At 39.3% G+C, this 65,667-nt stretch overlaps 16 protein-coding genes and 1 non-coding gene across 19 annotated transcripts; 10 read left to right on the top strand and 7 right to left on the bottom strand.

The window, feature by feature from the left end:
* The first annotated feature begins 603 nt into the window (after positions 1-603).
* Positions 604-3,190, top strand: LOC117617119. Its single transcript, XM_034346378.1, has 3 exons — positions 604-1,222; positions 1,463-1,843; positions 2,396-3,190. The coding sequence occupies exons 1-3, from the start codon at positions 923-925 to the stop codon at positions 3,053-3,055; spliced, it is 1,341 nt and encodes a 446-aa protein (XP_034202269.1). The 5' UTR covers positions 604-922; the 3' UTR covers positions 3,056-3,190.
* Positions 3,191-5,711: 2,521 nt separating this feature from the next.
* LOC117618531 (18.1 kDa class I heat shock protein-like) lies at positions 5,712-6,556 on the bottom strand. The gene has a single exon (XM_034348120.1). It carries the CDS (start codon positions 6,388-6,390, stop codon positions 5,926-5,928), a length of 465 nt encoding a protein of 154 aa, XP_034204011.1. The 5' UTR covers positions 6,391-6,556; the 3' UTR covers positions 5,712-5,925.
* Positions 6,557-6,862: 306 nt separating this feature from the next.
* Positions 6,863-8,265, top strand: LOC117618380 (7-deoxyloganetic acid glucosyltransferase-like). Its single transcript, XM_034347961.1, has 3 exons — positions 6,863-7,261; positions 7,432-7,486; positions 7,580-8,265. The coding sequence occupies exons 1-3, from the start codon at positions 6,863-6,865 to the stop codon at positions 8,263-8,265; spliced, it is 1,140 nt and encodes a 379-aa protein (XP_034203852.1).
* An 888-nt stretch (positions 8,266-9,153) lies between these two features.
* On the bottom strand, positions 9,154-10,289 carry LOC117618379 (UDP-glycosyltransferase 76F1-like; the record flags this gene model as incomplete). The annotated part of the gene is made up of 2 exons (XM_034347960.1): positions 9,154-10,064; positions 10,211-10,289. Coding segments are annotated over 2 exons (990 nt in total), but the record flags the coding sequence as incomplete, so codon positions are not given.
* LOC117618732 (UDP-glycosyltransferase 76F1-like) lies at positions 10,263-11,928 on the bottom strand. The gene is made up of 2 exons (XM_034348440.1): positions 11,352-11,928; positions 10,263-11,216 (listed from the first exon to the last, which is right to left on the bottom strand). Exons 1-2 carry the CDS (start codon positions 11,821-11,823, stop codon positions 10,303-10,305), a joined length of 1,386 nt encoding a protein of 461 aa, XP_034204331.1. The 5' UTR covers positions 11,824-11,928; the 3' UTR covers positions 10,263-10,302.
* Positions 11,929-22,027: 10,099 nt separating this feature from the next.
* Positions 22,028-24,500, bottom strand: LOC117617458 (UDP-glycosyltransferase 76B1-like). Its single transcript, XM_034346835.1, has 2 exons — positions 23,823-24,500; positions 22,028-23,706 (listed from the first exon to the last, which is right to left on the bottom strand). Exons 1-2 carry the CDS (start codon positions 24,280-24,282, stop codon positions 22,793-22,795), a joined length of 1,374 nt encoding a protein of 457 aa, XP_034202726.1. The 5' UTR covers positions 24,283-24,500; the 3' UTR covers positions 22,028-22,792.
* A 320-nt stretch (positions 24,501-24,820) lies between these two features.
* LOC117617459 (17.8 kDa class I heat shock protein-like) lies at positions 24,821-25,864 on the top strand. The gene has a single exon (XM_034346836.1). The coding sequence runs from the start codon at positions 25,152-25,154 to the stop codon at positions 25,647-25,649; it is 498 nt and encodes a 165-aa protein (XP_034202727.1). The 5' UTR covers positions 24,821-25,151; the 3' UTR covers positions 25,650-25,864.
* A 719-nt stretch (positions 25,865-26,583) lies between these two features.
* LOC117618523 (glycine-rich protein A3-like) lies at positions 26,584-28,282 on the top strand. Its single transcript, XM_034348100.1, has 2 exons — positions 26,584-26,945; positions 27,631-28,282. Exons 1-2 carry the CDS (start codon positions 26,690-26,692, stop codon positions 27,909-27,911), a joined length of 537 nt encoding a protein of 178 aa, XP_034203991.1. The 5' UTR covers positions 26,584-26,689; the 3' UTR covers positions 27,912-28,282.
* Positions 28,283-31,662: 3,380 nt separating this feature from the next.
* LOC117620011 lies at positions 31,663-34,041 on the bottom strand. Its single transcript, XM_034350101.1, has 5 exons — positions 33,432-34,041; positions 32,998-33,318; positions 32,550-32,907; positions 32,316-32,429; positions 31,663-32,230 (listed from the first exon to the last, which is right to left on the bottom strand). The coding sequence occupies exons 1-5, from the start codon at positions 33,768-33,770 to the stop codon at positions 32,118-32,120; spliced, it is 1,245 nt and encodes a 414-aa protein (XP_034205992.1). The 5' UTR covers positions 33,771-34,041; the 3' UTR covers positions 31,663-32,117.
* Positions 34,042-41,927: 7,886 nt separating this feature from the next.
* On the bottom strand, positions 41,928-46,933 carry LOC117617921 (guanylyl cyclase 1). 3 transcript variants are annotated; one of them, XM_034347543.1, is made up of 10 exons: positions 46,739-46,933; positions 45,716-45,987; positions 45,458-45,582; positions 44,808-44,919; positions 44,284-44,358; positions 44,061-44,149; positions 43,878-43,939; positions 43,419-43,491; positions 42,662-42,737; positions 41,928-42,290 (listed from the first exon to the last, which is right to left on the bottom strand). In XM_034347543.1, exons 2-10 carry the CDS (start codon positions 45,875-45,877, stop codon positions 42,213-42,215), a joined length of 852 nt encoding a protein of 283 aa, XP_034203434.1. In that variant the 5' UTR covers positions 45,878-45,987; positions 46,739-46,933; the 3' UTR covers positions 41,928-42,212. The 3 variants fall into 3 exon arrangements, with proteins under 3 accessions (XP_034203434.1, XP_034203436.1, XP_034203435.1); XM_034347545.1 differs by lacking the exon at positions 46,739-46,933 and adding an exon at positions 46,439-46,711; XM_034347544.1 differs by lacking the exon at positions 46,739-46,933 and having other exon boundaries at positions 45,716-46,711.
* Positions 46,934-49,269: 2,336 nt separating this feature from the next.
* On the top strand, positions 49,270-52,916 carry LOC117617680 (rop guanine nucleotide exchange factor 5-like). Its single transcript, XM_034347163.1, has 7 exons — positions 49,270-50,048; positions 50,334-50,450; positions 50,571-50,725; positions 51,045-51,119; positions 51,216-51,506; positions 51,794-52,150; positions 52,248-52,916. The coding sequence occupies exons 1-7, from the start codon at positions 49,727-49,729 to the stop codon at positions 52,737-52,739; spliced, it is 1,809 nt and encodes a 602-aa protein (XP_034203054.1). The 5' UTR covers positions 49,270-49,726; the 3' UTR covers positions 52,740-52,916.
* A 448-nt stretch (positions 52,917-53,364) lies between these two features.
* Positions 53,365-53,436, top strand: TRNAD-GUC. The gene has a single exon. It is a non-coding gene; the product is annotated as a tRNA-Asp (tRNA).
* Positions 53,437-53,622: 186 nt separating this feature from the next.
* Positions 53,623-54,359, top strand: LOC117617681. Its single transcript, XM_034347164.1, has one exon. It carries the CDS (start codon positions 53,720-53,722, stop codon positions 54,251-54,253), a length of 534 nt encoding a protein of 177 aa, XP_034203055.1. The 5' UTR covers positions 53,623-53,719; the 3' UTR covers positions 54,254-54,359.
* Positions 54,360-54,463: 104 nt separating this feature from the next.
* LOC117617682 (putative lipid-transfer protein DIR1) lies at positions 54,464-55,694 on the top strand. Its single transcript, XM_034347166.1, has 2 exons — positions 54,464-55,424; positions 55,530-55,694. Exons 1-2 carry the CDS (start codon positions 55,085-55,087, stop codon positions 55,544-55,546), a joined length of 357 nt encoding a protein of 118 aa, XP_034203057.1. The 5' UTR covers positions 54,464-55,084; the 3' UTR covers positions 55,547-55,694.
* A 2,223-nt stretch (positions 55,695-57,917) lies between these two features.
* LOC117619832 (putative lipid-transfer protein DIR1) lies at positions 57,918-58,678 on the top strand. The gene is made up of 2 exons (XM_034349877.1): positions 57,918-58,313; positions 58,492-58,678. The coding sequence occupies exons 1-2, from the start codon at positions 57,965-57,967 to the stop codon at positions 58,509-58,511; spliced, it is 369 nt and encodes a 122-aa protein (XP_034205768.1). The 5' UTR covers positions 57,918-57,964; the 3' UTR covers positions 58,512-58,678.
* A 4,015-nt stretch (positions 58,679-62,693) lies between these two features.
* On the top strand, positions 62,694-63,409 carry LOC117618378. Its single transcript, XM_034347959.1, has 2 exons — positions 62,694-63,042; positions 63,223-63,409. Exons 1-2 carry the CDS (start codon positions 62,694-62,696, stop codon positions 63,240-63,242), a joined length of 369 nt encoding a protein of 122 aa, XP_034203850.1. The 3' UTR covers positions 63,243-63,409.
* Positions 63,410-63,550: 141 nt separating this feature from the next.
* LOC117619187 lies at positions 63,551-65,068 on the bottom strand. Its single transcript, XM_034349076.1, has 5 exons — positions 64,624-65,068; positions 64,306-64,533; positions 64,104-64,179; positions 63,956-64,017; positions 63,551-63,817 (listed from the first exon to the last, which is right to left on the bottom strand). The coding sequence occupies exons 1-4, from the start codon at positions 64,774-64,776 to the stop codon at positions 64,001-64,003; spliced, it is 474 nt and encodes a 157-aa protein (XP_034204967.1). The 5' UTR covers positions 64,777-65,068; the 3' UTR covers positions 63,551-63,817; positions 63,956-64,000.
* Between the last annotated feature and the right edge of the window lie 599 nt (positions 65,069-65,667).

Here is a 65,667-nt window from a genome sequence, read left to right as displayed (position 1 = left end):
TGTAACCTGGTCAACCTCACACTTTGGCCTAATGATGAAAGAGTGACCACGAAGCTAGGTTTAAACTACGGACATCGTATCGTAACACCAGAGTTTTACTTAATAAGTGTATTCATATATGTTATATTGTTTTTTTTATTATAGAGGTATTTATAAAGAAATATAAAGATGTGTTAACTCTAAATACAATAGGAAATAAATCTAAATTACAATAGGAAAGAAATTTCAATTATAATAAGACTAAATAAATGAGTAAGAAGCAAAAATCCTAACTAAGTAAGGACTCGTCAATAATTTGCATGTATTTTGTCTTTACTCTAAGGTTTTTTTTCATATGTCAAAACATGATTATTGTATATATCAAAAAAGAGAAGAAAACGAGCCTTATATTTGATTGGTTGAAATCAAAGTCACACTCTAGATGTAATTAATTGCTTTAACACTACTTCTACTTTAACCCAATTTTGATTCAACATATCCGTTTTGTTTGGACGAGTAGTTTACTCCATTGGATATCAATTAATATCAATTATAAAATAAGCTAAGAAGAACAAACCAAGTTTCAAAGAGAGAGAATGAGCGTGCAAACACGACATAGACAAAGTGAGCCACGTTAGAATGAGAGCCTTTGGTCGGTTGGTATAATGTTTAACAGCTACAGAGTGCAGAAACACCCTCTCTATCCCTCCTCCCTCCCTTTGAATCTAAGACTGAACAACAACTTCACACCCACCTAAATTCCTCTTTAGTATTCTTTCCTAGTCCCACAAAGTTAGCTCTGTTTCCAACCAAAACCCAACAGTCCCAAATATATATATATATAGTACAATCCAATACTCTCTCCTCCTAAACTCTCCTCTCTTTTTTCCCAATTAATATCCGCTCTGCTTTCTTCTGCTCTGCTCTGCTCTTTCTCATAATCATGAGGAAGCTTTGTCCTAATTTGGACCGTGAAGATGGCCTTGAAACCGTCCTCGAGGTCCCAATCCCGGAAGAGATGTTTGATACCGACAATAACAAGAACAACACCACCATCTCATGGCACAACATGAAGTCGTGGATGAAATCATCAAACACCGACCGATCACAGATCAACACCGTCTTTGGGAGCAAAAACGCTGAGGTCCAGCTCTTGCTTGGTGTCATTGGTGCTCCTCTCATTCCCCTTCCCATTCCTAAGGACCACCAACCCATCACCCGCACCATCAAAGACCAACCTATCGTAAGTAATTTACATATATAATCAAATTAGGATAATATTCGTTTAAAGACTGTGAATTTTAATCACACGTTCAAGTGAAATTCAATATGATTGTGAAGATACAAATTTTACAGTTTGATGACAAGATAAGCCAAACAAGAGATTAAATTAGAGTACTTATGGACATGAAAATTTTGTTGCACATGAAGTTTGCTTCTTAATAAATAATTACTTATTGGGTATTTTATGATTAATTTGTAGGAGGCTTCAATGGCTAAATACATAGTGAAGCAGTACATAGCAGCGGTGGGGGGAGAGAAGGCCTTGAACTCAGTAGAGAGCATGTATGCAATGGGGAAGGTGAAGATGGCAGCGTCAGAGTTTTCCACCGGAGAGAGGAGCTTGAACAGTAACAATAACAAGGTGAAGGTGAAGAGCTTGTTGAGATCAACTGGAGGTGGTGGCGAGATGGGTGGGTTTGTGCTGTGGCAGAAAAGACCTGAGCTTTGGTGCTTAGAATTGGTGGTGTCTGGTTGCAAAATCAGTGCAGGAAGCGACGGGAAAGTGGCTTGGCGCCAAACTCCATGGCACCACTCTCATGCCTCTCGAGGCCCTCCTCGTCCTCTCAGGCGTCTCCTTCAGGTACCACCCCACCTCACCTATCTTTCTCGGTAGTGATTTATTTATTTAATAATTTTTGGTGAATCACCATTAGAGAACTCATCTAGATGATTAAATTTGGCAAAATCATGGGCATTTGGGAATTTTTGTCACTTACTTTGAAGGTGATCATGTGCTTTTGGTGGTGGGCTTGCTTTAATGAGTGTTTTTTGTGTTGAGAGAAACTCCAGGGTAATATGATTAGTCGGAATAACTATTAAGAGCCTCCTGATTATAAACTCTCGTTAATACCCCTCGTTACACCCTCTCGGTCTAGAAAAGATAAAGCTATCCACAGTGTCTCTTTTGGGTTCTTTTGACTTGGCCTTAGGAAGCCCTGACTTCTATGTTGGTCTGTCCCCATCTAATTATATGGCCCACTTCAATGTGGTCCCAAGCTGCACGTTTGTGGGGCACTCTCTACCGAATAGGTTTTGAGAAAAAGTCACAACAAGATCAATGTATATAAAAATATTTTTAGTTTTAAATATGCACAAAATACTCATAGTGGAATATAATCGTTGTACTGAACAGGGTCTTGATCCAAGGTCAACAGCCAACTTATTCAGCAATGCAGTTTGCATCGGCGAGAAAGCAATCAACGACGAAGACTGCTTCATCCTCAAGCTGGAAGCCGATCCCTCAACCCTAAGAGCACGAAGCAGCAACAACGTGGAAATAATAAGGCACTCAGTGTGGGGCTACTTCAGCCAAAGAACAGGCCTCCTCGTCCAGCTAGAAGACTCTCACCTACTCAAAATCAAACCCTCCTCAGGAACCGACAGCGGCATTTTCTGGGAGACCACCATGGAGTCTTACGTCCGAGACTACAGAACCGTGGACGGCATCAACATCGCGCACGGCGGCAGCACGTCTGTCTCCTTGTTCAGGTTCGGCGAGAGCTCAGAAACGCATTCCAGGACGAGAATGGAGGAGGTTTGGGAGATTGAGGAGGTTGATTTTAACATCAAGGGCTTGTCCATGGACTGCTTCTTGCCTCCTGGTGACCTAAAGAAGGAGGAAGAAGAAGCAAAATGTGGCGCCAATGCCATGGTGATCAGTGCTCATTCAAAAATGCCGTTTAGAATTCGATCTGCTTCTTGGAGAATCAGTGCTTCTAAAGTTGTTGCATTTGATGATGATGTTGAATATGATCCTGACAATAGTGAAAGCAGCAGCGACCAAGAATTGTAAAAATTCGGGGGGTTTTTATTCAATTTTTGTACATAGCATAATTACTAAGTTTAGATATGTCGCCTGTCACACTTTTTAATAAAATTGGATTGTGGCATGGGCTTGGCCGGGCCATAATGATATTTTTGACAAAAACCATTGACCTATTATGTTATTTACGAAAAAGCAAAATTATCACCCTTCTTCTGGTTGTTTTTTCTGATTTTTCACTTTAGTTTAACTATCATCACAATTTAATGATTTTTCACTTTCAATTTTGGCAATATAATGGAAATTTGGATGTGCCTCTTAATTTAGATAGAATCAAACTACATTATTTAAATTGTCAAAAAAATTTATAAAAAATTCAATATAAGTCCAAAATTGAAAATATAATTTTGATGCCATCCTCACAGTTGTTATTGTTGATATAAATCCTTTGACTTTAGTGCCACGTATGATTACATTTATTTATTTTTTTAAAATATTTACATTCATTTTTAAATTACTTAGTTATTCCCGTCAAGTCCCTAAAAATTAAATAAGGTAAGAAATTAATTTGTATGATATTGTCTACCCTAATAATTAGGTATATTATCTTATATTTACCTAGTAATGAGGTACATTATCTTATATTTACCTAATAATTAGGTATATTATCTCATATTTACCTAGTAATCAGGTAAATATTTGTTGGGAAGACATCATCAATAATACTCCTACTTTCATTGTCTTATATGTAAGATCCCACATCAACCAACGGAGAGGGGGTGATGTGCCTTATATGTGCACACCCGCATCCATCTAGCACGAGGCCTTTTGGGAGCTCACTGGCTTTGGAATCGTAGGAACTCCGAAGTTAAACGAGTTGGGAGCTAGAGCAATCTCAGGATGGGTGACCCACTGGGAAGTTGCTCGTGAGCTCCCAGAAACAAAATCGTAAGGGCAAAGAGGGGAGCCCAAAGCGGACAATATCGTGCTACAGCGGAGCCGATCCCAGGGTGTGACATTATATGAACTTTTTTTATTTGTTCTTATTCTTGAAACCTCACAAATCAACCTTATGGATAGGTACAGTTTTATGTTGGTGCTTGCCTATAGGTATAAAGTTTCATTGTAAGATAAAATATGTGGGTCATTACTTTCATGACTTAAATTGTACTATATATATATATATATATATATATATTAGGTAAATATTGCAATAGTTAATTGTTAAAGTATTTTACTTGACTAAACCTTTTTTTTGTTGTTGTACATATGTTTGATGGCAGCAATAGAAGGATTCAAAATTTAAAATATGAAATCCATTTAGAAGGAAAGAATCAATACATTAATTTGAAATTTTCAATTAGTGTTTTTTTCTTATTTACCTCAAAGGGTAAAATTCCAAATCTACAGCAAAAAAAGTGTGAACTAAATCCAATAACGACTAGAGATTTTAAACTTAGATCGAATAACCCTAAAATTTATTAAATATTTATTAATAAAAAAGGGATTCGGATCAGGGAAGTAGAACTCAAAAGGGACAGAGATAAAAAGAGACGGAGATAGAGACGAAGACGAGAATGATATTGTCATACTTATTCGGAAATGATATTGTCATAGTCGGGGAAGAAAATGAGGCAATAAAAGATAAATTCAAATAAACAATTTTTCATTCATGCCTTCTTTTAACCTCCAAAATGTATAAATATGTCATCAAATTTTAAGAGAGGGATGGGCTAAGGTTAACTCCTACACTTAAAAGATAGGAATGGGGGGCTAGGATGGATAGAATCCAATTCACTTGTGGACTGATCTCAATAGCTCCGCTTGTCAAGGATCCTAACACATACCCGGCTTCTAACTTGTCTGTTGCCATCTCTAGATGGCAAAAATCTCCGTAAAGGCGAGTCCCTGTCAGGTCCCCGACCTTAATAGAGAGAGATTTTGGGGCTAAATGGATATCGAGTATAAAGATCCCCGTATTTGAAAAATTCCCGACGGATATGGAGAGGGAATGGTATTGGCATATCCATTCCCGAACCCGACCCGAAAATATATATGTTTATATTTAAATAAATAAATAAATAATTATAATATTTATGTTTAACTCTAAGTTAATTTCCCTCTCCTAATTCTTTCTAATTTTTTATAAAATTTCATATTGATGTGATTTTGAATAGTTAAGTTGAGCTTTATAGTTAATTTAGATATGTTGAATGATAATGTAATATAAAACTTAATATTAAAATATATAATAAATATTTTTTTATGCAAAAAAATCTGAAATTCAAGACTCATATGGGGAATATTCTCCCCACGGAGATGGAAACGGGAATTCCCGAAACCTAATAAACGGAAACGGGTTCAAGGACAGAGACAGAGATGGAAAGAGGAGATAGGAATGATATGGGTTCGAGGACAGGGACAGAGATAGAAAGATGGAATAGAAATGACTGGGATGCAAAATGGCGTGCTCACTGTCACAGTGCCTAAGGAGGAGGCCAAGAAGGTCGATATCAGGTCCATTGAGATTTCTGGTTACTTTAATTTAATTTAATTAAGTAATTAATTAAGCTTTTCTGCATTGATTTATGGTCCAGCCGTCGGTAAATAAATGTAGCTTAAATTGGGTATTTTGGACCGTCCTGCTATGTTAATGTACTCGTTTTAATCCAAAATTAAGCAAAAATTTAACAAACAAAATATAAAAATTTATTATATTTCAGAACAAACCGTACATGAAAAATAGCACACTGTCACTCAACTCTCACAGACAGACACAAACTTAAAATACAGGAAATAAAACACAAGAGATTAACAAAACAAACCAAGCTTATTTAACATAATTGCGATTTAGCTCAAAGGGGAGGTGGAGTTGAGTTGATTGAGGTTGAGGATTTAGTTTAGCCAGAGATGTCAATGGCCTTGACCTGTGGCCGCTTCTCCTCCTCCTTGGGCACAGTCACGGTGAGAACCCCATTCTCCATGCTAGCCTTTACCTGATCAATTTTCGCATTGTCCGGCAACCTGAACCTCCTCGAAAACTTGCCCGTGCTCCTCTCAATCCTGTGCCACTTGTCGTTCTTCTCCTCCTCCTCTCTGCTCCTCTCTCCGCTAATCTGAAGCACCTTCCCGTCATCAACCTCAACTTTCACTTCCTCCTTCTTCAGCCCCGGGAGGTCAGCGATGAAGATGTGGGCTTCTGGGGTCTCTTTCCAGTCAATGCGAGTGTTGGCGATGGCAGTCGTTTCGCGAGCAGAGGATGGGATGTTGGCCAGAGTGCCAAGGCCCTCTAAGGGGTCCCAGATGTCAAGAGAAAACGGATCGAAGACGTTGCTTCGCCGGCCACCAAAGAGGCTGAGAGCCATTTGGGTTGAGAGATTTGGGTTGCTTTGAGTGAAGGGTATTAAACTTTGGACGATTAATTATATCTGATGAGGTTGGTGTGGAGTGAGGTACATATATAGGGTGACAAAGAAGGTTCAGGCACCTTCATGGTTCTTTTAGATCTACAATAATAATTCCAATCTAAAACCGAGAGTTCTGTAGTTATCCAAAATAGGAAGAAAAAACCAGAGACTTCTATAAACTTCCACCAACTTCTTCCAACATACAGAGCCTCTACGTGTCCTGCGGCAAATCCTGGTGTCAATTTCGATTCTTTCCAACCCAAAACAAAAGCCCAGTGCTCTTTTTCATCTCCAAGAGTTGAGTTGGGTTGGGTTGGGTTGGGCTTGGCTTTACAAAAAGTTGGGTTAATTCTATTTCAGAGACCATGCCACATAAATTTTACATGCTTCAAGAAATCAGCACAAAATGTGTAAATGTGGTTGTTCAGAGATGTTGATCAATGATCACAACTCTTGCATGGTACAGTTCAGAATTGGTAAATATAAGATGCATGCACTCAAGAACTGGGAGCACGTAGTTCCAGACCTCATAGTTTATAAGTTTTCAATGGAATTGGATCAAAGATCAAGTGGTCCTCATGTTCTCATCTTCCCTTTGCCATTGCAAAGTCATGTCACTACAACGCTCAAGTTTGCAGAGCTACTCTGCCTTGCCAACTTCCACATTACCTTCCTCAATTCCCACTTCGTTCATAATCGCCTTCTTCGTCACACCGACATTCAATCCCTCTTCGCGCGCTATACCAGATTTCGTTTCGACAGCATCACCGACGGTCTACCAGATGACCACCCACGTTCGGGTGCTCGAATGCTAGAGATGTTTGATTCTGTAAGTTGTGTGACCAAACCACTATTCAGAGAAATGGTGCTTTCTGCTCAATTGGGCTTGGACTCTTGGCCTGTGTTGTGGCTGATGGGATCATGAACTTTGCAACTGACATTGCCAAAGAGATTGGACTTATGAGCATCTCTTTCCGTACCATAAGTGCTTCTTGCTAGTGGTCTTATTTTGGTATCCCAAAATTCATTGAAGCCAGTGAGCTTCCCTTCAAAGGTAACATATATTCCTATAGTTTAGTCCCATGTAATATATTTACATTTGATCTATGAAGTTATGAACAGTCAATTTATTTGAACATGTTTTCAGAAAGCGAAATGGATATTCTGATAACATCTGTGCCAGGACTGGAAGACATTTTGCGGCGGTGGGACCTCCCAGGATTTTGCCGCACCAGCAATGTTGCTGCTGATAAAACTCTGCAATTTGTAATAAGACAGAGCCAAGGCAATGTCAGAGCCGACTCACTCATGGTGAACACGTTTGAAGAACTGGAAGCACCAGCACTCTATCATATACGTGATCACATTCCCAACACTTATGCCATTGGACCACTCCACACCCACCTAAGCTCAAGGCTGGCATCAATCAAGGAAACAGCGCCAATTGCATCAAACAGTCTCTGGGAAGAAGACAGGAGCTGCATGGCATGGCTTGACGCCCAGCCCCCAAAATCAGTTCTCTATGTAAGCTTTGGAAGCATAACAGTCACGACAAGGGATGAACTTATGGAGATTTGGTATGGTTTGGTGAATGGTGGGAAGCGGTTTTTGTGGGTTATGAGACCTGACTCGGTGGTGGGGGAAGGCGGTGAGGGTCAGGCTCCGGAGGAGCTGTTGGCTGGTACGAGGGAGAGGGTACATGGTGGGTTGGGCACCATAAGAGGAGGTCTTGAAGCACCAGGCCATTGGTGGGTTCTGGACACACAGTGGTTGGAAAACATTGGAGAGCATAGTGGCTGGGGTGGCAATGATGTGTTGATCTTATTTTGCTGATCAAATGGTGAACAGCAGGCTTGCGAGTGAGGTGTGGGAGCTGGGATTTGACATGAAAGATAGGTGTGACAGAGTGATCCGTGAGAAAATGATTAGGGATTTGATGGGGGAGAGGAAGGTTGAGTTTATGAAATCAGCAACAGAGATGGCAGATTTGGCAAGAGCAAGTGTGAATCAAGGTGGTTCTTCTTTTCTTTTCTTTTTGGTCAATCAAGGTGGTTCTTCTTATTGCAGTTTAGACCGTCTGTTTAGAAAAACAGAACACTCAAAATGCCAGGATCAACACGCAGCTTCTCAATGCTCAAGCAGCCACAAAATGATCTCACATAAACTCAGAAAGAATAGAAAGAAAAAGCTGAAGCTACCTCACAGATGAGTTCACATTCAATAATAATGTTTTTGCTACAACTCTCATTACAAAATAGAGACAACGTCTCTTCGAGAGACAGAGAGACTTTTCAGCAAAAAGAGAGAAAAGTTGCCTAGAGACATCAACCGACAGCATGCCTCATAGAGTAACACAAAATTAGCTCATTGAGCCAATAAACAAAGCATATCCAGCCGACAACATGCTCTCATGCTTTCACAAAATGGATAAAATATTAAAACTTGGCTTTGGATTCGTTTGGCTCGGTTTAACTTTCAACAGTCCGATTGACGACATTCGAAGGAGGAGCCTGCAACAAGCCTCTCTACTTGCGAACTTCTATAAACAAGGCCAACATGATCAGTTTTTGCTTACGAGAAGAACATAATGCATAAATCAAAAGCTTGGCTGTAATAGAAATCTTGTAGTACAAAATGGAGTAGAAATGATACTATAATTGGAAATCTACGTAGTGGTTATTAGATAATCTAGTTCAATAACCCAAACACCAAATTGTGGATTCACTGACTCTGAGTTTGAAAAACAAATGGTTCTAATGACAAAATGTGTTTAACCAATCCATCCAAGGATTGGCATGACGAGCCACCTCGTTTGAAGCAAAGATTTGCCTTCTCCATCAGCTTTAACGCTCTGTCTCTGATCTCTTCCCCTTCTTTCTCCACCATTAGTTTTCTTATTGTTTTCTCAATCATACATCTCTCCATCCCATCTTCTAACTGCAACCCAACCTTCCAAACATCACTTGCATATCTTGCATTCACCAATTGATCAGTGAAACATGGCATGCAAATCATAGGGACCCCCTCACAAACACTCTCCAATGTAGAATTCCAACCATTGCGAGTCCAAAAGGCTCCAACTGCTGGATGAGCCAGTACTTGTTTCTGTGGAGCCCATTGCACAATGTGACCCCTCCCATTCAAACTCTCAACAAACCCAAGGGGAAATGGTTCTGATCCATGGACGAATCCGGGTCGAACCACCCACAAAAAGGGCTGGTTGCTGTTGGCTAGCCCCCAAGCTATCTCCAAAAACTGAGCTTCCTTTATTGCAGCAAGGCTCCCAAAGCTAACATACACAACTGACTTTGGTGCTTGAGTGTTTAGCCATGGAATGCAACTCTGGTCTTCTGATAATAAGCCACTAGAAGAAGAAGAGGCTGCAGGGAAAAACTTGTGAAATGGACCTATTGGGAAAATTGGAACATTGGAAATCTTTTGGCTTATTGTGGCCAGTGCATGTTGTTCAAGGTGTTCAAAAGTATTAAAGATGAGCCCACATGAGGCTTTGGCTCCATTTGACAGGCCGGCTACTAGCTTATTATAATCCTCTGAGGCACACCTGTTGATCAAAGGAAGGTCTTTGATTTTGAGAGGTGGAAACTCTGTCACCGGCTCTTCTAGTCGAGACTCTAATGCCAAAATAGAAAGGAGGGCAAATATTAGTTGTCAATGATTTAGATGAGCTCAACATTAGGTAATAGCAATTATGTGGCACCAATTTTTCCTATTCTAAATCTAATACCTACCAATTACCAAGAAAGAAGGAAAACCAAACCTTGTATGGGGAGGTAACCTTTTTCCCTCAGAAGTGGAAATGCAGCAATCGTTTTCAACCTAGACCTAAGAAGCCCTTTGAAAAACAAGGGATCACTCACTCTGCTTTCCAAAAGCAAAGGATTTTATTGATAAAATATGTTTAACCAAGCCATCCAAAGATTGGTATGAAGAGCCACCTTCTTTGAGGCAAATAATTGCCTTCTCCATTAGCTTCAATGCTCTGTCTCTGATATCTTCCCCTTCTTTTTCCACCATTAACAAATTAATGGTTCTTTCAATCTCAACTCTCTCAATGCCATGCTCTATCTGCACCCCAACCTTCCAAACATGGCTCACATATCTTGCATTGGCCATTTGATCACTGAAACATGGCATGCAAATCATAGGGACCCCCTCACAAACACTCTCCAATGTAGAATTCCAACCATTGTGAGTCCAAAAGGCTCCAACTGCTGGATGAGCCAGTACTTGTTTCTGTGGAGCCCATTTCACAATGTGGCCCCTCCCATTCAAACTCTCAAGAAACCCATCAGGCAATGGTTCTGATCCATGGACTAATCCGGGTCGAACTACCCACAAGAATGGGTGGTTGCTGTTGGCTAGTCCCCAAGCTATCTCCAAAAACTGAGCTTCTTTTACTGCAGCAATGCTCCCAAAGCTAACATACACAACAGATTTCGGTGCTTGAGTGTTTAGCCATGAAATGCAACTCTGGTCTTCTGTTAATAAGCCAGTTGAAGAAGAGGATGCTGCAGAGTCACACTTGTGAAATGGGCCTATTGGGAAAATTGGAATATTGGGGTAAGAATCTTGGCGAAGTGTGGCAAGTGCATGTTGTTCAAGGTCTTCGAAAGTGTTGAAAATGAGTCCAGATGAGGCCTTAGGTTCATTTGCCATGTTGGTTATCAGTTGGTAAAAACTCTCAGGGTCACAAGTGTCCATTCTGGGCAGGTCTTTAACTTTGAAAGGTGACAGCTCTGTCACTGGCTCTTCTAGTCGAGAATCTAATCAATGTCAAAAACAGAAACCGAATTTATAAGTGCAAGCAATTTTAAACATTAATTTTGTTGTCTTGATATATACAGGCAAATTGCAATGAACAAAGAAAACCAACAAAGAAAGAAACTTTGAACTTGTACCTTGTATTGGGAGGTAACCCTTTTCCTTCAAAAGTGGAAAAGCAGCATAAACAGCAAAGGAAGCGGCGCCCCCAGTCCTTAACAGAATCCTTGGGAGCTCAAAGCTCTCTGCAACTGATCGAGTGAAGTGAAGGAGAGGATCTGAGATCAAGCAAGCAACAGGGTCCTCCTCTGCATCGGATAACAAGGTAGCCAAGCGTTCCCTGAAAGGCTCAACACATTTAGCGTTTATAAGAGAAAGAAGACGGCCAGCTTCCTTTATGGAGGCCTCAGATTCAGATAAGTCGACAGGGATTGAGTGGAAGGTGAAGTGTGGGTGGCTTGAAGGGTTGAGAGAGTTGAACTTGGTGTGGACGATGGTTATGGAGAAGCCTTTGGAGTGAAGAAGGTTGCCCAGTTCTAGCATTGGGTTTATATGGCCTTGAAATGGCAGTGGGAGAAGTATCAATCTCAGACCTCTGCTTTGCTCCATTAGAATTCAGAATCACTGACTGTGTTTGCTTGGCTTCTGATTCTGAGATTGTTGTACTTTGCTACTTGTTGAGTTCTTATAGGCAATATATTTTTCTTTATTGTGAGATTTATATGACTGGTCAACACAGTGTCACGGCCCGCATGTTCAAGGCCCAATTCAAGGCCCAACCCGTTGGATTGATCATGCTGGACCTCTTAGCCCAACCCGGTGGAAGTAGTTGGGGGATGATGGTAGTTGACATAGTTGGTGGATGTTGGTAGATGACATTGTGTCTTAGCCAACTACCAGGTAGATAGGTGGATGTTGGTAGGTGACAGTGTGTCTTAGCCACCTACCAGGTAGATAACATTGTGTCTTAGCCACCTACCATAGTGGTAGGTGGGATAGAAAGTGTATATAAGGAGGATGTCACATTGTGAATCCTCACCTCACAACTTGTAAAGCATTGAGTAGGAATACAAGCATATATTCTCCCAAACATTCTTGAGTGTTCTTATTGTGTTCTTGAGTGTTCTTATTGTGTTCTTGCTCTTGCAAGTGTTCTTTGCTTGTTTCGATCTTATATTGTAGGAAGGAGGCTGACTTAGCTTGTTCGAGAGGCGATCAAGTCTAAGGCCGCACGGAAGGAAGACTCCGAAAAAGTCATCCCGTGACAGTTGGTATCAGAGCAAAAGCTCGAATCATTCAAAGAAGCATGTCGAAGAGCGGATCATCAGATGTGGAGACAGACCTGTCCAAGGTCAACATGGATCGTGGGGGCAAATCAAAGAGGGAACGATCTAGAGATGCGGTGGCCGTGATGGAGAAGCGGCTTTCTAAGATGGAGAATGCCGTGGTCGAGCTCGATCAGCGACTCGAAGAGGACGTCCTTACGAAGGGGGGCTTCGAAGCTGTAACGGATGAGCTTCAAGGCCAATTCCAGGGAGTCCTCAACTCCGCGCTAGACGACATCAAGCTAGATGTTCAAGCCAAGTTAGATCATTTCTTAGCGGAGCTTACTTCGCTCCGTGATGAGATGAAGGATGTGAAGGGAGATTGGGCTTTGTGCAAGGAAGTTGTCTTGAACAAGACCCGGACTCCGAAGGAACCCAAGTTGCTAGATTCTTTCAAGCCCAAATCCTATAATGGGAAGAGGGAGGCGAAGGAGCTAGACACTTTCTTGTGGAATATCGAAAGGTATTTCAAGTATCTGAAGCTCGAGGATGATGAGCCCAAGATCAATGCGGCAACGTTGTTTCTCACCGACAATGCTCTCATGTGGTGGCGTCGTCGATCTATGGAGATCGAACAAGGTACGTTTACACTTGAGACTTGGGAAGATTTTAAGAAGGATATTATGTTGCATTTCTATCCAGAGAATGCCAAGTATGAGGCAAAGGAGAAGCTAAGATGGCTGAAGCAAACTGGGAGCGTGAAGGACTACGTCGCCACGTTCACCAACCTGTTGTTCGAGGTGCCTAGCATGATAGATGAAGACAAGCTCATGTACTTCATGAGTGGCCTACAGAATTGGGCCAAGCTGGAGTTACAAAGGAGACACGTCCAAACTTTGTCAGAGGCAATTGCTGCAGCTGAGTCTCTTGTAGAGTTCAAGAGGAGTGATCAAGGCGACTCCAAGTTCAACGGAAAGAAAGGTGGCAATGGATCCGGGGGGGGAGACAACAAGCCAAAAGAGGGTAGCAAGTCAGGAGACAAGTCTGACGGTCACAAGTCATCCTGGAAGAAGAATGACAAAGGTGACAAGGGGAAAGACAAGTCAAAGCTAGCTTGCTACTTCTGCGATGGACCGCACATGATGCGGGATTGTCCGAAAAAGAAAGCTCTGAATGCTATGAACCAAGAGAAGGGAGAGGAGGCCGAGAGGGAAGCAGGAATGGGGGCCATTCACCGCTTCAATGCCTTGCAGGCCAAAGGTGCTCAACCACAGGTTCAAGCTAAAGGAGTAATGTTCGTCGATGCCATGGTGAATGGCAAGACAACCCGTTGCCTGGTGGATACAGGTGCTTCGCACAACTTTATGTCCGTACAGGAAGCAAAGAGACTTGGGTGTCGAGTCTCGAAGGAAGCAGGCAGTATGAAGACGGTGAATTCAACTGCCAAGCCCATTGATGGGGTAGCTCGTGGTGTGGAGCTACACATTGCCACTTGGAAGGGAGTAGCTGACTTCTCCGTGATCTCAATGGATGACTACGATGTCGTGCTAGGAATGGAGTTCATGGACAAGGTAAAAGCATTTCCCATTCCCTTTCACAATACTATGTGCATTACACAGGGTGGAACAATGCCATGCATGGTGCCAGTAGTGAGACAACAAAGCGGGACGAAGCTTTTGTCAGCCATGCAATTTTCCAAATCTTGGAAGAAAGGCGAACCGACGTTCCTTGCAACTATGAAGATGAATGTAGTTGAGAAGGAAGTCCAACCAGTTCCGAAAGCGGTGGAGGCAATCCTTAAGGAGTTTGCAGATGTCATGCCCAAGGAGTTGCCCAAAACCTTACCACCTAGGAGAGAGGTGGATCATGCCATTGAGTTGGAACCGGGTGCCAAACCCCCTGCCAAAGCGCCGTACCGGATGGCACCTCCTGAGTTGGAGGAATTGAGGAAGCAGTTGAAGCAGTTGTTGGACGCTGGGTACATCCAACCGTCCAAGGCCCCTTATGGTGCCCCAGTTCTTTTCCAGAAGAAGAGGGAGGGAACACTAAGGTTGTGCATCGACTACAGGGCGCTAAACAAGGTGACCATCAAAAACAAGTATCCAATCCCTTTGATTGCAGATTTGTTTGATCAGTTGGGAGGAGCGAAGTACTTCACCAAGTTGGACTTGCGCTCAGGATACTATCAAGTGAGGATCGCACCGGGAGATGAATCAAAGACCGCATGTGTGACAAGATATGGGTCTTACGAGTTCCTTGTCATGCCGTTCGGCTTGACTAATGCCCCTGCAACATTTTGCACTCTTATGAACAAGGTATTCCATCCTTTCTTGGACAAGTTTGTTGTAGTTTACATCGATGATATTGTGGTGTACAGCAATTCTCTGGAGGAACACCTTGAGCATTTGCAGAAGGTCTTCCAAGTTCTAAGGGAGAACCAGCTCTATGTGAAGAAGGAGAAGTGCTCATTTGTCCAAGAAGAGGTCGAGTTCCTTGGTCACAAGATACGGGGAGGACAATTGCTCATGGAGGAGGGCAAGGTGCGAGCCATTCAAGAGTGGGAACCACCAATCAAGGTACCTGAGTTGCGGTCTTTCCTTGGATTGGTGAACTACTATCGCAGGTTCGTCAAGGGATATTCAGCCATAGCCGCCCCCTTGACGGATTTGCTGAAGAAGAACAAGACGTGGGAGTGGACACCCCGATGCCAACATGCCTTCAATGAGTTGAAGAGGGCTCTTATGGAGGAACCAGTGCTGAGACTTCCAGATCTTAGCAAACCTTTTGAGGTACACACTGATGCATCAGATTTTGCTATTGGTGGTGTACTCATGCAGGATGGACACCCATTGGCTTTCGAGAGTCGGAAGCTCAATGACACGGAGCGGAGGTATACCGTTCAAGAGAAGGAGATGACAGCCGTAGTGCATTGCTTGCGGACTTGGAGGCACTACTTACTTGGTTCTCAGTTCGTGGTCAAGACTGACAATGTTGCCACAAGCTACTTTCAGTCCCAACAGAAGTTGTCACCCAAGCAGGCTAGGTGGCAAGACTTCTTGGCAGAGTTCGACTACAAACTAGAGTACAAGCAAGGGAAGACAAATGTCGTTGCTGATGCCTTAAGCAGGAAGGCCGTACTAGCAGCTGTCACACAACCCCAGAGTTCTCTCATGCAGAGGATACGAGAGGGCTTGTTGCATGATCCCCAAGCCAAAAGTCTGTTGGAGCTTGTCAAAGATGGGAAGACAAGAAGATTTTGGCTCGATGATGGGATTCTCTATGCAACAGGGAAGAGGATCTATGTTCCAAGGTGGGACAATCTGAGGCGAGAGCTACTGAAGGAGTGTCATGACTCGAAGTGGGCAGGACATCCGGGCACTCATCGGACATTAGCCTTGATGAGTGAAGCTTACTATTGGCCACAGATGCGGGAAGATGTAGACTCGTTCGTGCGGACTTGTCTTGTATGCCAACAAGACAAGACATTGCAGAAGCAGCCGGGTGGGTTGCTAGAGCCACTTCTTGTTCCAACCAGACCATGGGAGAGTTTGTCCATGGACTTCATTGTGAGTCTACCCAAGTCGGAAGGGTGTGGCTCAATTTTGGTGGTAGTCGACAGATTCACCAAGTATGCTACCTTCATCCCCGCACCGGCAGATTGCAATGCGGAGGAAGCTGCACGCTTGTTTCTGAAGCATGTGGTGAAGTATTGGGGGATCCCCAAGAGTATTATCAGTGATCGTGACACTCGCTTCACTGGTAAACTTTGGACGGAGCTCTTCCGGCTACTTGGCTCACAGTTGAACTTCTCTACCAGCTTTCACCCACAAACAGACGGTCAGACGGAGAGGGTGAATGCGCTATTGGAGCTATACTTGAGGCACTATGTGAGTGCCAACCAGCGAGATTGGGCAAAGTTGTTGGATGTTGCTCAGTTCTCGTACAACTTGCAGCAGTCGGAGTCGACAGGGTCAAGTCCTTTTGAGTTGGCAACAGGACAACAACCTATAACACCGAACACAGTGGTGTCAGGCTACACGGGGAGTAGTCCTGCTGCATACAAAACGGCCAAGGAGTGGCACGTGACTAATGAGCTGGCTCGGGCTCAATTGGAGAAGGCAACTCGGAAGATGAAGAAATGGGCAGACAAGCATCGGCGGGACGTTGTGTTCCAACCAGGTGATCTGGTCTTTGTGAAGCTCAACCCTTCTCAACACAAGTCAACTAGAAAATTGCACAACGCATTGTTGAGAAGATATGAGGGTCCATTTCCTATCATCCGATCCGTGGGAAGAGCTGCTTACCGTGTGGAACTACCACCTCGATTGAAGATTCATCCGGTGTTCCACGTGAGCAATCTCAAGCCCTACCATGCCGACCCCGAGGAGCCAAGTCGTGGAGAGTCTCAACGAGCTCCACCTTTGATGGTGACTTCATTTGACAAGGAGGTTGAGTGCGTCATGGCCAAGCGAGAGGTACGACGCAAGGGTGTACCGAGGTACTTTGAATACTTTGTCAAATGGAAGGGCCTGCCAGAGTCCGAAGGCAATTGGGAGAAAGAAGAGTCCTTGTGGAAGTACAAGGACGTCATCGAAGCATTCGAAAGAGGCGGAACTACCGCGGCAACGAGGACGTCACCGCATTAGGTGGGGGAGAATGTCACGGCCCGCATGTTCAAGGCCCAATTCAAGGCCCAACCCGTTGGATTGATCATGCTGGACCTCTTAGCCCATATGTCCAGATTCGTTGTACCATAGTTGGTAGAAGTAGTTGGTGGATGTTGGTAGGTGACATAGTTGGTGGATGGTGTTAGGTGAGATTGAATCTTAGCCACCAACATGTTAGGTGAGATTGAATCTTAGCCACCCAACATGTTAGGTGAGATTGAATCTTAGCCACCCAACATGTTAGGTGAGATTGAATCTTAGCCACCCATTATGGTGGTAGGTGGGATAGAAAGTGTATATAAGGAGGATGTCACATTGTGAATCCTCACCTCACAACTTGTAAAGCATTGAGTAGCAATACAAGCATATATTCTCCCAAACATTCTTGAGTGTTCTTATTGTGTTCTTGAGTGTTCTTATTGTGTTCTTGCTCTTGCAAGTGTTCTTTGCTTGTTCCGATCTTATATTGTAGGAAGGAGGCTGACTTAGCTTGTTCGAGAGGCGATCAAGTCTAAGGCCGCACGGAAGGAAGACTCCGAAAAAGTCATCCCGTGACAGGCAACCCACACCACAACCCTTTGTGATTGATGGGTCAGTGGAGGGTTTGAATTCAAAGTATGATCTTTTTCTCAGCCACCGAACTCACGACTTAACTAGTAGGTAAGAATAAGAAGACTAAAATGATAAATTAGCAGGGCACTGGAAATTGCTTACTGAATAACATAAACAACACCCACGTGACCGCATATGGCAACACCCGTGTATATAAGCATACAATCGCTGTATGTATGATGGCAATGTTTGCTAACACCTGAGTGGAAGAATAGAAGTTGGCTTAGTCCAACGGGGTGAAGGTAGTTGAGGAATTGCGTTATCAGTTCTCTTCCGTTATAATAAACTATTCTCTTTGCACACACTTCCACGCCTGCAAGAAACTTTTTAAAAAAATTTTTATTTTATTTAAGAATTAAAAAATATAATAAGTTGTTGTTTTTCATAAAAATAGTATCCATTATCTGATTTTTTTTTTAATTTAATTTTTTTAAATATAAAAAAGTGTGAATTTACCATATGATGGGGGAGGTTGGGATGGGACGGAGCTTCCGGATTTGGGGATGGGTGGCCTCAATAAGCTTGGGTGGTGGTTACGGTGGCTGAGGGCTAGGAGGAGAGAAGAGAGATTTTTTTCATTTTTAAAAAATAATTTTAATAGTGATTTTAATATTTTTAAAAAGTAGATAATTTTTTATTATTTGTTTTGTCCACTAGGAATCCTTGTTATTAAAAAAATGGATCCCATATTCGCCATGTCAGTATGTAACAGATTCACTAACGGTTTGGCTAACGGAGGGGGCAATTTGTAGAGTTTCTAGAAATTTGAGTATGTAATCATAAATGTCTCTAAAATTGGGTATAAACTTAAAAATGACCCTATAGTTTGGGGGGTTTTATGTAGTTTGTCCTAAAGTTAACAAGCTTTCTCAACAGGCAAACAAGCCCCTTTCTCTCCCCTCCCTTTTTCTGTTTCTATAAGTCATTGGTGAAGTGAAGTTGCTTTTGTTTGGGTTATGCATTTCCAATCTCCTTTTTTGTGTTTGTGGTTTCAAGATTGTCCTGTTTCTGAACTTCTATCTATCACTCAACCTGATTGTTTCTTGCTCTTATGATGCCAATTTTGAAAGTTGAAGACTAGCTGAAGGCAATTTTGTGAATGATAGTTTCCTTCAACTACATGGCCAATGCTTAATCTCAATGTATCTTGTTTGCCATCTGAATTCCATCAAAACAGGGATCTTCTTCTGAAGGTTGATGACTGGTTCGGGTTGCGTACGCTTCAATCAATCATGGATGTTGTTTTTGGGTTTAGTTTTTCTTAACAAGAAAATCAGTTGTTGGTTCCTTACTGTTATATGGACAATAAAACATTCAGGGTCAGCTTAGGTGTTGGTATTATTGCATATATGTTGATATTATGTGGACAAATTTTGAAGGGTTTTCTTTGGCCATATATCTTATGTTCTGTTTGTTCTGGTTCCCTGTATGCTTTACTTTCCTAAGAAAATTCAACAATAAAACTTTTCTTTGAAAGACTTCTCTGCTACCTTGAACATAGAACTCTAGAAATTGTCCAGATGATGGAGTGATATTTGGGAATTAAGTGCATGTATGGAATTTGGGAAATCAACCAGTTAAGGGCCTGTTAATTTCAATCTGTGGCATAGATGGGTGGAGTGATAATTTGGTTAAAAGTAAATGTAGAGCAGGAGGGAGATGAAAATATTTGAGTCTTTATTCATTCACTGCTGTGCAAAACCAGAGAGAAGATCATGTAACAATTTGGGTAACTAGTCCATTTAACTTACATTCCTTTTCTTTTTTTCTGCTTCCTCTCATAATGTGATGCTGTCTCATGACAGAAGGTTTGGATTTAACAGAGATTGCATTTGACTAATTAAATCCTGATTTATTCTATCATTTTACTCATCTCGATAACTAAATCAGTTCTCAATGAAAAAAAAAAGAAAAAAGAGCCAGGTTGGAGAACAAAGCTGAAATTTTGACATAATAGCCATAACAGAAAGCTGCAAATGCCATCTCATGAGGCCAGACCAAATCAATCATAGCAAAAACTGTTAGTGGGCATGTGTTGTTTTGGACCTGTTGTTGGTAGGTGTGTGTGGTGCCCCCCACCTACCAATTCAACACAAAGAGGCTCCAGTTTTAAACTTTCAACTGCTGTGACAAAAAGTTGAAGGGCTCTCAAGTTGTCCCTGAACAAAAGCAAAGCATGGAAGCAAAATACCAAAACAAGATTTCTTTATGCGCAACGCTTCTCCTCAATAATGCCTTCTCACTTTATATTTTCTCCAAACAATGGAAGCCAGCAGCAGCTTTTTGCAGCTTTTCGTTTCAGTGCATTGCTGCCCATCTTTTGTAAGTTGATTAATCTTAAACATTTGGGAGTTAGTTTGTGAAAGCAAAGTCTTTAACGTGACTGCCCAAACCAATGCACATTGAGCTACACCCTACCTTGCATGTTGAGCTCACTCCATGTTATCAAATGCAGTGAGATTCTTGACTTTTGATGAGGTTACATGGAATGGAAGAAAACATTATGGGACGGGTATACTAGTGATTTGCCCCCTGAACTTGTATCTAACTTTCGATTGACCCCTATCCTTCTTTTTTTTTTAAATTAAGGATATGAACTTTTAATTTGGCCAATTTCCTCCACACCGTCTAAATTCTCAATATTTCATCCAATTTTTAGTTAAATCATTTTTAAAAATTATTTTTTTGGAAAAAATTGAAGAAAAAGAGTAAACCTAATGTCAACCCCTTCCATCTCCTCCCTTCCTCCTCCCATTCCCCATGACCACCATCCCTTACTCCCAAACCAATCCCCCACCCCCACAGACCCTTCCCCCCACCTCCCCCTTCTGTATTTTCATCCCCCAAACCCAGGCCATCCTGCCCCCCCTCCTCCCTCCTCTTGGTTTTTCTTCTCCTCCCATTCCCCCATGACCACCACCCTCCACTCCCAAACCAATCCCCCACCCCAAAGACCCCTGCCCTCACCTCCTCCCTTCTGTTTTTTTTACCCCCTCCCCCTTGGGTTTTCTTCGTCTACACCTGCAGAGAGAGAGAGAGAGAGAGAGAGAGAGAGAGAAAGAGAGAGAGAGAATTTTTTGAATTTTCTGGTTTTTACTTTATTTTTCATTATTTATTTATTTTTAATGTATAAAATGACCATTTTGCCCTCAAATTTAACGGCAAATTGGATGAAATGTTGCAGATTTAGACGGCAAGAGAGAAATTGGTGAAAAAAAGAAGTTCATATCCTTAATTTTCTATAATAATAAAAAAGATATGGGGTCAATCGAAAATTAGGTACAAGTTCATGAGGCAAATCACTAGTATACCCTTATGGGACAGAGCAACAGATAATAATAATATAAACCCAAGCACTTAGGAATATTACCAACAAAAAAAAAAAAGGAAAAAAAAAAAAGGTGTATTTGTTTTCTTCACCTGCATTAATAACCCATATCCAAAGAAACTCAAATTTATAACCGAAGCCATGTGCTAGCTGAAAATGCAAATGCCAACGTATTTATTTATTTTTCTCTTCTCTTGGGCCCAAAACCATATTTCTTTAAGTCATGGCTGAGTGCACTAGGGACAACTCATTGGCATTGCTTTGCAATATATGCACATGGCAGTGGAAATTTATATTCTTTGACTGCCCTTTAAAGAAATGGGGTGTTCTTTTCCGTGCGTTGCAGTTGTTAGAAGTGCCTTATTTTTTATTATAGAGAAATGTGATAGTATTTTATTAATAGGAGAAAAATTAACTAGTACTTTAAATGAGTTATATCTTTGAAATTAGGGAGTTTTTCTACACATGTGAACTTAGTTGTCGGTCTAACTAAAAAACCTTATTTTTATGTTTTTTCAATTGTGCCTTTGGCCAGAGAGATATCAAAGAGGAGATGGGCAATCCAAGCAATTCATTGGAAAGAGAAAAACATAAACAAAGAAGACATTAGAAGAAAGTTGAAATTAGAACCTAAAGATATGGGTGGCATAATATATAGGACAAACTACATAAAACCCACCAAATTATAGGATCATTTTCAAGTTCATATTTAATTTTAACGACATTTACGAATACATACTCAAACTCTTGAAAACCCTACAATTTACCCCCTCTATTAGCCAAACCGTTAGTTAATATATGGGGTTAATTAGATTTAGGTTTTGAATATTTGGGGAAGATGGTTTTGTTAACTTTGTTTTCGCTTGTTGGGCTTTAGCCTCCAGTTTGTTGCCTTCTTTCTTGAATATGGGCTGGATCCTTATTCCACAACAGTCAACAAGTAAAAAGTCACAATAGCCCCTCTATTTGCATGTACGTGGATCTTATGCCACTTGTCTCTGGATTGCTATAACCATTTCACATATGTATCTTCTTTTTTTTCGCCACAACAGTCAACAAGTAAAAACTCTCTGGATTACGAAAATGCCCGTGTCTTCTCGCTATAAATTCCTCATCTTCCCTCCCAACGTACCAACGCAGAATAGCAATTAGCCAAAGCAATTCAAACCAGTTCAATTAGCCAACAAATCGAACACTTTTTCACTCACAAATTCAGAGTGTCTCTGATTCCAAGCTTCTTCGGCGGCCGAAGGACTAACGTCTTCGACCCATTCTCTCTCGACATCTGGGATCCATTCCAGGACTTCCCGTTGATCAGCGGCGGTGGCGAACACGCGGATCAACTGGAAGGAGACGCCGGAGGCGCACGTGTTCAAGGCGGACCTTCCGGGGCTGAAGGAGGAGGTGAAAGTGGAGGTTGAGGAAGGAAGGGTGCTGCAGATCAGCGGAGAGAGGAGAAGAACGACAAGTGGCAAAGGGTGGAGAGGAGCAGCGGCAAGAAGTTGTTTTCTCAACTGTAATTTGCAGCATTTGCTAGGTTTCCGTACGCCCTCCCCACCGACATTTTTCAAGCACAACTACATTTTATGATACAAAAGATGGACCATCATTTATTAAAAGGAACAGGGAAACAGAGTCTCACTTTCAATCGGTTTGCTGTTCGCTTCTGGTTTTGTAATAAAGGACACATACAAACAAATTCATGATCACTCACTCTGCTTTCCAAAAGCAAAGGATTTTATTGATAAAATATGTTTGACCAAGCCATCCAAAGATTGGTATGAAGTGCCACCTTCTTTGAGGCAAAGATTTGCCTTCTCCATTAGCTCCATTGCTCTGTCTCTGATCTCTTCCCCGTCTTTCTCCACCATTAACAAATTAATGGTTCTTTCAATCTCAGCTCTCTCGATGCCATGCTCTATCTGCACCCCAACCTTCCAAACATGGCTCACATATCTTGCATTGGCCATTTGATCACCGAAACATGGCATGCAAATCATAGGGACCCCCTCACAGATGCTTTCCAATGTAGAATTCCAGCCGCTGTGAGTCCAAAACACTGCAACAGATGGATGGGCCAGCACTTCTTTTTGTGGAGCCCATTTCACAATGTGACCCCTCCCATTCAAACTCTCGAGAAACCCATCAGGCAATGGTTCTGATGATCCATGGACTAATCCGGGTCGAACCACCCACAAGAATGGATGGTTGCTGTTGGCTAGTCCCCAAGCTATCTCCAAAAACTGAGCCTCTTTGACTGCAGCAATGCTCCCAAAGCCAACATACACAACAGATTTCGGTGCTTGAGTGTTTAGCCATGAAATGCAACTCTGGTCTTCTGCTAATAAGCCAGTTGAAGAAGAGGGTGCAGAGTCACACTTGTGAAATGGGCCTATTGGGAAAATTGGAATATTGGGGTAAGTTTCTTGGCGAAGTGTGGCAAGTGCATGTTGTTCAAGGTCTTCGAAAGTGTTGAAAATGAGTCCAGATGAGGCCTTGGGTTCATTTGCCATGTTGGTTATCAGTTGGTAAATACTCTCAGGGTCAGAATTGTCCTTCCCGGGCAGGTCTTTAACTTTGAGAGGTGACAGCTCTGTCACCGGCTCTTCTAGTCGAGAATCTAATCAAGGTCAAAAACAGAAACTAGAAATTATATAAGTTTGTCAAGTGCATGCAATTAGGCAATGAACAAAGAAAACCAAGAAAGAAAGAAAGAAAGAAACTTTGAAATTGTACCTTGAATTGGGAAGTAACCCTTTTCCTTCAAGAGTGGAAAAGCAGCATAAACAACAAGGGAAGTGGCGCCCCCAGTCCTTATCAAAATCCTTGGGAGCTCAAAGCTCTCTGCAACTGATCGAGTGAAGTGAAAGAAAGGGTCTGAGATCAAGCAAGCAACAGGATCCTCCTCTGCATCGGATAACAAGGTAGCCAAGCATTCCCTGAAAGGCTCAACACATTTAGCGTTTAGAAGAGAAACAGGACGGCAAGCTTTTTCCGATTCAGATAAGTCGACAGGGATTGAGTGGAAGGTGAAGTGTGGGTGGCTTGAAGGGTTGAGAGAGTTGAACTTGGTGTGGACGATGGTTATGGAAAAGCCTTTGGAGTGAAGAAGGTTGCCCAGTTGTAGCATGGGGTTTATATGGCCTTGAAATGGCAGTGGGAGAAGTATCAATCTCAGGCCTCTGCTTTGCTCCATTAGAATTCAGAATCACTGACTGTGTTTGCTTGGGCTTCTGATTCTGAGATTGTCATACTTTGCTACTTCTTGAGTTCTTACAGGCAATATATTTTTCTTTATTGTGAGATTCATATCAGGCAACCCACACCACAACTCTTTGTGATTGATGATGGGTCAGTGGAGGGTTTGAATTCAAAGTAAGATATTTTTCTCAGCCGCTGATCTCACGACTTACAACTTTTAGGTCCTTAGATTAATACGTATGGCAGACTTTTCGATCAATTTGGAGAGCCATACTTATCCTTTACAAACATTTAGTCACCCACAGATGGCAATGTTTGCTAACACTTGAATAAGTCAACGAGGTGGAAGAATACAAGTTGGCTTAGTCCAACGGGGTGAAGCTGGTTGGCAATTCTCTTTCGCTATAATAATTTTAAAAAATAACATCCTTCTCCTCCCGCAATAAAAAAGGTGTATATGTGAAGTTGTTATCTAGGCTTCTTTCTCCCTTGGGCTATTTGTTAACTTTTGTTTTCGTTTGTTGGGCGTTCCTATTGGGCTTTAGCCTCCTTCTTTCTTGAATATGGCCTGGATCCTATTCCACAACAGTCAACAAGTAAAATGTCACAATCCATAAAGGTCTCTCTCTGTCTCTGGAAACCTCTTCCCCCGTACAGAAAATACCAGACACTTCTCTTCGCTCCCTCTATCCTCCTGAAATATCAGGAAGGGACGAGGGACAGTAACACAATTACGAAAATGCCCCGGTCTTCTCGCTATAAATACCTCATCTTCCCTCCCAACGTACCAACACAGAAGAGCAATTTGCCAAAGCAATTCAAACCAGTTCAATTAGCCAACAATTCAAACACTCTTCACTCACAATGTCTTTGATTCCAAGCGTCTTCGGCGGCCGAAGGACTAACGTCTTCGACCCATTCTCTCTCGACATCTGGGATCCATTCCAGGACTTCCCGTTGATTAGCGGCGGTAGCAACGCGGTCTCGTCAGGTCCGCGGTCGGAGCTGGCGAGCGAGACGGCGGCGGTGGCGAACACAAGGATCGACTGGAAGGAGACGCCGGAGGCGCACGTGTTCAAGGCGGACCTTCCGGGGCTGAAGAAGGAGGAGGTGAAAGTGGAAGTTGAGGAAGGAAGGGTGCTGCAGATCAGCGGCGAGAGGAGCAGAGAAAAGGAGGAGAAGAACGACAAGTGGCACAGGGTGGAGAGGAGCAGCGGCAAGTTCCTGAGGCGGTTCAGGCTGCCTGAGAACGCTAAGGTGGGGGAGGTGAAGGCTAGTTTGGAGAACGGGGTGCTGACTGTGACTGTGCCCAAAGAGGAGGTGAAGAAGCCTGATGTTAAGGCCGTGGAGATTTCTGGCTAAGAAGAAGACTAGACAGGGGCTTCTTTTGAGTAAAAGTATTATCGAGTGTGAATTAAAAATAAAATAAAATAAAAAATATGACAGGCTTGGCATATTGACGGGTGTGGTGTGTTTTTTTTCAGTTAAGAAGTTAAGATTGAGAGTTTGATGTATTCTCTCAGCTGTGTAGTTGAGTTTTGGATCAGTAATAATAAATTAGTTTTTGGTTTTCTTTCTTCTTTTGTGTGAAAAGATAGAAATTTTAATTGATAATAATTGGAATGGAAAACATCACCGGCAAACAAAATAGGAATCATTTTATAGTGATGTCCGATCTCATAATTGTTGGATTATATTAATCAGTATTCATAGTGATGACCTTTAGGTATGTCCGATTTCATAATTGTCGAATTATGTTAATTAATTTGATCTAACAGCTATTTATTTTTTATTTTTTATTTTTTTAACTTGTAATGGGTTATTGTGGCAAGTGTGGTTCGGATTAATTGGTCAAAACATTGTGTTAGTTTCTTTGTACTCGAATTTGATCTACTTTTCCGTATATTAGAATAATTAAAATATCGTTTGAATTTTCAAACAAAAAGGTTGCGTAAGGGTGTGCTGATTAAATTGTTGGGTGGGTGTTAGAAAAACAAACAAACTATTTACGGTTGGTTGTTGCGGCTATAAAGAATAGAAATAGAAATGGGTTCGTGTACCTTTCGAAACTTGATTTGAAAATGAAACCCAAAAAAAAAATAAACCGAACTGGGTGTTGTGACTAAATTGCTGGGTGTCTAGAAGAATGAGTGTGAAGACAGTAAAGCCGGCCCAAGAAGCGTCCTGGACGCGTCCAATTGATATTCGCCGCGTCCAATCAATTGATAGATTCTTGAGCACTAAGGCATAATGAGACCAACCGCGTCCATAAATATAGGGAAATAAAAACGATATTTTTCATTATAAAACAGGCGCGCCTCCTCCTCCACATCTACATATCCTTTATTATTTGCCTTTTCATTTGCTCTCAAGTTTTCAACTGAAACAACAACAAACAAAACATGGGTGGTGGCAAGGATAAGCATCAGGACGACGAAGCTGACAGAGGGCTTTTTAGTCACCTTGTACCTGGACATGGGGGTCAACACGGCTACCCACCTCAGCAGGGCTACCCGCCGCAGCAGGGCTACCCTCCACAAGGCTACCCGCCGCAGCAGGGATACCCTCCACAGGGCTATCCACCGCAGCAGGGTTACCCGCCACAACAAGGTTACCCACCGGCTGGATATCCTCCTGCTGGCCATCAGGGCTCATCTGGTAAATTCATTCATTCCCAAATTCTCTATGTTCATGAACTTGAAAACTATGTGTTGGGTTGGCGTTGACCCTACAATTTTAGGGTTTCGTAATTGAGATTATTATGCCTGAATTTATTGTGACTAAATGGATCCCTCACTGAAATCATGGCTGAATTTTGTGCCTGATTGTACTTCGATTCTATTTTTTCTCTTTTGGAGATTCTCTTGTTCCTAGTTCACGTTTTGATTTCTCGTCCAAAATAAAGTAAAATGATATCACCATTGGATGACAAAACCCTTTATGAATTATGATGCATCAAGTAGGAAAGCCGAAAGTTTTTATTTGGTTTCTTAGAGTATCAGAACAAATCTTCTTAATTCGTGATATGGTGTCATTTGCAAAAGAAAAAGAAAATCCGGCACCAAATTACCCGGAATTGGTTTTCACGGTGTTACTTACTGCCTATGTTGCTGCAAATTTATTCAAAGAATCGTTCTTTTAATGTCGGAATGATCTTAATTAATCAATTTCCATATGCTCATATGGAGTTTGCTTAGCTTGAGAATGAGGAGCTGTTCTCTCAAGTCTCAAGATATATATATATATATGATGGCTTGGTAATGTTAAAATTATAGCTGCTGTGCATGTGTTCATGTGCAAGTATGATTTGCTAAGTGGTTGTGTTGTGTTATTTGATCTTCAGGGCACCACGGCGTAGGGGGATTGCTGGCTGGTGGTGCAGCTGCTGCTGCAGCTGCTTACGGTGCTCACCATCTTACTCACGGATCATCTCACCACACTCCAGGCATTCCTGGCGGTTATGGTGGTGGTTATGGGGGTCATGGTGCACACAATGTTGGCCACGGTTCTCACTTTTCATCACACGGCGGTGGCAAGCATGGCAAGTTCAAGCAGGGGAAATTTGGGAAGCATAAGGGCAAATTTGGCAAGCATGGTGGGGGCAAGTTCAAGAAATGGAAGTAATCCCTGTCAATCTGCACAAACTCATCTGAAGAATTGCTGATCCTACATATATATTATGGACTAAATATAAATAAATCAGCTATCAATTACGACATGTAGTTCGTTGGACCTTGTCATCAGTTTATTTGAGCATCCTTCACTTGTGTATTTTAATTAGAAGTTACCATCTGTTTTTAATTTCTGACTTAAAGTTCTATGTTGCCGCTTGATCCTTGATCTTGGGGAGGTTTCAATGTCAACTCACTATTTTAATTTCTCCCCCAACTATCCTCGCCACTGTGAGCAGCTAACCCACATGGTCATCATTGCGTCTGGTTTTGGAGATGCAATTGAGTAGGGGTTAACTTGAAACAAAGTGATACTTGTGTACATCTTAGTTTGGTCATTTCTTCTTCTTCCTCCTCCTCTTTTCTTCTCTGGTTTATTTTCTGTACAAAATTTATATAATTCAGATCCTTGACTGCATTCTTGTAGGGTGCATAAATTGAAAATTATATAGTCTGTGATACCCATTTTACCTGTTCTCTTCCTCCTCCTTTCAAGTTAAAGATTGATCAAGAAGGGAGAACAACTTTTTATCTCAATCTTTCTTCTATGTAAAATAAAGACATTACAATTCTTCTTCTTCTTCTTCTTCATTACAATTCTTCTCCTTCTTCTTCTTCTTTTCTTTTTTTGGGTGGTTAAAGGTAGGCCCAATAATATCAATACAAACCCAAAAAGAAACGCCCATTGGGACGATTCATACAGCAACCCATCTCTAATTTGATGTTTTTAAGAACTCACCTAATTATGCCCAATCATATCATATATCACATCTCGTAGGCATAGCCTTAGCCAACTTTATTACAGCGAACGTGCTCCACAAGCCCTCTCTCTCTCTCTCTCTCTCTCCCCTGCTTTGAGTTGCTGTATTATGAGCTGGGTTGACAACTTTACTTCTGTGTCAAACAGTAGAGATATGATTTAACCTGGAAACGTAAGAGATATGATTGAAATTTTGTTTTCACTTTAAAATTTCGCCTTTTCTTTTGCCTCAAATAAATATAACAATCCTTCGATTACAAACTTTTAGGAGTGATAGTATACTAAACATACACACTACACAGATGCTAAGATTCGAATCCAAAATCTTGTTTGAGTGAGTAAATACTCCAAACTACTACTTGAACTTGGCAAGAAATGAGAAATGGCGCGGCCCTTCAGTTACAGACTTAAGTAAATAAATAAACAATTCTTGTGTATTCAGCATTAACGCTTAATTATATTATTGAGGATTAAGGCATATCAAGCACCATGATTAGCAAGTAGCACGCCACTAATAATGGTGAACTGAACAAATGCATCACAGACGGCATCAACGTGATGGAATATGAAGTGCGAAACTCCCTCCATTATCTATTTCTCGTTTTTTTTTTTTTTAAACACAAATCAAACCAATATCATGCTCATTTTGGCTCATCACTCGTGACATTATTTAATATTTGTTGTTTGAAAATCTTTCTCTTTTCGATTTGTTTTTGACTCTCCGTGGATTATAGGATTAGAGAAACACACTTTAAATTAGACTACTAAGATTTTCCTTCATGTATTTGATTTTTTTAATGATTGTAATAAGAAAAGCATTATGTGTGTTGTGTGTTTGAAGCAAAGATTGGATGTCGTTAATCATAATTCATAAGTGTCATCAACGGGAAAAGAAATATAAACAAATGCTGGAGCTGATCCGGCCCAAGTTGGACCCATCAGAACGTGATTGACGGCCGGAGATGGGCCAGAGATCAAGAAAGGCTTCTTCTCTAATAAATCAAATATAAACTGTAAGAACGTCACTGTCCCTTCTTTTTCCTTTTTCTTTATTTTTGGGTGGCTTGGAACTCGTCTGTCAAAGATTTTTTTTTTTTTTTTTCCATACTATATTAATATTTCCTTGAATCTTTTTTATAATATTTTCTTCGAGAAGGTGTTTTGAACCCCCCCATGTGCTGACAACCCCTCTAATTCCATGTTCCTTGATTGGCTTGGTTGGTTGCTGGGCAAACTCAAATGCACTTCAGAGAGCATATTAAGGCTTTCCCCTAAAAAGAATCAAATTAAAGCACCAAGGTTTCCCCTCTATCAAGTGTCTGGTTTATGTTATGACCTCCACTACATCTCAATTGAGGCTTTATTTTTGTATGAATAAAGTTGTCCATCCATATTGTGTTATACATGTAGTTAATTTTGAAACAAGCGACGTAGAGAGAGGGAGGATTCTTTCGGTACAAGAATAATAATTAAGAAAAATTAAGTTTTAGACATAATTAACTTTATTAATTAGTTTGTAAGATATTGGATATTTTGGTTTTAGTTTTAATACATAGGAAAAAACTACTATTTTGGATTAGCCTAAAGAAAGGCCCAGATTCGTTGGGCCAGGTAAAAAATAACAACTTATAAGATAATTCTACCCTTAAATAAACTGTATTTGACAGTTAAGCACAATGACACATGTAGTAATTTTAGGGTTGTTGGATGTCCTTTTGGTAAAATTAGGTGGCTTTGGTTTTATATTAATTAAGCAAAATTAATTATCTTTCTTCCAAATTAGCTAAGTTTTTTATGGGTTAAAACTAAAGAGCCCTAATAATTAAACCACTTGAGTTACAAATTCTTTGCAAACATACAGCTCATAAGATAAACACGACGTAGGTTTTTAAATCTTTTTCGAATGAGCAAAACACAAATTTCACCTGTGCTATCACAGCATCCAATGCTAGAACAAAACCCTACTGCATATGTTAAAGAAGTTGGTTACCTAAATTGTTTTGTTTGCTTTTGTTTGATGATTGGTTTGGTCAAACTAAAGTAATAAAATTAAGCTCTTTCACTGTGTTAATCATGAGGGGCGAAAAAAAAGGTACCTTGGATCTTGTAAAACAAGGCATGGCAGCATGGCATAGTTTGTTTATAATTGGAGGCAGGCTTTGTCCAACTCAAAACTGTACAAACACGAGGGTGATTATGAACTAGGCAAGCTGGTTCACTTAATATGAAAGCTAGTGGGTCTGGAGGAGGCAAGCTTTTTACAACTCCTTTTTTTGTAAGGTATTGATATCTTTCCCCTTTTACTAAAGTGAGGGAATTCGGTACAAATTTTAGCAAAAACATATAACATAACATTGCGAGACAGTCCAACAATCTAGCGACATAACATGTTTATATTTACTAAATTGTGAATTCAAATTTTTGATTAAATGAATTGTCGCTTAAATATGTGATTCAAATTTACAGTGTAGAAAAACAAAGAAATGAAATGGAAATTGTTAAGAGAGACCGAAAGAGAGACGGGAATCGTGTGTGTGGGGGCCATAGAAATCACAAATCTGGAAAATAAAGTACATTAAATTTTCAAACCTTCACGCAGAAGCAAAACACCACTCCGTTAATATTTGACTGAATCGTGGGTATAAAACCAAAAGATATTTATGGCAGAATAGCAGGCCATCGCCAGCAAGGACTTGTCGCTCATTGCAAGCATCGAGCATTAGAAATTGGCTTCAATGGCTTCAAAAAGGGGTTTTGGGCAAATGTGCTACAACTGTATCCAACTATAGGGTACAGCTTTATCATCAGGGCCCAATTATGATTTGCTTAGTGTTGGATTAAGAAAGACCTGTGATTAGTGAAGCAGTTAAGAACCAAAGTCTTTTTAAGCCTTTGACTGGTTAACCTAATACACTAAACAAAACCCAGCTTCACAAATAAGAAATAATTAACAGGGTACTAATCACTTCTTATTAGTAAAATCTTACTTCCCCAAGGGATGATAATACAATAGGGTTGTAAATTTCGCTTACAGAACAAGGAATTTTAATCACCTCACCCTAAACCCTTTTTCCTCCTCATAGAAATTTGGAACAATTAGCCAAATTTATTACAAAAAAACACCCAAAAATAAACACATCCTTCCTTCCTACTAATAATAATACTAATCTTCCTTCTTCTTTTATGTTCCCTTAATCTAAAAGCTATTAGCTTTAGCCCCCCACAGAAGCTGCAGCATCATCCTCCAAAAAAAAACCTGGATATCTTCTTATTTGCTCCTAATCTAATCTCACATGCTTGAATCTCCTTCATTATAAAAAAAACCATATATCAGAAAATCTACTTTCTTCTATAATACTTGCTTGTAGCCTTTGGAACTGAAACTAATCTGAGTTTGAGTCAGTAGGTCCACTCCTGAGGCAGGCGCACTTCATAATTCAGTGGCCCCTCTGGCCTTAATCCCCCAAGCCTTTGCTGAGCCAACAGTGCATTTCTTCTGGCCAACAGAGCCTCTGCAATATTCAAAGTGGAAACAATTTATTAGACTGATAGATCTGAAACACCAAACGTTACATAAATAGAAAGCATGAGGCATACCATGGTCTGGGGCTAAACCGGAGTTGAAACGCGGCGGAGCTTGACTGTTTATGTCCTCAAAGTTCAAGTTGAGGGCCTGAACTACCTTGGCTGGAAGCAGAACAGTTGGGCAACCTGTAATTTAAACACAACGTGTTAAACAAAATAGTTCCAAAATGAAACAGAACGGTCCTAATCACAAATAGTTGAGTTTCAGAATCTCAATTTCAAAATTCAAAGAGTTCCCATTAGTACCTGCTTTCTTGCGAGGCTCAGGAGCAGGGTTGGTGTATCTACGAGGCAAGAACACGCCTGTTCCTGCACACTCCCGTTTGATATTAGATCCGTTGGGCAAAATGGGACGCACGGATGCATTGTTACGCTGTGGATGTTGATTTTGGTGTTGTTGAACTTGCAGAGGCGGCCATGCAGATTGGGGTAAACTCACACCATGCCCACATCGACCACTCTCATACCCAGGAATACTTCTCCCTCTGCTTTGGATCTGTTGCTGTTGTTGCTGATATGCTGACCAGGGAAGCTGGCCTTGTTTTCCCCAAGCTGCAGAGCACTGTGGCTTGTTGAGCACCTGGTTCTGCCTCACATGCTGAAACTGCAAATGCCCAAAAGACCCATCATGTTAGTTCACAACACAAACGCACCAAAAAGCTCTGTTTTAGCACAAAAATGAACTGGGTTTTACCTGATTGAAGCTCTGGCTAGAGCACAGCCCAGGAGTCGGGTTTTTCACACAAGGCAGGGACGACGGACTGGGGCTCCGAGGTGGGCCCAGAAGTCCTCGGCTATGGTTGCTGAATTTGGTTGCTCCTTCAACACCATTGGTCATCTTCAACCTCGCAACTTGCCCAGCAGCTGCGTATATCAGATCCCAGGTGTCGTTCTGAGCTCCAAACGGCGTCATTGGTGGGGATGGCACCTGGGAAGAAGGGCCTGTCGGGCTTCCGTTGCTTGACCAGCTCCCGATTCCGCTCAAAGTCGACTGAGGCGAGCCGGCCATGACCCACTGAGTCAAAACAGTAAAACTCGGTCACTCAAAAAAGCTCAAAATTCTAAACAAACAATCAGAAGAAAACAGAGTAAAAACTCTGGTCAGTTATATAAGCTGCGAAAGCCTACCTCGGGCTTGTCTTTGTTGAAGTTGGGGACAGAGAGCTTCTGAGTCTGGTGAGTCTGCTGCAGCGAAGACTGAGCGAGGCGGCGAGTCAACCCGGAGAGGAAGTCCTCTTCGTCGCTGCTCTCAGTCTCAGTGGAGCCGACCACGGACTCGACAGGCGAGCTGAGGGCTGAGTTAGAGTCGGAGGAATCGAACTCGTACGGGAACTCGGTGGGGAACCGGGCGACTGATCCGACGCCGTTTTGGTGGAAGCTGTTGTCGTCCATGTTGTGCAGAACGACGTCGTCTGTTAGGAAGTGGGTTGGGAGATAGAACTCGGGATCGTCCCGTGACTCAGCCATATGAGCTAAAACTGAAAAGGGTCAGTATAAATGGATGAGGAAACTGAAAGCAGAGAGAGAGAAGATGGGTTTTGAACTTTGTGTGAGAGTGGGAGATAGTGTTGCTGGTTGGGGAAGATTTAATAATGAGAGCCCAGTTTTGAGTTTGCAGGCTGGGACCCAACAAAAACAACAGACAGAGAGAAGGAGAGGGAGAGAGAGTGAAGGGATGGGTTGGGGCTTGAGGACGAAGTGGAAGACAAGCTGCCTTTATTAAGGTTTCAGGGTGTATTTGAGACACTGGAAAATAAAAATAATAAAAATAATAAATTATGAAAATTAAGTGAGAGAGAAAGAAGGCTCGCTCGCTGGGATTGTGCAAACAACTGGATGACTGGCCCAGTGGTTGGATACATTTGTCCTTGTATGTAAACCCCACCTGCCTTTTCTCTAATTTGCCCACCTTTCTTTTAATAAATTACACATTTCATTTCAACTGAGGACTATATATATACCCTTATTATAAAAAATGTTCATTCAGTCGGACTTTTTCCACTTACACTATTTATATATATATATATATATATATATATGATTGGAAATTGGAATGAATTGAGGAGGAGAGTCTGCAGAGATTTGTGGGTGCTTGCTTTTTACTGCTTTATATAAATCAATAATTGGGTTTTTTAGATTCTTATTCTTTTGTTCAAAAAAATTCAGGAAAGATTAGTTACTCTCATCATCATCAGCGACCAGTATAAAGACTGATGAAACTACACACAGTATAAAGACCTTACCAATTGAATACAAGTAAGCCATTGGCCAAGGTTTGGGTTTATACTTTGTTTTGATGGGTTTATCTTAAGACATGCAATGACACAAAGAAAAACAAAATGAAACAACAAAATAGCATATATGCAACACTTTCTACTTGATTCTATTTGTTGACTTGTTACTAATCTTAATCATTATGAAGTGACCTCTCTACAATTAATTTATTATTTTGATATTATAAATGACATCAGAGAATCAAAAATTCGATCATATAACCTAAAAGGTGGACGAATAATTGCTTTTAACCACTTAAATTACAAACTCGTTATATTTTATATGTATTTTAAGATAACATCAAAACCCCAACATTAGATTTTGTGTTGCTATTAAGACGAGAGATACCAAAAGCATCATTGCAATGAAGTCAACTGAGGTTGTTTACAAAATTTCTTTTTTTTTTTTCCCCACTAATGTTGATTAAGAGCCATTAACCAGGTCCATTAACATTAATGTCAATCTCAAAGACACTAGTCGCTAATTTACTTGACCGGCTGTTGGTAGCTAGAGATGGCAAACTATATACAAATACAATAGGTCATGCAATGTCTTCTCTTAATTTCAACAGCTACAATATGTCAATTCTTCCCAAATTAGAGACCAATAATAAGTGATCACCTAACCAACTACTAGCTACTTCCAAGTTCAAATTCAACTCAATGGCATGAAGAATTCAAAAATTTCTCTCCTATTAATATTCTAGAAGATTTGCATAATTCAATAAAAATTTATCCACATATATTATGAATTTACAAAGTAACGCAACTGATGTCAAATGTATCAAAATTTAATCATTGTTAATTTTACATAATCTCTTCTTCATTATATTTCTTTAAAATTGTTATATTACGAAGAAATTAAGAGATCGATATCAGTTTTTTAAAGCAATATTTCTCGGTGGACGATCCCAATGCAAATTGGATTCAAATCTCACTCATTCAAACCTTAAATCCTTTCCCTTTTGCGGCTTTAATTCCCTTTTGTTGTTGATTAAGATGATTTAGCAGTGGAACCCGCGACGTAATTTTATCCAAAATTTTGTGTCCTTTGGTCACTGCTCTGCTGCATTCTTCCCTCTTTTTCTTTTTTTATCTCGACAAAATTAATTATTCAACTTTGTTGTCATTAATTAAAGTAGCAGACATAATCATTTAATTAGCCTTCTAATGTTCATGATTTGCTATTATTATTTTGTTTTCTTCGCCTTTACCTGACATGATCAACATCTCTGCCCAGTAAATTTATTTTTTTTTGCTGCCATGCCAAGATTGAAGGTTTAATCCAATGGAGAGTGATGCTGACCTCACGATTGCTTTTTGCTTGCACATCCAACATTGTAAGTGGCTGCAATCGATTTAAGGTTGTACAATACAACTATTTTGGGTCCATCATGAACAATTTGATTCACTGTAATAACCAATAGCGGAATTAGGAGTTTTAGATTCAATAACCAAAGTTTAAAAGTGAATAATAAACGACTTAATCTTTGTAAATGAGGCCATATTATAAAATGAGAATTTAACGTAAAGATACTAAGAGACCCAACATATGCCAACTAGGGGCCATTGCCCCCTCTTATTATTTTATAAATATTTTCTTCTACACTTCTATGATACATAATCTTGTCCATGCTATGTACGACCTTTTGACATTCAAATGAATTAGCCCCACAAATAGCAAAACTTAGAGGGACATTTAAACTGTTTTTTGTCTATTTCCTCTTCCACTATATATGTTGATGTTATAGTTATTATATATATATACATATAGTTTCCTTTCATTGAGGGACGTCCTTTACAAGTTATTATAAGCAATTTCACCCCTTTAAAGTTAAATTATGAGTTCGTTACTGTGTAAAGGTAAATACTTTTAGCCCCTTCACATCAATACTAACTTAATCATTTACTTAAGGAGACTTTGTGGTTTAGGATAGAACTAAAGCTATACCTCCGGTGATCGTGGCATTAGAGCATTTCTAGCACACCCCCCCAACCCGGGCAAGAGGGGGTCTAGGCCCATAAAACAATTTTTAGCGGTACAAAACAGCCCAGGTAAGGTGTGGGCTCCACCAAGCCCTAGCAGGCCCGAAGGTAAGAATAGTTCGAGCTGTTGCTTGAGGGTTATAACGTTAGCAACGAAAAAAATAAATAAATAACCAAATATTTTAGATTTTTTATTTTATAAATACTTAGCCATATTCTTCACTTCCCGTACGAAAACTCTATACAAATTCCTCTTATCATATCTCAAATAAATAGTAGTTGCAATGACAATAGATAGAAAACCAACAAAAAAATTGTTAGAGTCTACCGTGACAAATGAGTGGAAATGCTCTTATAAACCCTTTTTACAACCCTAAACTACTAAAAACAAAGCCAGCCAAAGATTGGTAATTCAGTAAAACATAATTTTGGTGAAATATCAAAGATTGGTAATTCAGTAAAACCTCATAAACAAGTTTCACCTCATACAACAGAGAATCCGTGACTTCTCCGGTAACAAAAGCACAACCACTGAGTTTCGTGACGTGGCGCAAGCACCGAGTATGAGTCGGCAGCTTAACTGTCAATCTGTCCTGCTCCACTACCTTATATACATAATATAATAATACATAAATAAATAAATAATAACGGAATCCACCGTCTCCGTCTCTTCGTACGGCTCTTTCCCACACACACATCGTCGACGTTACGACGACGTTTCCATAATCAAAGAGAGAAAAAAAAAAAAAAAAAGTGGTAACGCAGTTATCACGACGTTTGCTTTCCCCCTAAAGGATAAAGAATAAAGGGGCCCGGAGCCGGACCCAAACCCAAACTCTCAACCGAATTTGATAAATTTCCCGCCATCTGTTTCCTCGGTGGGCAAAAACCCGAAAATAAATACGTATATTTCTATTTCTGGAAATAATTCAAAAGGAGATGTCTCGTGCTGCGGAGTGGGGACAAAGACGAGGCTTTATTACCAGCCAAAATGGACAGCACACAGCACCCCGTTTGTCAAAATTGCGGGAACACTTTTTTGAAAATTAAACTCCCACCTTTTAATTTTAATTTAATTTTCATGCAAAATAGAATTTTATTTATTTATTTATTTTTGGTTTGGGTCTGCAATAAATTTTGATTTGATTCGACGCTTCATGCAAACCAACCCAAACCAAAAAGAGGGGAGATATTTTCTTACAAAAACTGAAATATCTTTTGGCAGAGTGCTCGGGCCTCATGGTCGGAAGTGGGTATTATTGTCTTTTTGTATGAGGTCTACGTCACGTCAGTGAGCTGCCGTAGTCGTAGAGTGAGAGAGAGAACCGAGGTAGTCTGGTCGTTTCGAACATGTGGATAAGATCAGGCCCCACCCTCGCCAAGTCACCGTCTAAAATTACGAAAAGAACCCTCCTGTACGTTAAATACATATCAAATTAAAAATTATACGTTTAATGATTTAAATTAATGACCTGATTAAGCGATTAGGCCGTAAGAAATTGCCAGCTCAGCCGGGTGTTCCCGCCAAACCTTTCGAATTTCCCGCCTGGAGATTCAACGGATGCGTCACTGTCAAATGTCGAAGAGCAAGTAGAATGATATTGCAATATTTTAATTTATCGTCGTTCGAAATTTGAACTCAACGGCCAGATTTCGCTTCCATCCATCTGTTTCTCAAGTTCCATTTTCCCACTACCATCCAAAACCCTCCTCCTCCTGTTTGGTGGACATATTCTTCCGTTGCCTCGTATCTTGCCTTTTCTCTTCCTTTTCTGATTCGTTTTTTTATATTTAAATTTGAACAAAAATAAAAATCACTGTCTGTGTGCAGTGTTTGAAAGCTTTCTTGTAAAAAAGTGACCCATGTTGTTGAGTGACAGCCTATTTTAGTATGTTCTATCAAATTAGGTCAACTTGAGTTTGGCAAGTTGGCAACCAACTACACAATTATTTGACCTTTTGCCTACATGGTTAAAACGTCAGTCAACTTCACATTCCATTCTTTGTTGTCTTGTCATTATAATTTGTCAAACCAAATTCTTTGTTTGCATAATTATAGACATGATTGACTCCATAATTTCGAATCACAATTCCGTTATTACTATGTCACACTAATGTGATTGCATCCATGTATTAGAGAAGCGTGTACAAAAATAACATATAGTATGAGATCAGTTTATTTGACTGTATTTTTAGTGACGTATCAAAAGAAGTGATTCAAATATTCAAAAGTAAATGAATGAAGAAAGTGCGTTATTAACTTGTCAACAATGTATGTAACACATTAGCTTCGACTGAAGTAACATTAAGATTGAGACAAAGACTTTGAATTATAGGTTCAAATTTGGAAAAGAAAAGTCATATAAAAGTATATATGCTTGGTAGGTTCTTAATGATGGGGATTTAGAGGAGAAGGTGAATGTGGGTGGTGCATATAATTAAGGGCAGCTACCTCACAAACAATTGGAGTAAATGGTAAGCCTTCTTTCTTTAAAGTTTCAATTATGAGAGATCAACCACGTGTCCTCTCCACCTCTGCGCTGGCAATTTCAATAGCAGCTATGGGGGGCCCCCATATGTAGAAAATATACAATGCAAAATATACGAGTAAACTAACCCCAAGTAATTTGTTTTCTTTGGTATTTAAACGCCTAGGTTTCCTTTTTGGTGAAAGAGACCCACGCCCGAGGGAAAACAAGAGCCCCAGAGGGAGATTTGTTTACTCTCCTCCATCCCTGTTGTGTTCTGTCTTCTGTCTTCTGTCTTCTGTCTTGTGTTCGTGTTCATGTTCAAATGGTGGTGTATGTACGGCAATGCATCATGGAGTGTGATGGCGACAAGTGGCACCCATAATGCTGTCCTTTTTAAAGATTTTGTTGCCTAATTTTCAAAATTCGAATAATTGGATCAACTAGGACCCGCACCACCACCACCCACTCTCTCTCTCTCTCTCTCTCTCATGTCACATGCATACTATGCTATTTTGATTATATTCAAAGATTCAAAGATTTGTGTTAGGAATTTGAAATTATGACGGACAACGAAGGAAGCTACCATTTCTCTCAATCAAACCAAAAGGAAAGCACCAGGAGCAGCATCACCATTCACATGCCCTGGTCAATGGTCAAACTTTCGGGAAGCGTGATGGACTTGGTCCAATGGTGCACCATACCATACGGGTCCGGATCTCTCTTTTATTCATATGAACTACGTTAAATAAGAACATTCATAATTAGCTCTCTAAATTAAAAAGTATGATTGGAATTAAAATTTTATAAAGAGCTCTTAAAAATAGCTTTTATATATTTTGGACTAAATTTTAACTAAAATTTGTTTTGCTTATGTGTTTTCTTAAAGGTTTATAGTTTTATACATGGTCAAAGTTCGATTCTCGTTTTCTTTCGTGTCCATCTTTTACCTTTAGATATTAAAAAAAAAAAAAAAGAGAGAGAAAAACAATTACATGTAAGTAACTAGCTAGATGGTGAAGCTAGCACATGCAAAAGTTGTTACACCATGATCCACCCTCAAATGGAGTGGGCTAGCAGCCAAAATAAAAATATGAAATGACTCATCACATCACATGCTCATACCCGTTACTTTAAAAGATAATAATAATAAGCGTTGCGTTATTGCGGGATGAATGATCAAACCTTCCTAACAAAGATTCTTAAATCCTTTTGGGTCATAAAAATTGCATGCATGACTCCATTGGAAAATTTGATTCGTTGAATTTGGGTTTGTGCTGAGAATTTGCTGAAATTGAAATTTGGATAGTCAAAAGAATATGAAAGTAATTATTGTGGATATTAACATTGAATTTGGACGTTAATTTATCACAAGGCGAATTTCTTTGATCTGAGGACTTGACGGTGCGTGCCTAATGTGAGACAGAAATGCATGAGAGCGAATGCAATGGTTTCTTTGTACCTTTTTTGATTAGGCAAGCACATTCCCTTTGGCACAGCTGTGCGCACCTTCATCTGCTTACAATTTGCCCTGTCAAAGATTATGTCCCTGGATCTTTTTTCTTCCTTTTCTGTTTTGGTTTTGTTGTTTTGTTTCGTGATTGTCATCTTCTTCAGACTCAAACAAAGAATTCAAGATTACAAACCCTTGAACGTATTTAATTTGTATCAGAGTCATATAACTTAAGCGATTAAAAATATTTATGCTTATACCTATAATCGCAGTAAAAATAAAATCAATCCCCCGTTGATTGTCTGAGCTTAAAACCTGTACTTGGGAAAAGAAGAATATTAACATAGAATATGTGACTATATTGTACTTTGTAGTTTGACCCACATAGTTGGCTTGGAACTAGATAACAGCATGGGTTGCCATTCTTTTTCAAAGGAAGGAAAAAGAAGCACAGCTAGCTAGACATAGAATAGAATAGAAACCATATTGCCATGTAAACTGACACGGTGACACAAAATACCAAGTTTTGGGGTGTGGGTATGGACTATGGAGAGACATGTTTCATTGTTCTCCGGGAAAAGCCTAATCTGTCGGAATCTTTGTTTTCTCAGATTCTTGGAACTATATATATATATTTATATATTTGCCAGTGCACTTTTGCATCACCTCCGTTTGACCTAAACTCAATCTTCCATGTCTCTGCAACATATTCCATTTTCACCCTAGACTAATCGAAGGCACATTGTTTATAGGGTAGTGTTTTTTTAGCCTCAATTATTAATTCAAACCATTGTTTAAAGTTGAGTTTATTAGGACAAGACATGGGTAAGTGGTGTCTCAAATGTTGCAAATTAAGTACCCTAAATCGAGGATTAAACTATAAAACACAGCTTGGATAAGTGGTTTCTCTACGTGCACACGTGCGTGTGTGTGTGTGTCTTCCAAGGTCGGCAGGCACTTTCGAATTCACATATTTATCCATCTAGAACATGCATGATGCATTTAGGCCCACACCACAGGAGCATATGTCACACGAAGTCCCCATGAAACTAGTTTATGGCTCAAGCATGTTTGAACTTGAATAATAATTGTAGGGCTACATTTACAATTCTGACGAGGAGCGCATGAACTCAGAACTAAGATGAAGTTGACATGAAAACGATGGCTACAGCCTACAGAGTAGCATGCATGTATTAAAGCCAAGTGTCCCCAGCTCGAGAAAAACATACCCATCCCTTGTTTCATATTATGAGAGATGGAGCAAAAGGTATATAAAACATGTTACATGAAAGTTCTACTCCCCCAGGCCCCTATGACAATGGCCTGGAATTTTCGAAAATTTGCAGTTGAATCACAACAGAAGCAGAGTGAGAATTTCAAGTGCATGCAGTCCATTATGGTCGTTTTTCTTTTATAAAATTATAACTTGAAATTTGAAAAAAAATGAAGACAGAAAACCAGGAAGGGTCCTGTGAATTTCATTTATTGAGCCTTGAGAATCTGTTTGGAGACGGCTCGAAATAGAAAATACATACATGTATGTTACATGATATACAATTAATCGGGGCGTATACGTGGTGTGCACGTTATCTTAAGTGCACAACTAAATCCTCTGCTCAATAATACTGAGAGAGTTTTCAATGAATAATAGACAAACAATTTCCCCCCCTTTTATAGTACATGCTATACGTGAATCAACTTGTAAATATAGGGGATCTAATAATAGATGTCAACGGCAATCGATATTGTCACGAGCAGAACGTTGAATTAAGGAGCTATTTTGCTTCCCACTCCTCTTCAAAGATATCTGCATGGAAATCCCATACGAAATTAGTGACTGAGAGTATCTTGCCATTATTGGGGTGCATGCATAAGTGCTTTCATTAGAAGTTTCTTTATATGAATCTTGTGATCTACAAAACTTCCTGAGTTGACTTTTCAGGATATCAGCTCATATTGGCTCTGTAAACGGGTGGAAAGAGTCTTCACCATAAAAAGTTTCACCGGTGCATTATGGAAAGAATTATGGATTCATTACTAAAATGGATGTAACGGGTTTCCTACAAATGTTAGGCGCCCATCTCCATGTTTGAGCCAACAACCTAGCGATTTAATAATCTCAATGTACTTAAATGACAAGGGAGACACACAACAAGGTCAAGGCTGATTTCGGATTACCAAGAGAAGATCCTCATCAGTGCCAAACGATTTCCGGGCTTCTTCTAAGCATGTTGATGACACCCGCTCGTGTTTCCTGCACAGTTTATCCGAACGGGCACTTGTATAAGCTAAAAGAACTTTGGACCACAATAAAACATGAGATTAGTAATTGACAGCCCAAATAGAACAGTTCAAAAGTTCACCCAGCCTAAAAGAATGCACATGTAAGCACAGACTTGTGTGGGTAGATTTTTTTATCAACAACTACTCCCATGAAAAACCAAACTCATTGACTTCTTCAGCGCTATCAACTATATTCAAGCATAATACAGCCTTTCTGAGTAACATTTGCAGGCTTAATGTACATAGATCTTCGTAACTGTTCTTATGATGAACTTAGTGTAAACTTATGACATGAATTAACATAATTTTTGTGGCTGGACATTAGAAATCACAAATGCTGGATCGTTAAAGAAGCCTCTCTAAGAGTTTGACAAACATAAGGAAGTTTCTACTTTTGATGCCTCTCTTACTGGAAGAAATTTGTTAGCATGGCATGTTCTTAACGGCATAATATCCCACAAATTTCAAGAAGTTGTTGGAGTCAGATAGTCACCAAATTGATAGGTCTATCATCATGATTTATACTCCATCAGAAATTTCAACATGAATGAGGATGGCCCAAACGCATGAATAGAAGATAACATAACAGCTTTTCTTCTTCTTACCCACACCCCGGGCCCCCAAAAAGACAAAAGAGTTGCAATGAAGATACCTTGAACAGGCCGGATCTCTAATCTCAAACTCATCCGTAGCAGAGTCATACCCACATATGATGACATAGTGACCTAACAAAAACAATAAACTATCCAGCAATTAATTCATCTAAACATGCAAACTTCTTTAAAAAGTGGTTGGGAACAAAAATGATTAATCATGGGATGCATAAAGAAGATCTTTCATCCCAGCAAAGAGCACTTCTTTAAGTTAAATTATGATTCTATAAAAGTATTTATGTCCACTTTTTCTTTCTTTTGCCCAAGTTATACATGTACAGCAGATCTATCCATCTCCCCCCATAAAGTTGAAAATAAAAAGAAATCACAACCCTGAAGCACCTTCTTTACATTGTCACAAACAAAAGGCACAATCATGTCAGTCTCAACATTGTGCAGATAAAGAAGTTTAATTCAGATTCTAACAGAACCATTGTAACCAAACATGACAGTCCTACCTGTGTAACCAGAGTTGCTTCCATAAAAGTCTGAGACAAAAACATCGTCCGAACAAGACCGACTGTGACACAATTTTGACAGAAATATTTAACATTAGCCCAGAACTTCGATTTTTAACATGTATCTCATACATTCCAATCAAGGGGAAAAAAAAGAAAGAAGAGAGTACAAGAAATTTGAACCTCAATTTATACTGATCAACCAATACAATGGCAATGTATTTCCCACACAAAATCAAGAAACAAATTTCTTCTTGACTGATTGACCTGCACTGTAAAGAAAAAAAGGTTTATTGGAACATGAACATTATGAATAAAAAGGATGTCCGACTCTTGATTTGGGAAGAGATCAACAAGAGCTGAAATTATGGTCTATATGTTAGCTTTTTGCGGCTAACAATTATACCTGTATACTAACTCCAGCTTCCCGTGCTTTTTGAAATAGTGTATCCACTCGCGCCAGATCATTAGGTAATTGCTCCTGCAGAATAAATGAACCGAAACTTTGTGTATCAATGTGTGAACAAGTATATGAAAGAAGAAAAGTGAAACAACATGACAAGTTCATGTGAAACAACAATCTTTATATCCAAAACATTTTCTTTTGGACAAATAAAATGAAATGTCCAAATTTTCATTTATTTTACATACCAAACACAATAAGTAGCATTTGCAAATCATCCAGAAATAGGTGGCACCCATTGATAAAGATTAAAATTTCAGCTAACACCAGGAAATCATGACAGCTAAAGATCTTGCTTATGCAGTTTGGGTCCTCAAGTCATATGATATATGCATATATAATTAATGGACAATTAAGCTAAGAAGTGCATTCTGGAACTTGAAAACAGCCAATATGGTCTAGTTCACACGCACCAGCAAGAAATACTGTCATTTAAATACTTCGTTATTTTAAATGCAGAAAATCACCTTGTAAAATGTCTCGCCAGAATAATTTGGGTTTGCTCCAAATGTCACCGTGTAGTAGGAAAAACTGATAGAGAACTTCTGTAATAAATATGCTAGATCAACGGTCCAAATGCTGCAAACAATATGTTAGCATGCAGATATATCATATAAGCTTATATTGAATATGTGACTGATGTATCAAGTAGGAATCTACCTGCAACTTTTAGCAACAAGAAGGTATCAAGCATTCTTATGATACTCCATACCTATTCCAACTTCACAACAAATTTGTATGAAAATACAAGGGGGGAGGGGGGAACATTCAGTCATCTGTTGTTTGAAAATTGAATAAAAGAGGACAAGTATTGCTTGTTACCTCATTTCTGCAAGACAATGCATAAGCTATAGCCTACAGCATGCCCTTATGTAAATAAGATCTTTTAGGAAAGAATAAATTAATCTAGTAATACACATAAGAATCTAGCATTTTAAACACTAGGTTGAGACTCGAGGAAGGGCTTTCATTCGTCTACACTTTATATCTTTACCAATCTCAAAAGTCAGAATCCTATAATCATCGATCAAATTCTTACGAGTAATACTCAAAGGAACGTATATAACAGACTATCAGAGAAGGAATTGAAGTTCTGACTCTGTAAAGAAGGGAGCACCTAGTTGTGCAACATAGTTCTGCCAATGTCTGAATATCGCAGCTGTCTATGCCAACAGTCCGAAAAACCATCACAAGGCAAGCGAGGCCGCAATCCCAAGAATCTAGCTGATTAATGTGTGGGACCTATAAGTACCAAGACACGTAAACAAATTAAAACTAACACCACACTTAAATGAATTCGAATCCATTGGTATCAGAGTCCAGAATGAACAAGTTATCAATAAGAAAGGTGGGGGCAGAATGGCAATGCACTCACTTCAACAAAGTGTGAACATGGCAAGGCAGCAACATGGCATTTACCATTACTCGATGACTGCCCACATGGGTATGATTCAACTAAACTTGAATGTTCTCCATCTGATTCTTCTTCATCTTCCGCCTTAATAATATTATTGAACAGTAAACATGAAGGCCACATGAATGACCAATTCAGCTATGGTTTTTCACCACCACACTAATGCTCAGACATTTAAATACTCAAAGCGGCTCCCCCAAATTATTTAAAGGTTTTATATATATCTCTGCAACCTGTTCCAGTTTGAACATACAAAAACATCAGGTTTCTGGACTAAACAACAAAAAGAAAAGAGAGATCAATTTCTCGAACTGTGAAAAACATGTCGTAATCAAATAATGTGCATTTACTATTTCCAAGGAACGATTATGATTTGAGAGCTTCAGTAAGACTATTTAGTTCTAATACAATTGAGAATCTGAGACAGAATCAAGCTGAGTTTGGACATCCATGAACCAATATTGGGTCGTCAGCATACAGAAATTTTTGGCTCTGACACTTTTTTTTTTTATAATCAACTATTCAATTAAAACCCAAAGGTGAAGCTGATACACATCATTCAGAGGGGAAACTCAGGGTTTCTGATATTAAAATGAAGCTAAAGGAGGTTCACAAGAACGTATCTTTACACACTCCGACGAGTTAGATAAGAAATCATCAAATATAAGTTATAGAACTGAAAACCTGCACGAAATCGATTGAATTTCCACAATCAAAACGGTCGAAAAATTGAGCAAAGAGCTCAACTTTTACATCTAAATCAACCAATTGAATAAGATAACAAAGAAATGAACAGCATCAACAATAATAGAGCTGAATAATTCATCAAAACAAGACATCAAAGCTCAATATTTTGCAATCCAAGATATCAAAATGAAGGCGCTGCTGGTAGGTAAAGTAATTCAGCTACAGCTTCATCAGATCAAAATCCAATCATTTCTGTGACTAATAAATTGTATAGCAAATGATTAAAAAAGACAAAACCTTTGCGGAAAAGAAACAGAAAGAAGGAGAAAGACGCGATCCACACTTCGGATTCCTTGTCTGGCTTCTGTCCCTGTCCGATTGGATCCAGCCTGGAAATATTCAGATTCTAAATTCTATATGTCCTGTTTTTTTAATTTTTTTTGGAGTTGTTAAATATATTTTGGTTTTGTTTGATCGAAAGAAGAAATTCTGGTTTTATTTTTCATTGTTTCTAAAAACAATCATAATTCCATTTTGGGCTGACGGATATTGGGTTTGGTGGCAAGTGGACAAGTAGGACTGTGGAAGAGAGAAGATGAAGAAGGCCCAATGATGTTTATTTTGTACTCAAGCTGATGGGCTCTAAGACCAAGGGGAGGACATCGCCTAGTGTAATTTTACATAAATACATCAAAATTGTCCTAATTGAAAGAAAGTTTCCTAACACAACTCTATCATTTATTAGTGTTGTGGTTTGTAGTAATTGTTCATTCAGAAGAGGTTTTGAGTTCGAGTCCTAACATCCGTATTGTGTGTGTGAGTTTAGTATATTATTGTCCGTCTTAATAGAAAATGTTTTTAAAAACAAAAAATACGTCAAATAATAGCTTATTAAATGTAAATAATTAAAAAACCAAAAAGAAATAAAAGTCCATGTCTGACAATTTTTTTATATAAAAATACATAGATAAAAGACGAAATAAAAAAAAATAATAATAAAACAAACTGATTGACACCCGTGAGTGCAGCGGAGAAGCCAAAAACTATTTGTTCTGGTTTTTCTTATTTTGTAAGTACATGCTATTTATTCAAACCGCCAGAGTGTCCAATGTATATGAATGAGATAGGCTCCTAACTTCCCCAGCCTGCAAAGTCTGCCACTTGCAGGCCTATTCAAATTTAAAACTGTTTTGAATGTAACGGCCCAAAAGAAGAAAAAATAAAGGAAAAGCCTCATCTCTTTTGCACATGAACATTGGCCAAACTAAGCGTCTCAGCTTTAGTGATAGGAGCTTTGTGAAACTAGATAAGCTCAGCCCTCTGATTCTATAGTTTTAGATTTTTTTTTTCTTTTTCCGGTGTCTCAGAAGTTAGTTTTAAAATTTGAAACTGTACGAGTATCTGTGAGGACTGTACATTACATGCTAGTATGCTACATGTTTAACGTTGAATGAAAAAGGAGGGAAATGAATGCGCAAAGAAAATGCAGCAACTGTGGAAAAGCAACCAGTACCACATAACATAAAACCAAAAGTCAAAGATTTTAGCTTATTGCTTTCGCCGTCACAAACGGCTATATATACAATGCATGCCATATGCTTTTTGCTTTTCTGAGCCATTGGTTTATTTTTGCAGTTGGGGTCTTGAATTTTCAGTCCTCTTGCTCCTCCTGCTGTTCAGTCATCATACTTCATGGACACTTTGGCTCTTTTTTGCCCTGAGGAGGCCCTTTCACCCTCCTTTTGAAAAAAATATAAAAACAAAAAAAATCTGTTTCTGTTGGAAGTTGGAAGTTGAAATTCAAAATATAAATATAACTTAAGAATTTTAATAAGAACATGAAAGCCTCCTGACTCTTTTAAACAATTTATATTGTATAAACTTTTCTGCATATATTTAACTTTTCTGTAAGAAGATGGAGCAACTTTTCTCAAACACAAAGATGAATTTTGCAGCTAAATTAATCTCAACTGTGGGATTTTCACTTTTTACTAAAATTCAAGCATAAAGTCCAAAAAGAAGGTTTAGAAGGTGATTAGAATAATATTAGGGAGAGAGATCTAGTCATATTCCACGAGGTGCTTTTTGCAACAGCTGATGGACCATTCGTCCTACACGGCCTACCCTCCCCTCCCTAAAACGGCTACCAATTCAAATTTCGATGATGCTAAATTACCAAATCACCCTCCATCTGCCTTCACTCAATACTCTGCCCTCACCTAATTACACAATATTTGTTTATAAAAGGTAGTAACCATGAGCATTATGGTTTCTAGCCATTAAAAGAAATTCATAAACTTTACTGATTAATATAAATATAGCAATTATATTTGCGTTTTGGGCAGTCCATGGTGCTGGCCTATATCATCAATCTGGTTCCCATTAATTGAACATTGCTATGTGATTATGTGGGTTGGTCACTTGGTACCCAATGCTACTATGCAAATGAAGAAAAAAAAAAACTAGAGATTAAAAGATACCTGTTGGGCCAGGTTAGGTCTGGTTTTCTGTAGGTAACAGACTTCCTTCCCTCACTGTTGATGGACTGGAAGGACAAATGCAAAACCAGGCATTTAATTATGATCATCAAATTTCAATCTTGACCTAACCCACCTGTTCCATTTAATTTCAATTTGCCTTGTGAAGTTATGATCTTCATTTTTCCATTTCCTTTATTGTAAGAAAATTATGAAAACAATGCACATGATCTCAATAGTACAAAGCTATATAAAAAGACCATGCATAGGCCAGAGGGTGAGTTTGTAATTTCAAATTCACAAATCCGTACGCTGTCATCTACATGGTCCTATATTTTAATAATATTTTTTGAACGTATGCTATACTCAGAGAGTGAAAGCGAAAGAGAGAGAAGGATGGAAGAAAAGAGACGTTGGTATGGCATGTGACAATTGGCAGTTACCCTCATGAGTCGTGAACTTCAAACTCAAATCAAATTTAGAAAGGGGAGGAGAATAAAGGCATAACAAAGAGAAAGAGACCCCATATCCCCTCCTTGCAGCTTGAGTGGTTCCATTGCAACCTCTGTTACTGTTACTCTGTGGCTAGCAATCATGACCACTTCAGTTCCTGAATAAATCCTCCATAAAATTCAAAACCCATCTCGCAATTCTTTTGTAAGCTTCAATTGTACAGCTCAAAAGTCTAAATCTATGCTGGAACAACTTGGAGGATCAAGTTCATAACTAAAGCAGCTGAGCTAGCTAAACACTGGCTCAATTTATTTGCTTTCCTTGTGCAGCTCAAGCATTTTCAGAAGTTGAAAAGATGGAAGCTTTGGTCAAGAAAAGGGAGAATTTACAGAAAAAAAGAACTGGGTTCGTCAAGTCTTTGGCTGATAATGGGGCTGGAAGTGAGTCACTCACGGATTCGAGTGGTGAGTCCAGGGAGAGCAGTTCGAGTAGATCGAGCTCTGAGACTTCCACTGAGGAAGTGAAAAGAAAAGGGCCTTCTTCACCGCCTCTGTTGGGCTGGCCTATAAGAAAAGCTGAACTGTGCAAAAATTCTGTTGCTGCAGATGTGGGTGAAGCAGAACAAAAAGCCCATGCTGATGATTCGAAGTTTAAGGATTTGGCTTCGAAAATTGCAGGTTAGATTTATTTTTCTGCAATTTCTGCTTCACTTGGTTGCCAAGAGTTGTAATTTTTTTTTGAAACAGAAGGTCAACATTCAAAAATTTGAAACTTTACTATGTTTTCAACCCCACCTTTTTCTTTAGCTTAATACTACTTCTTTAAAGACAAATTGCAAAAAGTTTAAAGTTTTTTCCTTTATATTACTGGCAACCAAATAAAAGGTTATTAGAATCCCATGTGACTTATCATGCTTATTTTTCCTTTTTGTAATCCTTCTGCGTTGTTGAAAATTCAAACAGAGATGGATATGATGAGAGAGAGATTTTCAAAATTGTTGCTTGGGGAAGACATGTCAGGGTCTGGTAAAGGGGTTTGCACAGCGATGGCTATTTCAAATGCCATTACCAATCTTTGTGGTATGTTCATCCTCTCAGTCTCTGGAATCGGTTTATAGCACAGTAGGGTTCAATTACTTCATATTGCAATTTTTTCTTCTTCTGGTTTTTCAATTAATTCAAATTTTATACGACATGAAGCTTCCATTTTTGGGCAACTGTGGAGATTGGAACCCTTGCCTACTGAAAAGAAATCAATGTGGAGAAGAGAGATGGAATGGCTAATTTGTGTTAGTGATCATATTGTCGAATTGATACCCTCTTGGCAAACATTTCCTGATGGAAAAAAGCTAGAGGTAATCCTTCCTACAGTCTTAATTCTGCTCAGAATTGTGATTATAAAACATCAAAGATATTGCTTTTATCTATCCTGTTTGTTAGGAAGACAGAAAAATTAAAATTAATAATTTGAAGCTTTGATGTTTCACATCACTACGCCTTAAGAATAATTCTGCCTTTGGTCTTCGTTCAAATTCAATTACCAAACTTTCTCGTATCCCCATTTCATTATGACTTGGTAAACAAGTGTGCAAAATCTCAAATGGAAAACCGGTGGCAAAAACATGAGCAATCAATCTAATGTTTCTTGTTTCTTACTGTTGGTGCATTCTGTAGGTCATGACTTGCAGGCCGAGATCAGATCTTTTTATGAATCTGCCAGCACTGCGTAAGCTAGACAATATGCTTCTTGTGAGTTCTAACCTTGATTGTTTCATAATGTATTGTTTTCATTTTTGGAAGTCATTTATGAGTTCAAGGAGCCTTTTTTTGTCTTTTCTAATGTAGGACATATTAGATAGTTTCACCAATACAGAGTTCTGGTATGTCGATCAAGGAGTTATAGCCCCAGATGCAGATGGCTCAGCATCTTTCCGCAAAACACTCCAACGGCAAGAGGAGAAGTGGTGGCTACCTGTACCTCGTGTGGCAGCCGATGGTCTCAGTGAAAATTCAAGAAAGCAGTTGCATCACACACGGGAATGCACAAATCAAATACTAAAAGCTGCTATGGCTATCAACAGCATTACTCTAGCAGAAATGGAAGTTCCAGAGTCTTACATGGAAACTCTCCCCAAGGTTTGCAAACCAACATTGGATTATACTTTTACGTGAAGCAGAAGTTACACAGTTATAGTATATTTGAATTGCTAAAACTTTATTTCTTAATCTTGCTTTATCTTACAAGATTTTGCTTAATAACTCTAGAGGTGACATACACATATGAATCGAGGAGTTAAAATGTGCTGCCTGTCACCACTCTAAGATAATAGTTGATAGACATTGATCATGATGTTGTGTGAACCCTTGAATTGATGAGCATGAAAGGATGATCTTACATTGAACTCTTCATGATTTGTAATCAGAATGGGAGGGCCTGTCTTGGGGACATAATTTACCGGTATATTACATCAGATAAGTTCTCCCCGGATTTTCTGCTTGATTGCCTTGACCTGTCCAGCGAACATGTTGCTCTCGAGATTGCAAACCGTGTTGAAGCCTCAATATTTGTCTGGCGTCGAAGAGCTCACTCAAAGCCTACACCTAATCCAAACCGCTCCACTACAAAGTCATCATGGGAGATGGTCAAGGACCTAGTGATTGATGTGGATAAGAGAGAACTGCTGGCAGAAAGAGCTGAAAGCCTCCTGCTTTCCTTGAAGCAGCGGTTTCCTTGTCTTACCCAAACTATCTTGGACACGAGCAAGATTCAGTGCAACAAGGTTAAATTTTACTTCTTCCAAGAAACCCTTTCCTCCACTCTTGTTTTCCTTACATCATGTTTGTTATAACAATAGAACTTGTTTTCATACTTTTCAGGATGTTGGGAAATCCATTCTTGAAAGCTATTCAAGAGTTCTGGAGAGCCTGGCATTTAACATTGTGGCTCGCATCGATGATTTACTATATGTGGATGACTTGGCTAAACAGACTGATAGATTGTCTTCAGTGGCTACAGTCAGTGTAATTACTCGCAAGAAGGTTCCAGTCCAGTATTCGGTGCCTCCCTCAAGCACTCCTCAGAAAAGAGCTTCTGCTAACTTTTCACCTGTACCTTTAATTAGCCCTGCAAGGGGAGAAAGGACTCCTTTTCTCCACACTAGTAACAGCAGGGACAAGCCTCCCCGCCGCGGCTTGGGAGTGAGAAGAGTCTTGACAAATTATCTTGGTGTTGAAACAAAAGCAAGAATCTGCAGCAACACAATGGAAGGGTCTGTTTCGATACCAAACTTACAAGGCACAGAAAATTTGGACCGTCAGAAGGACTCATCACACCAAAATGGGAGAAAATCACATCAAGTTGACCGCTGAGGTTTTGCCCCTTAACTTATGGTCGTCTCTTGAAGTTCTGGAGGAAAAAAAGTGGAAAGAAATGATACAGTTAGAGAGCTGTGCAAGTTTTAAGATAGAGAACCTCTTGGTGTAACTAAGTATTGACTCTTATGAGTTAGGGGAGTTTAATCTATTTGTTAAAGTTCCTGGTTTGCATGTTGTTTGCATTTAAAATATTGTAGCTAAAAGGAGAGAGAGAATAGAGAGATTAGATTGCTTGTTGAAACTTCTGCAGAAAGAATATAGACATGAGATTGCTTGTTCAAATTATTGACTTACTTATATTGCTCACACTAAAGAATTTCAAAATTGACTTCAATGGAGAATGGAACCACTAGCACTCTAAGCAAACAAGGTTCCAAAAGAAGAGTTGTTTAAATAAAGTGAGCGAGTTGTCAAAACAAAAACAGAAGAAACTCCTTCAAAGATTAAAACTTTTGAACTCAATCTATATAGTGTCTTATATAAAGAAAATTTACAAGTTTATCATCAATAATAAAAATCACTTTTGGATGCAATTTTCAAATAAAAGATTTGAGCAGAGCGTTTCGAAGCCATATGGTTAGCGTTTATTTAAAACAATATGTTAAAATAGGTCAACAAGGTCGTTGTAGTATAGTGGTAAGTATTCCCGCCTGTCACGCGGGTGACCCGGGTTCGATCCCCGGCAACGGCGCCATTTTTTTTAACTCTCGCTAAACTCCGTTAAACTAAAAACCATTAAAGTCTTGACACGTGTATATTACGTGCACTGTTACTGATAAAACGTCCAACTTTCCGTCGTTTCACCAACGGAAGCTTCCTTTGCTTTTCAGTTTTTTGACGAAAGAGAAAAAAAAATAATAATAAAGAAAGAAAGAAAGAAAGCAGGCTCGGTTGCTGCTTGTTGTCTGCACAAACACTTCGCGAGTTTGCAACTTTACCGGCTTGTCAGTGAGATACTTTCCGAAATCCCCAAAATGCCCTCTCGCGGCGGCACCAGCGTCCACATAGTGGCCCTAGACGGTATCGTGAACGTGAACTCCCTCTTCACCTTGGCCGTCTTCATCGGCCTGACCTGGGACCCCAACGACCCGAACAACACCCTGATCGAGGCGAACGACCCCACCACCTGCCGCGCCGGGCCCCGCGTCGCGGAGGACCTCGTGGCCTTCCACGTGTACTCCTTCAGCTCCTTCCTCTTCTCCAGCCTCGTCGCCGTCGCCCTCAAGCAGGCCATCCGGATCACCCGAACCCCGTCCTACCACCCGGCCGAGCTTCTCGCCCGGGTCAACAGCTCCGCCCTCCGGGTCGGGATGCTCGTCTCGGGTGCGGGTTCGGTTTGCGGGTGCGTGTTCCTGATGCTGGCCCTCATCAACGTGGTGCAGATCAAGCTCGGGACTTTGGGTTGCGGGAGCTCCCATACTTTGGCCGCCGTGATCCCGCTTGTCATCTTCGTCCCCGTTGCACTCCTCATCTATGTTTGTATCGTTTTGTACGCTTTTACGCGCTAGAGCTTTTGTATAATTCCTTCTGATTTTGCAGAATTTTAATGCATGGTTTGTGTTTCTTGAAATTGAAGTAGTTGAATTCAATTGAAAGAATGGAAAAGCTTGCTTCTTTGCTTTATTTTTTGTTGTTGTTTTTGTTCTCCTAGTGGTAATGGTATAGTGGTGTGTGATAATTGAACCCAGAAAAAAAAAAAAAAAAAAAAAAAAACAATCTTTGGTGGATTGGGAAATCAAATTAATGCTCCACAGATTTGGTGAGATGAAATTTATGGATGAGTGGTAGTACAAGTGGGTGGAGAGTGCAGATATTCTAATGAAATTGTTCATGTAACAATTATTCTTTTTGTTCTGTATGGATTGCTGATGCTATATGCATCAGGCCATCATCATAGAGCAATATTAATTGCTTGGTGCTTTTTGTTTAGCTGGTCATTGTGATTGGGTGTTTAATACTTACATGCAATGTTTTGGGTGGGAGATTATGAGGGGTTTAGAGAAACAAGATTTGCTTAGTTACAAGAGGGAACTGAACCTAGACTCTACAGAAAAAAGATTGAGGTAGCGTGCCGCTGTGGAGAACTGACAAAAGTATAGGAATGGTGGCAAGCACTTAAGCTAGGGGCAGTAATTTTTATTGGCTTAAAGTTGCCAGGTAGCCCTAAACCATTTCTGAAGGAGTAGGTGCTGCAATAAACAAATTGAATTCCTCCTTCCCAGTGCTACCTCCACTATGTCTTGTGGGTTTCATTTGTAGGTAACTTAGTACCTTTTGAGCTGCTTGGTGTAGTATATAAAGCAGGAAGTTGAGAAGTGTTTCTGCACTGCATTGAAGAAATGGAATCTACAATGAAGTTTATGTGCCTTGTAGCGTTTGTTGTGATCCTGGGCATCAATCAATTCGATGGGGCTTACGGGGCTGGCGAGTGTGGAAAATCTAGCCCCGACAGAGAGGCCTGGAAGCTGGCTCCCTGTGCAGCAGCAGCACAAGATGAAAATGCTGCAGTTTCTGATAAGTGCTGCAGTCAGGTAAAAAGGATAGGCCAGAACCCAAGCTGCCTCTGTGCTGTGATGCTTTCTAATACTGCTAAGAGTGCAGGAATCAAACCAGAAATAGCTCTTACCATTCCGAAACGATGTAACATTGTGGATCGTCCTGTGGGTTTCAAGTGTGGAGGTTTGTTGACATATCCCTAACAATTCGTTTATCAAACCAATTGTTACTGAATGCTTCTTCCATATTCATTTGCAGTTTATTAACACTAGCTATTCTATTTTTCAGCATATACATTACCCTGAAGATCATGAAGTCACTTATGGTGCCAGCTACAAGGACCGTCAAGGAGTGCTGGAGATTGTATCTCTGTAACTAGTTCATCTAGCTTTTTACTATGACATCCTGATCTAGACACCTGAATAATAAATAAAATGTTTCTGTTTAACTGTCTTTGCAAAAAATTTCACTTCATGTTGCCATTGTTGCGCCCAACCATAGCTGCTTATATTGGTAACCAAAAGGAAAGAAAAGATGGGAAGGCGGATAAAAGGAACATTGGACTATAAAAGAAATGCATCTATGACTAAAAATGAAGATGGCAGGTTCATTAATTTCAAAACAAACGAAGATGGCAGGCTCAGTTCATAGGCCATATATATAACCTCAAAAAACTAAAGGAAAAATTTCATTATAAGGGATGCGTGATGACTTTTTTGGAATGTCAATATCAGCTCCTTATAAAAATTGTTAATTCAAAAATGATAAAAGTTAAATATCCATTCATTTATAAGCTGATAAAAAAGTTCCTTGACCCCTCTTAAGCTTAAGGAGCTAGGTAACAAAATGTGGTCATTGAACACTCACTAACCCTCCTTCTCGTTGGCCTGAGTGAGAGGCCAGGCAATGCTCAAGGAGTGAGTAGGTGCTGCACTCCAAAGCCTGCAATAAACAAAGAGAATAATGTTATCTCCTCAGTCTAATTTCTACCTGCATCCATGCCGTGTCTTGTGGGATGAGTTTCAATTTGATCTTTTACCCGAAAACAGAAGCTCCATTTGATCAAGCTGCCACTTTGAATATAAAAAACCCACCAACACCAAGTTGGGAAATTGGAAGCCACTGACTATCACATTGCATCAAAGAACAAGAACGTGAAGGTTTCGATCAAGTGCTGTGCGCAGTTGAGAAATATGATCAGAAATCCGAGATGTCTTTGTGCCATTGCTCTTTCTCAAAATGCCCAGAAAAGTGGGGACACCCCAGAAATTGCTCTCACCATACCCCCAATGTTGCAACATTCCAAACCATGTCAAGGGTTACACGTGTGGAGGTCAGTGATATAATTCACATTGCAATCTCAGCTTCTAATTAATTAGCATACTAATTTTGATTGCTTCTAATGTAATTCTGGTTTCTGGGTTGCAGCTTATACAATGGTTTGAAGACTTAGAGCCTGAGCTGATCAAGGTTTACAAGTTCATCTATATTACACACACACACACATATTATATGTAGTTCATTTCGATATTGGGTTAAGTAACTTATTGATATGTACAAATTTGTTGGTGTTTAATTGATTATTTGCATTCTGTAAGGCCAAAGTCGTATTGATATGGCGCCAAAACAGAGTAATCCAAAAGCACTGTGAAACTTCTTAAGTATACTGTCCGTCAGCTGATTGGAAGGCAATCAATTAATATCCAAGTTCATATGTCATTAGTGTTGAAGAATACACGAGTTCCATATTGAAAATTTAACAAAATAGAAAGTTCCATATAATAACACTGTTAAATAAAAGTGGTGTTGTTTTAATACTTCTGTTCTAGATAATATTATATTAATATCCTATATATATATATATATATATAGCCCATCTATTATATTTAACAGAGTAGATTTTTATTCATTATTTTGATTTAATGTGTACTCTCATCATCTTTCTTAACATTTGACACGTATTTATAAACACAACTATAATTCTAATAACAACTGTGTATTCCAATATTGGGTCAACTGAATAATTCCATTGCAGTCAACTACTATGCACAATAGTCACTTTCAAATCCAATCAATCAAGCAACTCCAACAATAGTACTGATATATAGGACATTGCCTCGCAATTTCTCTATCAAAATTCAAAGGAAATTGATCATGTATAGGAGATTGTCGGGAGACTTTGAATTCAAAGGCAATTTCTGTAACCCGTCGCATTTTAATTTAAACTATATCTTAACTTCCAGCAAAATAAATATATAGAAAGACACATGATATTCAAGAGAAAGGCAATTTCTTAGTCATGCTTACAATAGACGTAGCTAACTAGTAAACCTATACGTATCAAAGGGTGCCTATGATTATTGGCTGTTTAATTTACTTTTGAGTAAGTAAGAAAATCGTGTACTGAACAGATGAAAAAAGATCTTGACTTGCAAATTTTCGGTCATCTAAATCCAACGTTCAAGTGGAGATAATAGTATACCTACTCCCTAGACTTAAAGTGCTTAAACTTGTATTCTAGTGGACATGTTTGAAAAAATTAATCTAGGATATAATTTATTGTTGTGGTGTGTAGTGGACGACTTAATGGTCTCCATTTCAGTCAACTGAACTTTCATTGAATAATTTGCTATATATAGATAAGCTCAAAGTGGAGAAGAAAGAAGTTGTGCATACATATTATTCAAGTCATGCATTAGGAGAAGAATTGTAGAAAGAAAAAAATGGGAGGAGGCTTAATATTGAGGTACATGTGGATGGTGGGTTTGTTTGCAATTGTAGGCAATAATTGGGGGTTCGAAATTGAGGGGGTGGAGGGGGCTGGGGAGTGCGGGCAGCTGGACCCGGAGGTGCTTATCTACAAGCTAGCATCTTGTGCACCCGCCGGACAGGATAAGAACGTGGAGGTTCCTCCCAAGTGCTGTGGACTGATACAGAAGGTCCGCACAAGCTGCCTTTGTGCCATCATCCTTTCTAAAGAAGCCAAGAGCCTTGGGATCAACCCCGTAGTTGCCGCCACCATTCCTAAACGCTGCAAAATTGCTGGACGTCCTAAGGGTTACAAGTGCGGAGGTATGTATGTCATCTGCATTTTATTATGCCTACTAACTTAATTAACGGTTCAGATTCGTAGTTTAACAATTTACGATGGCCAATTTAATCTGACTTTAAAATTCAGTCCCGGCTGCTTAGCTTGTGTAATTCTTGATTTTGCTGCTGTTAAATTTTTTTCATTTTTGGTGATTTGCAGCTTATGTGGTGCAAGCATGACTAAGAAGACCATTGGGTCATGGCGCGCGGCAGCTATGGTTCTCAAGTAACTTATAGACAACACTCTTAATGATATGCTAATCTAGCTTACAATGTTTAATTAGTATAATTAACCTTGAAGAAACTTACTATTGATAAATAAAAGGCAAAAAGCCACTTTTGATTCATGTGATTTATCACTTTTATCACTAAAGTTCCCGTGATTTTGTCAAACAAAATAGGGTAAATATTCAGTTATGCTAAGATACGCTCATATTATTATTCTTCTCCAATATGGAGGTATTTATACAAGTATAAAAATGTGTTAACCCTAAATAAAATAGGAAATATATCTAAATTACAATAGGAAGTAAATCTCTATTACAATAGGACTAAATAATAATTGGTAAGTAACCAAAATTCTAATAAAATAAAGAACCAAAATCCTAACTAAGTAAAGACTCGCCAACATATTTCAATTTGATCTTTTTTACTTTTATTATTTTCAATTTAAAGTAACTGTTGTTACTTTGTTGAGGGGCACTTTGGTCCAAAAACAAAGACCGGAAAAACAAAAAAAAAAGAAAAAAAGAAAAAAGAAAAAGAAAGGGAAAAAGTGGAGAGAGAAGCCCTCAGCCACACTGTTTTACCCCATTGTTTCATAACCTCCCTTGGAAGAGCCATGAGTCACCTTTCGCATAGTAGTGATAAAAGCAATCAAACCCATTAATAATATATATATATATATATGTTGACAAAGAAATTTTGGTGCAATAAATTTCATTGGACAAGAAAGTAATTAGGGTTCGGTGGATTAAATCGTGGGCCCCGTAATTCACCCATGTGGCGTGTGACTCATCAAAATCGGATTAGTTGTCAAAAATGACAAATGGCGACATCCGACGGAGTGCATCAAACGGTTCAAGATGAAGACAAAATTAAAGGAAAGAATCTTCTGTGATTGACTTTGATTTAAATCAAATATTAATCAGGTTAATCAATTGAAGATAATCTGGTTAAATTGCCAGATTATGGGAATTGATTTAAATCAAATCAAAATCCCACAAAACAAGGTTTTAAATAGGGAAAGTTATTTAGGTCAAGCATCCTACAAGAGCCTATAAATAGGAGGCCTCAAGACGAAATGGGGGTCGGAGAGAAAAAACCTAGCACTCAGAAGAATCAGAAAACTCTCTGCATTCTTCACCCTACCTTGGAAGAGCCACCAAGCACAACAAATACGTGCCAGTTCCTTCACCATAGACAAATTCCAAACACCAAACAAGCTTCATGCTACCCATTTGATCAAGATCAAGTCTCTACGACTCTTGTATCAAACACAAATTTTCTTTAAACACTTTGGAGATCGAATCAGAGGATTCAATACAGAGATTGTAACCCTAAATTTTATTAATACAATATTATTTTGTACACGTGTTCTTGTCTCATTTGTTGCAGGAAATTCGTGTTTACAATATATATATATATATACACAGAGAGTTTCTATTGAGGAATCCTTCAAATAAGCTTATTTGAGGGACACCTCTTGTAGGCCTCACTCCAGATTTTATTTCACTAATCCAAACCGTCTAATTTGTAGATACTCATTCAAAGATCATCTCTACAAAAAATCACTTGAATCCGATATCATTTGACCACTCAATTAAGTTATTGAAATTTTAGTACTTTCTTGAAGAACTATGTTCATTGATTTTGTAAGACACAATTAGATGTCGAAATGGTTTCCGATTTGTCTAATTTTTTGTAAGGATGATCTATGAATGAAGACTTAAAAAATAGATGGTTTGGATCATTGGGAAAAAAATTGTAGAGTACCCTAAAGGGCGTCCCTCAAATATAATTTGAGGAATCTCTCAATAGAAGGGGACTGAATATATATATATATATAATGGATAATAATTTACCTATTGTCTGATATTGATAATATGGTTATTATCTTTTATTGATAATATAATTTTTTGTTAAAATTTTAAGGATTTTTTATTGGTCGAGATTTTAGGGATTAAAGGGAATGATTAGGGGTGCAAGTTGGATTGGAACATCCGATTTCGACCAATTCCGTTCTAAAAAATTCCGATTTTAGTAAGTTCAAATCAATTTTGACATCCAAAAGTTCCGAAATTCAAAAATTCTGATAAAAATTGGATTGGAATTGGAATGTATCTAAAGATTCTAAAAAATTTCGAATTCCGAAATATATTGGGGTTTTAAGCTTAAAATACACACAATTACTAATTTCATGTTGAATTAAATATAAGTTGATGACCAAATAGATGTAGACAAGTTATTTCATAAAGGATAACAACATATAAGTACTAGCATATAACAGTTTTCCAAGTTTATGGCATGAGTTTCAATTTTGAGTCCAATTTAATCCTTCAAATGGTTGGGCATCTCTCTCTTTGACCTTAGTAGAGAGAAAAAAAACACTCCCTCACCCCTTCAGCGCCGCATCTTGGGGGGAAGGTGGTATGCCTCTCCTTCCCTCCCCTCTCCTCCTCTTCCTCATTGAATCACACTTTTCTCCTTCTCCCCCTATTTTCCAATCTAGTGGGATGTCATGGGCATGATTTCCCCTATCACCGCCATCTTTATCCACGGGTCATGCTCCATACCGACCCAAAATCCATGGCTCATCCGGATTCCATCACCTCCCATTTGATCTGGCCTCATCCTTGGTCTGTAGCTGCAAATTTCAAACGCGTTTTGGTGTGAATTTATTGGAAGGTGTGTAGAGCTCATGCTCGGGTGCTTGCACCACCTCCTTCTAGGTTCTTGGTTTTTTTTTTTTTTTTTTTTTCCTTCTCTTGGCTATGGAATGGGTTTTCTCATTCTTTTTTTTGCTGGCTGCTGTCTTTTGGATGTATTGGTTGGGTTAATTCTGATTCTGTTGGTGAATCTCGGGTGGGCTTGTTTTGAGGGCTTGGTTTGCTGACCTACAAGTGTTTGGTTCTTCATGGTGGTGATTGGTGGTTTGTCCATCTATAGTCGTAAAGTTTCTTTTTGCTGGTGGAGGCTTGGAGTTTCTCTTTGGTTGTGGCGGCTAGATTTCCTATGTTTTATTTGATGTATTTTATGTTTAATGTGGGCTTTGTGCCTAATGTGGGTGTAATGCCTCTTTGTGGGCTATATGCCTTTATGTGGGCTAAATGCCTTTATGTTGGCTTTTGTCGTTTTAGTTTTTTTGCTCGGGAACATGATCTTCATGCTATATTGTGATGGTTTTAGCTAGATTTGTTCATGTTTGTTTCCAGTTGGTTTTCTGATCGGTGTTTTTGCCCGGCTTTGTTTGTAATGTTCTATACCGTTTTGGGGGATTGCGATGAATTGGAACTTCGAAAAAAAAAAAAAAAAAGGTTGGGCATGTTTAGAATGTTGAACTAGTTTCCAAAATATTCCAAAAAAATTCCAAAATATGTAAGTTCCAAAATATTCAAATATTCCGAGTTTTTTGAATTGGAATAGAAATAGAAATTCCAAAAAATTTTGGAACGAAATTGGAATAGAATTTCCATTCTGAATTTTTTTTGATCAAAATTGGAATTCCCTGATTATGATCCGATCCATCCGAAAATCAGCCCATGCCCATTACAAAATGGAGTCATTGATATGCTATAAATCAAGAAGTATTAATTAGAAATGAGGGAGTTAATAACATGCTTGAAAACTATTGGGTTGACTTATCTAAGGTCTGGTGGCAAACAATGTAAATATGTAGGAGTACTATAACCTTTTATATCTTACGGTGCATTATAGTTTGAATTTGAGTTTTATATATAGAATTCAAAATTGATGGGTTTATGTATAGGAAATAGAAGTTATGGGGCCTATATTAGGCCAGCGCTGAACAATATTGAAACTAATTGCACAGTTCTCTTCAAAACTTCAAGATTGAGGATATACTTGTTCGAAATAATCGAGATCAGCACAACCGGTGGCTTCTGAAACATTCAAGTGAGATAATACCTACCCTTCGGAGGACTCAGAGTCAGCGTTAGAGTGCTTATATCGAATATATTAAAGCTTTATTTTAATGGACATGTTTGAAAAAATTAATCTAAAGATATAATTTATTGTTGTGGTGTGTAGGACGACTTAGTGGTCGCCATTTCCAGTCAACTAAATTTTCTATATATAATATGAACAAAGCATTCATTTGTAGAAGAACTGTAAAAAGAAAAAATGGAAGGAGGTGTAATATTGAGGTACATTTGCATCGTGGGTTTGTTTGCAATTGTAGGCAATAATTGGGGGTTCGAAATTGAAGGGGTTGATGGGGCTGGGGAGTGTGGGCAGCTGGACCCGGAGGTGCTGGCATACAAGCTAGCACCCTGTGCAGCCGCCGCACAGGATAAGAATGTGGAGGTTCCTCCCAATTGCTGCGCTCTGATGCAGAAGGTCCGCACAAGCTGCCTTTGTGCCATCATCCTTTCTAAAGAAGCTAAGAGCCTTGGGATCACTCCTGTAGTTGCCGTCACCATTCCTAAACGCTGCAAAATTGCTGGACGTCCTAGGGGTTACAAGTGCGGAGGTATGTATGTCATCTGCATCTTAGTATGCGTATTCACTTAATTAAAGGTTCAGATTCATAGTTTGACAATTTACGACAGCCAATTTAGTCTGACTTTAAAATTCAGTCTCGACTGCTTAAGCTTGCGTAATTCTTGATTTTGCTGCTGTTAAAAAACTTTTCATCTTTGGTGATTTGCAGCTTATGTGGTGCAAGCATGATGAGGCGTAGAGAAGAAGACCATTTGGCCATGGCCCGCGGCAGCTATGGTTCCCAAGTAACTTTATAGATAACACTCTTGATGATGTGCCAATCTAGCTTACAATGTTTAATTAGTATGGACCTTGAAGAAACTTACTATTGGTTAATAAAATGTTGGTCCATGAAACGCCCATCTATATATGTTTTTATGTTTTGTTTTGTTGATATAAGCGATATTGAGGAAGTGGGTTGTCTCACATACACTGTTAAAGTGACAAAACGTTTCTTGTTATGGATTCATATCATAGATCGATTGCCAGAATTAGGATTGAAATATTAAAAACAGAGTGTCTAAATTAAGTAGATGAAAGTTCTCTCTTACAAAACAAAACAAAGTACATGAAACATTAATTAGCTGGTATATATTACATAACTTGCCCAACTGGGATAAAAAGACCCAACAAGCTAAGTTTTTGGATCAGTCCTGGCTCTTCTGCACTATATCTACCATGCTATATATGTACTCTATATAACACACACCATCTTATTTTCCATACATAGTCTTTAAGGTAGATGTTCGTACTGGGATCTCACCCTGCAACATAACAGACATTAAATTTTTCAGAGTCAGATGAAAAAGTAACAGCTAAACTGCATTGCATGCCAAGCAGAAGCAAAACATAGGATTTAATTAATCACCATTAATTAAGGGGGATGAACTTGTGTTAATTACCTCTGCTAAAAGGTGGTGAGTTCACATAAAACGCACAGGAAAGAGTTAGTAATAAAGTGAACCTGGACAGATGAGAAGTATAGACATGAATTAATATTGTAGACTAGATTAGTATAATTAATAATCATAATTCCTTGAAAAAACATACCCTTCCACCAGTTTCCCCTTGAAGCACCGTTTGAATTATTCCCATTTGCATCATCATCACCCCCATCTTTCTTAGACTGAAGAATTACACAACAATTAATATCAGTAGAGTTTACTTCATAAAAATCAAATGATAAACCTCCACACCCACCCCCCCCCCCCCAAAAAAAAAAAAAAAAAAAACCAACTTAGTTTGCACTTACAAGGTTGTGCTGGTGGGATTCAGTGGTCGTCCCAGTTCTTGGACTATAATTTTCTTGGCCACCATAGTAGATTGAGGAGCTGAAGTTGCATGGCTCCACAGCTTCATTTTGATATATCATGGAATCTTTGCTTGCGCCTTTCGTGCTTTCACCTTTGCTGGTGTAAAACCCTTGGCTCTTATTATCCAAAGCGCTTGGATTTCCGTACTTGCCACTGCTCCCAAGTCCCTAATCAAAATTTAAACCCTCAGATAATTTAGACTTGTACCCCAAAAATGAATAAATAAATAAATAAATCAGGGCAATAAACTCACTTACCGCTGATGGTGGTGGGGGGAAAATAGAGCCAAACAAGGAGGATGAAGAAGATGAAGAAGAGTCCTTAGGGCCAAAGAGATGATCCAGAGTCCTGGAAGAAGAAGAAGAGGCATGGCTTGAACCACCACCACCCACTTGGTTCTTGTTCTCCATAGTAATATAATTAGTTATGTATATAGAACTCTTGTATATACTAGCTAAGTAGTTATAGTGTTTCACAAAAGCTGCTTTCTTTGTCAGCCAAAACGAACAAAATTAACTACTGCTGCTGCTTCTGATAGCTGATAGTTTATCTCTTAACGGTCAAAGACCTAGAAGCAGAAAATTGGATAAGATTTGCAGAATATTGATGAGAAGAAATACAGAAACAAACAAGTTAAGAGATAAAACTGGAGAAGGTAAGGGGGGCCAGAGAGAACACGTGAAGATTTGCAGATGTGGAGATAGTGAAGGCGTGACAAAGGTATTTATAAGCCCAAAAATATATGGAGATGGAGTTAGCTGCTGGTTGGGATACATGGCTGCTAACCTCATCCCCTGTCTCTGGTCCCCATGTGCCCTTCAACTCTCCCCTGTTTTTTGACACATGGGTTGCCTCAGTTTGATCCAAGTGGACATCTTGCCAACTCTAAGTCCCTACTGCCATGTGTCTCAGTGGGACCCCAAACAAATCAATCTTTGACCAATACATACATGTTCTATTATATGCTTTTGCTTGATTTGGTCGACATTCAGATTTTTTTTCTGTGAGAGAGATGAGAGATGAGGAGATGAGGAGATGAGGAGAGAGAGAGAGAGAGCTGTTAATGTCTTAAAACGGATAAGGTGATGATGTCTCAAATTGGGGTTTTGATGCGGATATGCCCGTTTGCATCAAATAGTTGACTCAAGCCACACTAGATGCCATGCAATTCATATAAAACATACTGCATGTGTGCATGTCTTCCTTGCAATATTTCAAGAATCGGTACCAATATATGCCATCAAATATTACTATCTTCGAATGTAACTTTTGAATGATTTTTTTTAATCGAGCACAATTTG

Source organism: Prunus dulcis, chromosome 2 (assembly GCF_902201215.1).
Source record: "Prunus dulcis chromosome 2, ALMONDv2, whole genome shotgun sequence".
NCBI lineage: Eukaryota > Viridiplantae > Streptophyta > Magnoliopsida > Rosales > Rosaceae > Prunus > Prunus dulcis.
This window is presented reverse-complemented; position numbering and strand designations above follow the sequence as displayed.

What these genes read in the sequence shown, in the direction of transcription:
- LOC117618531 (XM_034348120.1), bottom strand. Translation starts at nt 6,390, where the DNA reads ATGGCTCTCAGCCTCTTTGGTGGCCGGCGAAGCAACGTCTTCGATCCG.
- LOC117617459 (XM_034346836.1), top strand. Translation starts at nt 25,152, where the DNA reads ATGTCTTTGATTCCAAGCGTCTTCGGCGGCCGAAGGACTAACGTCTTC.
- LOC117618378 (XM_034347959.1), top strand. Translation starts at nt 62,694, where the DNA reads ATGGAAGGAGGTGTAATATTGAGGTACATTTGCATCGTGGGTTTGTTT. An exon ending in TAGGGGTTACAAGTGCGGAG is followed by an intron (nt 63,043 to 63,222) that starts GTATGTATGTCA and finishes GGTGATTTGCAG; the next exon opens with CTTATGTGGTGCAAGCATGA.
- LOC117620011 (XM_034350101.1), bottom strand. Translation starts at nt 33,770, where the DNA reads ATGGCTGAGTCACGGGACGATCCCGAGTTCTATCTCCCAACCCACTTC. An exon ending in TCAACAAAGACAAGCCCGAG is followed by an intron (nt 33,319 to 33,431) that starts GTAGGCTTTCGC and finishes GTTTTGACTCAG; the next exon opens with TGGGTCATGGCCGGCTCGCC. An exon ending in CTAGCCAGAGCTTCAATCAG is followed by an intron (nt 32,908 to 32,997) that starts GTAAAACCCAGT and finishes GGGCATTTGCAG; the next exon opens with TTTCAGCATGTGAGGCAGAA.
- LOC117617681 (XM_034347164.1), top strand. Translation starts at nt 53,720, where the DNA reads ATGCCCTCTCGCGGCGGCACCAGCGTCCACATAGTGGCCCTAGACGGT.
- LOC117619832 (XM_034349877.1), top strand. Translation starts at nt 57,965, where the DNA reads ATGGGAGGAGGCTTAATATTGAGGTACATGTGGATGGTGGGTTTGTTT. An exon ending in TAAGGGTTACAAGTGCGGAG is followed by an intron (nt 58,314 to 58,491) that starts GTATGTATGTCA and finishes GGTGATTTGCAG; the next exon opens with CTTATGTGGTGCAAGCATGA.
- LOC117618732 (XM_034348440.1), bottom strand. Translation starts at nt 11,823, where the DNA reads ATGGAGCAAAGCAGAGGTCTGAGATTGATACTTCTCCCACTGCCATTT. An exon ending in GGGTTACCTCCCAATACAAG is followed by an intron (nt 11,217 to 11,351) that starts GTACAAGTTCAA and finishes GACATTGATTAG; the next exon opens with ATTCTCGACTAGAAGAGCCA.
- LOC117617458 (XM_034346835.1), bottom strand. Translation starts at nt 24,282, where the DNA reads ATGGAGCAAAGCAGAGGCCTGAGATTGATACTTCTCCCACTGCCATTT. An exon ending in GGGTTACTTCCCAATTCAAG is followed by an intron (nt 23,707 to 23,822) that starts GTACAATTTCAA and finishes GACCTTGATTAG; the next exon opens with ATTCTCGACTAGAAGAGCCG.
- LOC117618380 (XM_034347961.1), top strand. Translation starts at nt 6,863, where the DNA reads ATGTTGATCAATGATCACAACTCTTGCATGGTACAGTTCAGAATTGGT. An exon ending in TGCTAGAGATGTTTGATTCT is followed by an intron (nt 7,262 to 7,431) that starts GTAAGTTGTGTG and finishes GCTTCTTGCTAG; the next exon opens with TGGTCTTATTTTGGTATCCC. An exon ending in CAGTGAGCTTCCCTTCAAAG is followed by an intron (nt 7,487 to 7,579) that starts GTAACATATATT and finishes ACATGTTTTCAG; the next exon opens with AAAGCGAAATGGATATTCTG.
- LOC117617682 (XM_034347166.1), top strand. Translation starts at nt 55,085, where the DNA reads ATGGAATCTACAATGAAGTTTATGTGCCTTGTAGCGTTTGTTGTGATC.
- LOC117619187 (XM_034349076.1), bottom strand. Translation starts at nt 64,776, where the DNA reads ATGGAGAACAAGAACCAAGTGGGTGGTGGTGGTTCAAGCCATGCCTCT. An exon ending in TCCCCCCACCACCATCAGCG is followed by an intron (nt 64,534 to 64,623) that starts GTAAGTGAGTTT and finishes AATTTTGATTAG; the next exon opens with GGACTTGGGAGCAGTGGCAA. An exon ending in AATCCCACCAGCACAACCTT is followed by an intron (nt 64,180 to 64,305) that starts GTAAGTGCAAAC and finishes GTAATTCTTCAG; the next exon opens with TCTAAGAAAGATGGGGGTGA.
- LOC117617921 (XM_034347543.1), bottom strand. Translation starts at nt 45,877, where the DNA reads ATGTGGCCTTCATGTTTACTGTTCAATAATATTATTAAGGCGGAAGAT. An exon ending in CATGTTCACACTTTGTTGAA is followed by an intron (nt 45,583 to 45,715) that starts GTGAGTGCATTG and finishes TGGTACTTATAG; the next exon opens with GTCCCACACATTAATCAGCT. An exon ending in CTGATGAGGATCTTCTCTTG is followed by an intron (nt 42,291 to 42,661) that starts GTAATCCGAAAT and finishes ATTTCCATGCAG; the next exon opens with ATATCTTTGAAGAGGAGTGG.
- LOC117617680 (XM_034347163.1), top strand. Translation starts at nt 49,727, where the DNA reads ATGGAAGCTTTGGTCAAGAAAAGGGAGAATTTACAGAAAAAAAGAACT. An exon ending in TTTGGCTTCGAAAATTGCAG is followed by an intron (nt 50,049 to 50,333) that starts GTTAGATTTATT and finishes AAATTCAAACAG; the next exon opens with AGATGGATATGATGAGAGAG. An exon ending in TGCCATTACCAATCTTTGTG is followed by an intron (nt 50,451 to 50,570) that starts GTATGTTCATCC and finishes TACGACATGAAG; the next exon opens with CTTCCATTTTTGGGCAACTG.
- LOC117617119 (XM_034346378.1), top strand. Translation starts at nt 923, where the DNA reads ATGAGGAAGCTTTGTCCTAATTTGGACCGTGAAGATGGCCTTGAAACC. An exon ending in CCATCAAAGACCAACCTATC is followed by an intron (nt 1,223 to 1,462) that starts GTAAGTAATTTA and finishes ATTAATTTGTAG; the next exon opens with GAGGCTTCAATGGCTAAATA. An exon ending in CTCTCAGGCGTCTCCTTCAG is followed by an intron (nt 1,844 to 2,395) that starts GTACCACCCCAC and finishes TGTACTGAACAG; the next exon opens with GGTCTTGATCCAAGGTCAAC.
- LOC117618523 (XM_034348100.1), top strand. Translation starts at nt 26,690, where the DNA reads ATGGGTGGTGGCAAGGATAAGCATCAGGACGACGAAGCTGACAGAGGG. An exon ending in TGGCCATCAGGGCTCATCTG is followed by an intron (nt 26,946 to 27,630) that starts GTAAATTCATTC and finishes TTTGATCTTCAG; the next exon opens with GGCACCACGGCGTAGGGGGA.